Raw genomic sequence first — 53,553 nt, forward strand, 5'->3', positions numbered from 1 at the left:
CTTGGATCGGTACGTGAACGCACCCATTTTTTTCTCTTTTGTCACTTTTTTATGACACCGCACTGACCGACGGATAACTTCTTCTTTCATGCACCGTGTTGCCTTTCTTTTTCTTTTCTTTACCGCCTTTGTTTTGAAAATATGGGCACTCCAACATAAAACACATAAATTCAGTCCTGAAAAACTTTCAAGATATCATTTGGAAGATCGCACAATATGTGTATCATCATTCATCTTCCTTCAGTCCTTCCTTCAAATGCAGATAGAATCATTTACAATTAAATTGTGAAATCAAGAGAAAAAGCAAATAGTAGAGAAATAAAATTATGACTGAATTAAAAAAAAAAAAAAAACAATCTAATAGACTGAAAGAAAACAGTAAAAAAAAAAACAATCTAATAGACTGAAAGAAAACAGTAACTGAATATGAAAAAATTCAAATGAAAAAGCTATCGTTTGAAAAAACTATTCAAATGAAAAAACTATCGTTTGAAAAAACTATTCGAATGAAAAAACTATCGAATAAAAAAAACTATTCAAATGAAAAAACTATCGTTTGAAAAAACTATTCGAATGAAAAAACTATCGAATAAAAAACTATCGAACGAAAAAACTATTCGAATGAAAAAACTATCGAATGAAAAAACTATTCGAACGAAAAAACTATCGAATAAAAAACTATCGAACGAAAAAACTATTCGAATGAATGATTTTAAACTATCGAATGAATGAATATTTTACAACTATCGATAGTTTGATAGTTTTTATTCGATAGTTCCCATCGCTATTTCCTATATACGTGGAACACCTCAAAAGCCGATCATCAAGCCAACCATTCGTGATCGACATCAAATCCCTGATAGAACTCTTCATATTGCCGGTATAAAGTATTCGTTTACCTCCTTCCTTAGAGGAGTTTAAAGTTTTTAATATATTTAATTTAATTTTTGTATTCAATGTTTTTAATTTAGGATGATTAAAAATTCAAATTCAAAATTAAAATTTTCTTTTTGTATGGTAAAAAATTTTCGCTCTGCTCCACTTCTTTTGAATTTCAGGTTTTTTATTCCAAAATTTAGGGAAGAAAAATGGACGAAAAAATTCTAGATTAATGAAAATAAAGTAAGTATAATCTTCTAAAAGAATAATTAATACGACGAAAAGTTTCGTAAGCTGACGAAAAAATTACGTTGATTTATGAAAATATTCATAAATTCAATGAAAAGTTTCGTTAGCTAACGAATATTTTTTCGTAATTTTATTAAAATATTCATAAAATTTACGAAAAAATTCGTTAGCTTACGAAAGTTCTTTGCATAAATTAATCAAAAAATATATTGACTGACGAAAAATATCACCGTGTTTAATTAAATTTTACGTTAATTGATGAAAACTTTCGTAAATTGATGTAAAAATTCATTAATTCGCGATAAAAAATTTTTATGAAAAATTTCATTAAAATACGACAGTTTTCGTTAGTTGATGAAGTTCTTCATTAACGTATGAAAGCCATTTCGTTGAGCCAATTAAATTTTTCACCGGCTGAAAATTAATTAAATTTTCGTTGGCTCAACGAATTTTTTCGTTGTATTTACGTAAGGATTTGGTTCAGTGTACCTTGAAAATGTACCAAAATTTAACTTAGTTGTATTAAACATTAAAAAAAGAAAAACTATTTAAATGTGAACGTAGAAGAAACAAATAAAACTTTTTCAGGTTCAAATAACGTTTCACAAAACGATTAAAAATGAAAATTTGAGAGTCCATTGTCCAACTGCCATTTTAATTAAAAGAATAATAGGAAGAACGTATCGAAACGTTTTCATTTCAGTTTCGAGGATTCAAACCACGAAGAACTCAACTATCATCGATGTGTAATCAAAGCTTGCTCCTTTATAGATTTTCCTCACAAAAAAACGATATGAATTGGTAGATGGTGCTAAAACGTCAAAAACTTGAAATTTTAATTGAACGTTGCCTCCTTGCCTACGGTTGTCACAGAGAAATGAAATCCAATGAAAATTATTTTCTTTCCTTAAACGGGGTCAGTGCTAAAATGCAGCAAATATTCCAACTGCTTCGATATTTGCCGACAAAGTTCAATTTTCTCACCGCTGTCAAACTCCAATTCAGAGGGTAACGATGAGGAAGAAATTAATATTTTAGTTTTTTTTATCAAAAAAAAAAAAATTAATAGGGGCAGCAAAACTTTGGTCTGCGAGCTATTTGAAAGAACACCATACATTTTACTCACTATTTAAGTTAAATTCTATCAATATTGACACAAGTTCAACGGATGGCCTTCAGATAAAAAAAAATAATGGAATTCTAAAAAAAAGCCATCAAATCTTCCTCTATTTTAATTTCTATAAAATATTCTTGAAATACCCATAAAAAAATGTTTCCGCTTGGTTAATTTTTTTTTTTTTTTTAAACAAAACTTGTATCATTTTGCATAATATCCTTGAATATCTAAGAAATTGTTGCATTTTAAACAAAATTTCCTAGAACGTTCAATATTAATGAAGCAAGATTTTTTTTGAAGTTATACTTCTTATGGGAGGGTGGGTATGAAAATTTACTTTTTGACAAGAATGTCAAAGGGATTATGACGCGATCACCCTGGGTAGCAGGGCTGTCGTTTCACCTTTAGAGTAGGCAGTACTTTAGTATTTAAAAATGCAGTACGCCGCAGTACGGCAAACATAAAACACACAACACGTTGCAAGTTACATGTTTCATGTGGCAAGTTGCATGTGGCAAGTTGTATGTGGCAAGTTGCATGTGGCAAGTTGTATGTGGCAAGTTGCGTGTGGCAAGTTGCATGTGGCAAGCTGCATGTGGCAAGTTGTATGTGGCAAGTTGCATGTGGCAAGTTGCGTGTGGCAAGTTGCATGTGGCAAGTTACATGTGGCAAGTTGCATGTGGCAAGTTGCATGTGGTAATTTCCATGTGGCAAGTTGCCAGGGTTGCAAAAAGCTCACATTTCAGCTCAGCTCAAATTTGAGCTAGGTACCATAGCTTAGCTCATTTGAGCTGAGCTAAAAGTGAGCGCCCCAACTTCCAACGCCTATATCTCGGAATTTTGAAGAAAATGAAAAAAAAATGTTTTGATGCCAAAAGGTAGCGGGGTCTCTAACCTACATTTGGGTACAACTCCCATCCCTGTAGGTCCACGCGTTCTCAAACCAGGAGAACTTAAAAGTAAAAAAAAAATAGGCACGATTCTGAAAAAATAGGCATGATGTGGCGGTTTAAAACGGAAGGCGATTTTTTAAAAAATCTGACAATGCGCAAAGCGTAGGCCCATGACACAAGCTATCATTTGGCATCACTCCCAAAAATTGCTCTCAAGCGGTTTAGCTCCCAGGAGCGTTCAAAGATTCAGGGATTTTTCGAAAAAAAAATTTACCCCAACTTTCAAACGCGATTTTCTCGGAATTTTGAAAAAAATCGAAAAACCGGATTATACCACTATCGGGTAGCTGAGAATATAAGCTTTCATATGGCACCACTCCCCTGTCTCTAGATCAAAGCGTTCCAACGCCTATATCGCGGAATTTTGAAGAAAATGAAAAAAAAATTTTTGATGCCAAAAGGTAGCGGGGACTCTAACCTACATTTGGGTACAACTCCCATCCCTGTAGGTCCACGCGTTCTTAAACCGGGAGAACTTAAAAGTAAAAAAAAAATAGGCACGATTCTGAAAAAATAGGCATGATGTGGCGGTTTAACATGGAAGGCGATTTTTTAAAAATCTGACAATCTGAAAAGCGTAGGCCCATGACACAAGCTATCATTTGGCATCACTCCCAAAAATTGCTCTCAAGCGGTTTAGCTTCCAGGAGCGTTCAAAGATTCGGGGATTTTTCGAAAAAAAATTTTACCCCAACTTTCAAACGCGATTTTCACGGAATTTTGAAAAAAATCGAAAAACCGGATTGTATCGAAATTTTTTTTATGATAAAAAAAGAAATATTTTACTAAAAAAAAAAAGAAATATATTTACTATTAAAAAAACCAAGAGAAAAGATCACGAAAAATTATCTGTTTAATTATAAAAATATCCATGTGTTAAAATAATTCCATTAATAACTAGAACCAAACATCTTAAGCTATGGTGTTTTATAAAAGTTTAAAATATCTTCATATTTCATTATACTTTCCAAATAAAAATCAATGTATCCTCTCACCCATCACAGCTATAAGATCACTTTATCTTAGCTCACCCAACAGCTCAGCTCAACCATCAGCTCAGCTCACTTTCAGCTCAACTCAAATGAGCTGAGCTATGGTACATAGCTCAAAAGTGAGCTAGCTCAAAATTTAAGCTGAGCTGTGAGCTGAGCTCAGCTCACTTTTGAGCTTTGTAGCAACCCTGCAAGTTCCATATTACAACATAAGTAAATTTCACAGAATAAATTGAAAACTACATGGACGCAAGGAGGATGAAAGAATTAATTTATTGTTCACTTGATAAAAATGTAAAAAAACCAAGTGTGGATTAATTAATTTAATAATAGAAATTAAAAATATCAAATGAAATTCATTTACATATACTGAATGAGAAGTATAACTTCAGTCGCGTGTACATTGTGTACAAGTTATCACAGTATAAGTTGTCGTCGCTAACAACACGCGCGACACAACTTAGCTGACACAACATGTTGTCGACCCCAGTCAACACGAGCCAGTGACCAGACTGCAGCGAGGGTTCCCACAGGTGGGAATTCCAGGAATATGTAGTCAGCAACACTAACAACATAACAATAAAATTAGGTTTCTTTCGGGCCAACAAAATATGTATAATTGAGTTTACTTCTATCAATAAAAGAGCTCACTTCATTGAGCAAAAAGTACAAAAACTGTTTTTTTTAGTTCATATAATAAACAAATCCATAACTGGCGCCCGAGCAGATTATCGCGGAATAAATAACCGTTTACTGAAAACCCGTGCAAACTTAAATAAAATAAGTGAAACCCGGTTAAAGTTAAAAAAAATAAAAGTGAATTAAAACACTAAATGCAAAAAGTGAACTAAGACACTAAAAGCAAATAAAAAAAAAAAAAAAGTGGATAAAAAGTGGATTAAAACACACAAAAAGTGAACTAAGACAGTGCGTAACTCCCCTGAGGAAAAGAGGCCCCCCAGTAGCAACCAGCAAAAAGGAGGTGAAATTATTTACCAGCCGCCCAGGACATAAGGAAGATGATAATTACAATCATAATAGCGTAAGGAAGTTTATTATTTTTTTAAAAAAATTTTTTTTTCTCAAAAGAAAATTATTTTTAATTTAATTAATTCAAAATATATTAAAATAATACGACAAAATATATAAATAAATTTATATAAGAATTTACAAAAAAAAGTTACAAAAATTAAATAAGAAATAATTACGCAGTAATTCAAAATATATTAAAATAATACGACAAAATATATAAATAAATTTATATAAGAATTTATTACAAAAAAAAAAAAGTGACACAAATTAAATAAGAAATAATTACGCAACAAGCGAAAAAAGAAACAAATTTTTATATTACAAAAAATCCAAGAATAAATATTTTTTATATTTCAAAAATATTATCTTCACAAAAGTGTAGAAAATTTTAAATCAAGAATAAATAGTTTTTAAGAAAAATATATAAACATAAAAAGTGCAACATGGCAAACCAAAACAATAATTTAGTTCCCCCACCTATTAACCCCCCTAATTTGAATATACCCCCTCCAAATCCACAACCACAAGGGAATCGACCACCACCACCTATTCAACCTGCCTTTATCGCTTCTCCGGAATTAATAAATATTATCGCTGAAGTAGTTAATTCAATAGTTAGGCCAGACTTTGATGCTGTCCCTACACGGGACCAAGCCATTCGCCCCGAATTATTGAACAATTTGGAAGAACTTGATAAGATACCCGATGTCGTAAGATCCTTGCGGGATTTTTCGGGTAAGTCAGGAGAATTCAGCTCCTGGCGTAAAAGTGTAGAACGTATCTTAAAAATTTATGAACCTCTCCAAGGTACACCAAAGTTCTACGGTATCTTGAGTATAATTCGTAATAAAATTATTGGTGATGCAGACGCCGTATTGGAGTCGTATAATACTCCACTAGACTGGAGAGCAATTTCCAAATGTCTAACCTTACACTATGCGGATAAAAGAGATTTGGGTACTTTAGAGTACCAAATGACATCTCTTGTTCAAGGATATTCTTCAGTGCAAGAGTTCTACCAATCGGTATATAAACACTTGTCACTCCTCCTAAATAAGATTTCCTGCATGGACGTTGGTCAAGAGGCCATCTCTCTGTTGACTAGCAACTACAGGGACAAGGCATTGGATACTTTCATTAGAGGCCTAAACGGAGATCTTCCAAGACTCCTAGGCATGAAAGAGCCGTCGGACCTCCCAGAAGCCTTAAACTTATGCCAAAAACTGGAAAATCAAAAATTTCGCTCCCAATATGCGAGCAACCATCAAAATCAGCAACATTTAGGAAACTATCAAAAATTCCAAAATAGACGACAACAACCAACATTGTCCACCGGATATGCACAGAATAGGAGAACACCACAACAAAATGCTTTCTATCCAGAAATTGCCTACTTGCCACAACCTAACAACAGTATCCCTAATCTTGCTTACCAAAATAAGCAAAGAAATTATCCCAACTACCCCAACTACACGCACCCTAATTATAACTACCCCAATCCTAATTACCCTAACTATACACAAACACAACCTAACTATAATTTTCCCAATTTTGCTCCTCCACGCCCACCCAAACCCCAACCCAAACCGGAACCAATGGAGACATCAACTATCCACTCTGGTGCCGTAAACTACCAGAACCGTCCCCAACCGTTTAAATACGCTGGTAAAAGGACACAAGGGTTCAACCCTTCAGTTCAAAATATGGTACCTCAGAAAATCCAAAGGAATTTTCATATAAATTCTGAAAATCCAGTTCCATCATCTTCAAATATACCTCCAGATTTCACCCTGCAGCCAACTGGATATATCTCTCCTAACGATGCTTATGCCTTCTACCAACAACCAAACGTACAAGAAGCAGAAAACGATCCCGATCTTTATAATTATATGCAAGAACAGATTGAAGATCAGGAACCCGAAGCCGATGAATGTGACATTCATTTTTTAGGTTAAATGACTCTTCGCTGCCATACTTTCAATGCAGAACGAAGAGTGGACAACTACTAAATTTTCTAATTGATACAGGCTCGAGTAAAAATTACATCCAACCATGTTTGGTAGAGAAACCTCTTCCAAACGAACAAACATTTTTGGCAAAATCAATTGCAGGTAACATTGAAATAACGAAACACACGTTCGTTAACCTATTTAATTTAAATGACGTCAAACTGAAATTCTACCTTCTCCCAACCCTTAAATCTTTTCATGGGATCTTGGGAAATGATAGTCTTAAAAATTTACATGCAGTTATTCATACAAAAGATAATTTTATGTCAATTTTAGGCAAAACTAAAATTCGAATTAAACAACTTAAGTCACAATACGTAAACCCCATAGGTATAAAAATTGACCATATGTCAGAATCGCAGAAAAAAACTATAGCCACTATCTCTCAAAAATTCAAACCTCTATTCGCTAATCCAAATGAAAAACTTACATACACAACAAGAGTCATAGGAGAAATACGCACCAACACAGATTCCCCAGTATACTCGAAATATTACCCTTACCCCGCCTCATTAAAAGATGAAGTGGAAAAACAGATAAATGAGCTTTTGGAAAACAATATAATTAAACCTTCTCGATCCCCATACAATTCACCTGTGTGGATTGTACCAAAAAAACCCGACTCATCAGGAAAAAAGAACTTCAGACTTGTAATTGATTACAGAAAATTAAACGAGGTCACTATCTCTGATCGTTACCCCATCCCAGAAATTAACGAAATATTATCCCATTTAGGTCAAAGTAAATTTTTTTCAGTTCTCGATTTAAAAAGTGGTTTCCACCAAATTCCCCTAAAACGTTCCGATACGGAGAAAACAGCTTTTTCCATTAACGGAGGCAAATACGAATTCACCCGACTTCCCTTCGGACTTAAGAATGCGCCATCCATTTTCCAACGTGCAGTTGACGACATTCTGCGCGCTTACATCGGTAAAATATGTTATGTCTACATCGATGACATAATTATATTTAGTCAAAACGAAAAAGACCATGCAAGTCACATAGACTACACACACTATGCGAGGCAAACATGAAGGTACAACTAGACAAATGCCACTTCTTCAAAGAAGAAGTAGAATTTTTGGGCTTCATTGTATCGTCAAAAGGTCTAACGACAAACCCTTCCAAAGTTCAAGCAATAGCAAATTTCCCAATTCCAAAAAACCTAAAAGAATTACGATCATTCTTAGGATTGGCCGGATATTACAGACGGTTCATTCACGATTATGCTAAATTAGCAAAACCATTAACGAGGATGTTACGCGGCAAAGAGGGCCACATTTCAAAATTTAAATCGAGCAAAGTTTTAATTTCACTATCCACCGAAGCAATAGAAGCTTTTAACAAACTTAGAAAATCCCTTACTTCTAAAGATGTAATCCTCGCCTACCCTGACTTTAAAAAAGTTTCGAACTCACAACCGATGCATCAGAGTACGCAATCGGTGCAGTTCTCTCGCAAGATGACAGACCAATAATGTTCATTTCAAGGTCATTAGACAAGACAGAAGAACATTATGCTGTCAACGAAAAAGAAATGCTTGCCATCATTTGGGCATTGGACAGCTTCAGAAATTATTTATACGGAACAGCTCATGTTAAAATTTATACAGACCACCAGCCGCTTACATACGCTATGAGTAACAAGAATAACAATTCGAAAATGAAACGCTGGAAAGAAATCCTTGAAGAATACGACCACAAAATTATATACAAACCAGGGAAAAGCAACGTAGTCGCAGATGCACTATCGCGTGCTCCACAAAACTCCGAAGTATTCTCACTTACCGCATCTCAACATAGTGACCAAAGCTCGTCGCATAATTTAATCCCTAGTGTTGAAAGCCCAGTTAACGTTTTTAAAAATCAAATCTTTCTTCTCATTGGCAAAGAAACAAAATACGAATTTAAAATCCCTTTCCCAACCTACCATAGACATATATTCACACAACCAGATTATACCATAGACCAGTTAATTTCAATATTTAAAAGAGTCTTAAACCCAAGTGTTATCAATGGTCTTTATACCAACGAATCAATTATGGGAAGAGTTCAAGAAATGTATCCGCTTCACTACCAAACTTTTAGAATTCGTTTCACTCAAACACAGGTTACCGACCTCACATATGTAATTGATCAGAATGAAGAAATCTTAAAAGAACACAATAGAGCCCATAGGAACGCTAAAGAAAACAAAATTCAACTCCTTTTCAAATATTATTTCCCAAAGATGAACGCTCGAATTTCCGAAATTATTAAACAGTGTAGAATATGCAAAGAACAAAAATATGAACGACATCCTAATAAACCAAAAATTCAAGAAACCCCAATTCCACAATTTCCAGGCGATATAGTTCATATTGACATTTACTCAACAGATTCAAAACAGATACTCACTGCAATAGACAAATTTTCAAAATATGCGCAAGTAAAAATTATTAAATCAAAAGCTATATTCGATATAATTGAACCTTTAAGGCAGCTCATATTTTCCTTCGGCGTACCGAAAAAAATAATTTTCGACAACGAAAAATCATTCAATTCAGCAACAATATCCTTCATGCTTCAAGATCAGTTAGGAATCCAAATTTATACCACCCCTCCTTACAGCAGTTCGGTAAACGGTCAAATAGAAAGATTCCATTCGACACTCTCTGAGATAATGCGTTGTTTAAAAGCTGAACGACCTCGAATGCCATTTGATCAACTTCTTGATTGCTCTGTATACGAATATAATTACTCTATTCATTCTGTTACAAATAAAAGACCAATCGAAGTATTCTTCGGTAGGACTGTTACAACAGATCCGAAGCAATTCGAATCAGCAAGACAGGAAAATATTGAAAACCTCCGATTGAAGCAGAGTAAAGATTTGCAAACCCATAATAAATCAAGACAAGAATTAAAAACATATTCACCTGGTGAAACCATTTATATCAAAATTAATAAAAGGCTAGGAACAAAATTAACCCCCAGATTTAGAAAAGAGATTGTTAAAGAAGACAAATCAACCACAGTTCTAACAAATTCAGGCAAAATAGTCCACAAAAATAACATTAGGAATTAACTTTTTCAGATTTTTCCTTTGCGGTGTGCTAAGCGAAATACAAATTTTGGATTATTCCAATTCAAAAATTGTAGCCACGAACATGGGCCCAGCAAAATTACAAATCGGCGCGTTAAGAATTATCCACGTCATCGACCTAGGCCAATACGAGGAGATCTTAACGAATATCCAAGCCGACATAGACCATCAAATCAATAAATCCGATCCCAGTCTTCCCTACCTGTCCCACCAAATATCCGAAGTCCTCAAATCCCTAAATAATTTAAAACCCAATAGAAATCCGAGATCAATGAACTTCTTAGGAAGTGCATGGAAATGGTTGGCCGGTACTCCGGACCACGAGGATTTCCGAATTATAAAAGCACACACACAAAAATTATTACAAAATAATGAGAAACAAATCATTATTAATAATGTATTAACAAAAAAAATAAATAAAATAAGCAATATAACAAACAATTTAGTAGAAATTACTAAACTTAATGCAATCCAAAAAAACGAATTTCTGTTAGACATTAAGTTCAAAGTACAAATCATAAAAGAAGAAATAATCAATATAGAATACGCTCTACTTTGGGCAAAAAATAACATAATAAATTCATTTATTTTATCTAATTCCGAAATCGAAATTGTCAAAGAAAAATTTAATAAGCAAAATGTACCATTCATTAACTTAGAAGAGGCACTAGAATTTTCGAATGTAAAAATAGCCTCCAATAATACAAATTTACTTTATATAATAACTATTCCCACAACGGGAACAGAGATTTGTACAAAAATTCTAATCAAACCTATTAAACAAAATAAAAATGTAATTAAAATAAATTATGAGAACATATTAAATTGTAACAATAAAATATATGGTGTAAAAAGTAAATGCAATACTTGCAACAATCTAACTATCTGTAAAAGAAACGAAATTATAAATTTAGAAAACGACAATTGTACAAGAAACCTAATCCAAAGTAAACAACTAAACTGCGACGAAATCAACAACCAGCATATCCCGACTGTAGAGGAAATACACCCAGGAACAATACTACTCAACCAATTCAACGGCTCTATTCTGGTGGAAAATAAGAAAGTAAATCTAACTGGCTCCTTCATTGTGCAATACAGCAACATATCAATAGTTATAGATGGGCAGGAATACCTATCAAAGGAGACTCCAGCAGGAAAGCCATTACCTGCAATCTTGCATGAGAACTTTTCAACAAAAACCTACAAGGAGATTCTCACAATGGAAATGCTCAAAGAACTGCACATCAACAACACGGTGCATCTAAAGAAAATCCAAAGCGATGCAAACATCCATAAAATCGCCAACTATAGCCTTTCGACCATCCTAATACTTTCCATACTAGCAATAATCGTCAAAATAATCTTTCCAACCAAGAAAGTCATACAAATCAAAGAAGAACCAAAGAAAGATCATATGGACCAAAACAAAATACCAGTGCTCTATTTGTCGACTGAGGACAGTCGAATTTAAGAAGGGAGGAGTTATCACAGTATAAGTTGTCGTCGCTAACAACACGCGCGACACAACTTAGCTGACACAACATGTTGTCGACCCCAGTCAACACGAGCCAGTGACCAGACTGCAGCGAGGGTTCCCACAGGTGGGAATTCCAGGAATATGAAGTCAGCAGTACTACAGTCAGCAACACTAACAACATAACAATAAAATTAGGTTTCTTTCGGGCCAACAAAATATGTATAATTGAGTTTACTTCTATCAATAAAAGAGCTCACTTCATTGAGCAAAAAGTACAAAAACTGTTTTTTTTAGTTCATATAATAAACAAATCCATAACTTACACACACTCTTTTTTTTGTTTTAATTAATAGAAAATTTTTCCAATACCATCCATCCTTTGGTATAAAATTTTAAACTTTCAATCTAAGTTTCCGGTGTGAAAAAAAGAAAGTTTTATAATTAGATAACAAGAGTTAGGTGAACTGATGCATATAATAGCTACTCTTTTCTATATACCTACCAAAGATATCAATAAGGATATCGATTTTCTTATAACATCAAATCCTTGTGTCAAAAGGATGAATGTTATTTTGTTACATGATTCCATCATTGTTGTTATTTGCTTTGAATTATAATTATAAACAAGAAAGTCGGTGGAAATAGAATATATCATTCCAAAAAGGTTGTAATAGGATATTTTTGTTCTATTTATATAATTTATTGTCAACTTGCATTGTCCGATACAATTAATACTGCAGTTTAGTCAAATTATAGAGTCTTTCACATAACAGATTTAAATTGGCGAATTATCTTAGCATGTTTATGGCGTTTTGACGCATATTGATAAAGCTACGACCATTTAAAATTAAACATGGTGATCTTCTTTTATAACTGCGCTGTCTGAATATATCCTAGCTCAGAAATCCAAATACTTCTTCAGTTGATTGAAATGAAAAAGAATAAAAAATAACATAAATGAGGTTTCATTTAAATGTTTAAGAACCATGAAAATAAAAAAAAAATATCTTCGCAACATATTTTCAAAATATTAAAAACGATATTATTGTCAATTTCGACCGTTTTTGGGGTCGCAGTTAAAATACATTTCATTACAATTTAACCAAGTTATGAGCAGTAATCACACACTTCATTTCGTAACTGAAGCACATAATGGATATAAGAAGAAAGGGATTTATTTATTCCCTTGTTTAATGATCACTTATGTACATAATATCTTCTGTTTATGCATAAATTTGTTTTTTTTTTTTAAGGTTTATCCATAAAGGAAAATATACTTACTTTCATAACCGGATGATTAATTAAAATTGTGATAGGATGAGTGATGGTGTTGAGTGTTTTCTTTTTTTTGCATTTTATGTAAACTTACAGTTGTTTATTTAATTAATTTGTGTGAAATTTAAACTCAATCTTAAATTTAAGGTTTATTTACTTTGTAATGCTCAAGGTTGATCCTTATTTGAAACCTTATAGTAATAATATGCTATAAAAAAAATAGTATGCCTTTTTGCAGTAGGTAAATATTTATCAACATCTAAAACGAAAAATTCAAAAAAATAAAATACACGAGTGTGTCGCACGTACTTGCTGTTATGGTAAAATTAGCTTTAAACCATTCTTTGAGAAAAATAAGGAAAATTATAATTTAATAAAGGAATTTCACCAGTACCTAATGTAAAAAAAATTATAAAATCTGTTTTTAAATTTATGAAAGACCGTTTTAAATGATATTGATCCCAAAAAAAAGTATGACATGTGATAAAGAAGAAAGGGCATTTTTAGGAAAAAATATTTGACAATACTTACATATATGTAGGTATGTAAAAATTTTCAAACATTTTTCAAAAAAAAAAATTAGTATGCCATTTTGGAGAAATATTTAATCAACTTTAAAAAAGAAATTTCGAAACATTTCACTAACCTTTTTTGAAAAAAATTGATTTTCAAAAAAAAAATTAAAATCCTTTATACAATTTTTATATTACGGGCTACTTTTGTATAAAAATTTTGGTTGAAATCGGGTAAATCGTAGCGTTCTATGGCAGGTATATTCAATAACGGTTCAAAAATATTTTTTTTTACTTAGAAGTTGGGTCTCATTTGTAACATAACACAAAAAATTGTAATCAAAATCGTTAGGACCGTTTTTGAAAGAAAAATTTAATTTTCTATTTTCTATTACATGACAGGTACCATTAGTTTCGGTTGTAAAAAAAAAATTCAATTTCCCCTCTAGGCATCTAGGGAATAACCTAAAACTGTTAACTATACCAATTTTGCAAAAAATCGCTTTACTAGTTTAGGCTCGAGGTATACATATACAGACAGAAAGTCAGAATTGCCGGACCCACTTTTTTGGCATTCTCCATAATCGTAATGTCATGTCTGATTGTTATGTCGAGTTTTCGTGCATGCAGCTGATGATTTTTTTTTTTGACGTGATAACGTCTTATAAATCGATGAACCATGGCAGCCACCACAAAAAAGTGACGCCATTTTCTAGCGTTCCACTCTCGCGCTTTCGCAGTGCGGCAAAAATTTCAATTAAAAATTAAAAATAAACTCTTAGAGATACAAAAATCTTCTATAGCTTATTTGAAAGATAAAAACCTATAGTTAAATACAATTGAAGGATTTTAAAAAATTAGGGTAAATAGGGGTAAAACAAAATTTCAAAAAATTGGCTATTTTCTAAACGCGACAATGTAAAGAGTTGAATTTTTTTTTTTCATCAATAGATAAATTTATTCCAAAACTGACAATGGTATTGAAAACATTCTAAAAAATTTCAAAACCAATCTATAAATGATTTTCTAAAACTAAAACACGAGGTAGACCTTTGACAAAGTAGTGATTATAGGTAAGGGAATTTTTTTTGACAATTTGAAAAACCTCATTTGAAAGATAATAAAAAAAAGAGTTAGGGGTCTGATACGAATTTTTTCGAAATATGAATTTTTGAAAAACACCTACTTATTTTGAGGTATTTTTGGGTAAGTTTTTCTCAAGCTTATAGATCATGTAGTCTATGACTTTGGGCATACATGTGTCAAAATTGGTATTTAAAAATGGTTTTTGACCGAATAATGGGAAAAACAAGTTTTTTGACCTTTTTTAACCGTTTTTTATTTTTATATTTTTTTCTTCAAAAGATAAATAAATGAAATTTATATAGATAATAGATAATAAACAGGACTATATCTGTATCTATATCAAAATTTCAATCAATTTTGTAGTCACAATTTTGAGATAACGGTAAACATTTTTTATTATTCAACAGGTTCTATCTTTTGATCTAAGCATACACATAACTGTACATTCATTACAAGCTACTCCAGTGTTATTTCAATAACATTGTTAAATTAAAAAACTTGCGAAATACCTCAAAACACCTGTGGAGATCTGTTGATCATGAACAGCCACCAGTGTGGGAAGTACTGTAAATCTCAGTTTGAAATTTCGACACGGTTGGCTTTAAAAAATTCTAACTTTTTTTCTACGTATCGCAGAAACAAGATTGAAACGTCATATGAAAGGTAAAATTATAAGCTTTTACATGATATAAAATTTTGTATAGGTTGTCAAAAAAAAATTTATTCAATAGCGTGAGAACATAAAATTATATGTTTTTTTTTTTGCTTTTTTTGATGAAAATTGATCGAATTCAAAAAATTCTAGCTCTTTTTGGAGATGCCTAATAGACATGATCGATATATATATATTGAGCTGAAGCAATAAGCTTTCAGGTGGTATAAAATTTATTATAGGTTGTTATATCAAAAAAACGAATTTTTGGGTAATGGAAATGATTTTTTCACTTTTTTCATAAGAAATGATTGTTTTTAATAAATTATTTTAATACTTTTTGCGCATTGTAAAAATTTAAAAATGGTTTTATTATTTAGAAGAAATATTTGGCTTTTTAATGGTATAATTTTTTTTGTAAGCTTGTAAAATAAAAAAATTAATATAATGAGAAAAGAAAAAAAGTAATTTTTTTTTTGGCTTTTTCTTGCAAATTATAATTGTTTGAATTAAATAAACGCTTCAATTGACTCATTTTAAGAGCATACAACCTGTTTTCTTACGACGTTATCACGTAAAATCAAAGCCCGTAAACCGGCTTTACAGACAACCTCTTTTTTTTTGTGATTTTTATTGCATTTTTTTTTTGAATACCTACTTTTTTTTTCGGGTTAGTTAAAAATCTTCAAGCGAGAAATGCTTATAGACCAACTTAAGGGCTCTCAGAATTTAGTTATTGGCCTATCCCAAGTCCTTACGGTTTTTAGATTAAATGCAGTTTTGGTGAAATTTCGAAAATTCCCTACTTTGCAACAGTATTTTGCTTCCTCCACCCACGATTTGATTTTTGCTTTTTACAATTCATTCACTAAAACATTGCCTTAATTATCAACAATTCATACTCCATTTCGCTACAATCAAATTAACAGCTCCAAGTTACTTTTATTTGAGAGCAACATCCCAACAGCAATTTCATCTATGTATGTACATTTTTGTGTGATAATTTCTTTCTTGAGGGAACAAAATTATTTCAGTTCCATATAAGAGGAATAAATTCCCACTCCATTCTATTTGATAAAGGGTACCCACTCAAAGAGACTGATACCCCATTGATGGTATCCATCTTTATTTGAAGATATGAAAACAAAGACACAAGAGTAAATAAATTGTTGAAAAGATTGTCTCAAGAAAATAAGTAAATAAGGGGACTTGCTACTGAAGTGTATAACAGAGCCATTTTTAGCCTTTTTTTTATGAAGTAAAAATATTAAAGGATAACTTTGATGTATGTACAAAAAGTATAACAGAAATTCCATCAACTTATTCTCATAGGAAATATCTTACCAACAAGCAAAGATATCAACATACACATCTATTTATTTGTATATACAACCATTAAGGATAAGTGTGAAGTATAATTTTATTGAAATAACACTCAAGAGAAATGCTCGAGGCTAATTTGGCTTGAGAATGCTATTAGGTTTGTTTGAAGTTTTTTTTTTTTTTTTTGAAATTTTGTTATGCTTTTAAATGTTACTAGGTTTTGTTTGTTAATTTTTCTGTCGCAACAAAAAAGTATGAAATTGGGATGTAAATTGTCTATCCTTGGTACTAAGATCTTTAAAATCTGGTATCATTCCCATAAAGGGGTTGGAGTGAACAAAATCTTTCACAGACATTTACAACCTTTTCTTTGTCGGCAAAATAGAGAAGATGAATATTTTTCATTCGAGTCCAAACGAATACACTTTTATCCAACTAATTGAAGATAGGAACCCTCTAACTATTCGGCCAGCTAGTTTTTCACTGACAAAAATATACTTTGGCACAAAGTTTGGAAGCCCTTATATTTCATATAAAAACATAAAATACTTTTTTATCTGGAAATTGGAATGAGAGTAAATTAACAGTACTAAAAAAAGTGTTGCCATTTTACATCCACTCTCACAAAAGAACTGCGCAAAATCTATATAAATTGTATCACAAGTCAACAGGTTGTTTTTATTTAATTCATCTGTGAGAGATATGTATATCTTCTACATGACAGTTCAAGGTGTTGAAGGAAATCTCAGTTAAAAAACAGTTATGATTCAATGACATGCCAATATTATTTTTATGCATTCTATCAAACTAAAAGTAAAATTTTTAGTTACCATTTAAATTAGTTTTCTTTGTGCTGGGAAAAAGTTTTACCTTCTTCTTTAGCTTATCATTCAAATAGGTTATTTTTCTGTCCAAGGACTTTTTTTATACCTATCTGACGTTCTCAAAAAAGACTCAAACGAATAACCCTTTCAATTAAAAGAATTTTTAGATATCTCATTTAGCTAAAAGATGATATCTATTTGATGTCAAATTAAAGGTGATAAAAACTTTACTTTCTTAATTCAGAGGTCTTCCATGTCAAACCTTGGTTGTTTTATCTAGCAGCTTGTTTTAAGGTTAGAAAAGCAATAAATGAGAGGGTTTTGTTAAAGTTTTGCCATTTTGTGTGTTGTAACAGTCAATAGATAAAATGAGAAGTCAGTAAATATCGTTTATAGTTTTTCGTTCTTCTCAAGTTTTCAGATTAAAATTAAGATTTGGCTTTGTGAATTATGTCGTCAATATGCATTTGAAAATTATGAGTTTTCGATTACATAAGAGACCATAAGGTCTTGAATCGAATTAAAGATAGGAATGCGTTAATTGTAGAGTAGATAGTTCATAACTTTTAATTTTAGACAATTTTAAGACAGAAAATTCAAAAGCTGTCGAGGTTTGATTGAATAAGTTTTGAATCATTTGTCGATGATACTATTTAAAATGAGATAAGTATAACTACTTTATGACCAGGGACCTCGAAAGTTGAAAGTGTCTCAGAAGAGTATTTTTCACCAAGTCTACTAAAATTATTTTTGATAAGATTTTTATGTCGATGGTATCAGGGAGAAAAGTTCCAAATGAAAAAATCGGCTTTAAATTAAAATATGCTTTTTTTGGGTTAAAAGAAAAATAGGTGCAAGACTGTTTGAAGAATCTAGCAAACAAAAAAAATCACCCATTCAGATTCATTTGAACTTGTATAAAATTGAAACTATTTGTCGCATTGAGCTCAACTTTGAAGGACTTATTCTTCATAATATGACCCATCGATTGACACCAAATATGTCCTTTTACATTAATGTTTACTCATTTTTTAAAATACTGATTGACAAAAAAAAAACAGACATTTCGAAATCCTTTACTTTTTAGTAAATCCTACATGAACAAAAGCACCCTAATTAAGGAAAATGTAAAATATCAATGCCCATTACATTTAAGAAGTCAAATATGTAAAGAAAACCATAATAAAATACATTATAAACAAAATTTTTACGTGTTTTCTAATTTGTAATAAACCATTCCATAAACTGCCTTGTAAAGCTTCAGATTTGTTTCTGATAGAAACAAAAGTATACTTTTCTTATAGTTTTTGATGTGCTGAGTTAGAATCCGAAGTCAAAAAAAAAATTCTATCACGTCCGGATTTTAAGACATTCGCATTAAAGTATCACAAAACCAATTTTTTTCTTAGAAAATCTAAAAAAAAAACTACTATATCTCAAAAACCAGAGCTGACCGAAATTTTTTTGAGGTCGGATTCAAAATCAGCACACTTAAGTCCATTAGAAAAGTATACTTTTGTTCTAGGGAGAAAGATATATTAATTTTTAGAGATCAGTTTCTTTATGGTAAGATATGCCAAACCTACTAAACTTACTTAAATTAAGATATCTCGGAAAAGAAAAGAGAGAGATATTGAGAAGATTGAAACTGAATTTGAAAGAAAAAAATAAGCTCTTTCATAAACCATAACAATTTTAATTGAAAAAGATTACATTATGCCAAAATATTTCTTCGAAAACAGCAAAAAAATGGGTTTTTGAGATTTTCTAACGGGAATATCTAAAAAAACGTGACGTGCTAGGTCAATTCTGACTTCGGAATTCGGATTCACAATCAGCATACAAAAATCCTTTGTAAAAATATAGTTTTATTCAAAGGAGGATTTCCTTGCAGACCAGTGTTATTTAAGATACGTTAAGAATTGCTTAAAGTTTCGTTTTTGAGGGGAATAGCTATATGTTGGATATCCATCAGACTTTTTCTCATAGTTAATCTGTTAAAAAAAAGTCTTACGATCGCAAGATGCATGAGGCATGACGAAAGTAGATACCAAGTTATGACCTTCTGAATTTAGCTGTTTTAACTTTGCCCACAAAAGTTGACCATTTAACTTACCACCTTTTAACTTTTTTTACCAAAACTTTAGAGATGGAATTTTATTTTTAAATTGTTTTTATTAACAGTTTTCAAATAAAAATACGTTGAAACTCGATTATCCGGGATTCGATTAACCGGGACGCTCTATTATCCGTGATGAAAATATTTGAAATTTGTTCTTGAAAATAAAGACAACGTATTAATTTAAACTCTGTTATCCGTAATAAACTCTACTATCCGTAATATATGTACAGCACCCAACAAATTCCTTCACTTCAAATCAGTCCAACGCAAAAAGAAGTTACTGGATACCTATGTGTATTATTTTAGTATCTTATTTTTGTTTTCGTTTTTTTTTTTTAATAAGTTTTTTATAAATACTTAAAAATATATAATTTTTTGTTTGAGAAAAGAAAGTTCTATTATTCGGGATTTTCGATTATCCGTAATGGACTCGGTCCCGACCATCCCAGTTAATCGAGTTTCAACTGTATATAAAAAGTTTGTAACTTTACAGAAACTCCAGCTCCAAAAGAATGATTTTGCCACCCATGAATTTTATTTTATTTTGAATAAGTTACTTTTTAAAAGCCTTATTCTATCTTAATCATTATTTTTCAAAGAACTGTCAAAAATTACCTCCTTCGAAAAAGATATCCCAGTTAAAGGGAATTTAAGTTGGGGTTCATGGATACAAGACCGTGTTTTGTTTGATGTTTTTAAAAAAAGTATTATCTTTTGTTCAGTATTTTTTTTTTTTTAATGAGAGTTCTTACAAAAAAAAACAATAAACTTAATGAATCAAATTTTTATATTAATTTAAAAACAATATGTTTTTTGTTTAATGATTATTTCAGTGCATTAGTTCACGTAGATAATTAAATTTTGCGTCTTTTATGTTAAGAACATTTTTTCGATATTCTGAATATTAAAAAAGTTACAAGCCAAAAAAAGTAAAAAAACGAAAAAAAGACAAATTTTAAGTTTGGAGCCCTTTTTATAATAAATTATGAAAAAACCTTACGAGGTAAGATTGTTAACCTTAAAACTCTCTAAAACTCTGCTTTTTTTTGTATCCTTATAATTAAAAAAGTTATTAATACTTTCTTGTTTAAAAATACCCCTTTTTTACGATATGATGAGACTTAAAAATAAAAAAATTGCAGGTCCTGAATTTTCTTTTGTTACACTAAGCTATAAAATACTCACTTATCATTTAAAAATCAAGATATTAAAAATCGAAGATGGTGGCCGAAAGGTGAATTTCACCTGTGCAAAAAATCAGGGTAATAATATTCAGCCAATGCTCTATCGAATGAGCAAAAAAAAAAAATTTGGGGGTGGTACAAACTGCTGGGTCGCCAATATATGAACACCATAAATGCACTGGACTAGATAACAATAATTTGTTTGTCTATAAATACTCCCAAGTGCATTTAATGAAAGAAACAAAACATTGATTTTTCCCATTATGCTCTATACAAAAATAAAATAAACAAACAAAAAAGATGTTTCTCATGACAACTGTTGTTATCAAAATAAAACTGAAAAATAAACAACTCACCTAGGGTTCTATCAAATTAAATTTAAAAAAAAAGAACAATTTCATATTGAACAATCGAAAAATATGTCTCGAAATAATCCCCAATTAAATAAAACCCAAGTTATGGAAAATTTCAATTTAATTAAACCACAAAGTGAAATGCATCATCAATTTCAAAATCCTATTATTAAAAAACCACCAGGTATGTTCATATTAGTACATTCATATGTTTGTTTATATATTTATACAAAACATTTAATAATTGCAAGTTATTTCGGTAAAAGTAGGAGATATTAATAAAATGTTTGTTTTATCGTTCTAAATATAGGTAAATGTATACAAATGAGTAATTTCTCAAGTTGTTGGTTAATTGCATTTTTGTATTGTGAATTCTTTAATCATCTAAAATGTGGTTTAATTTTAGTAAATAAAATGTTATTTTTAAAAATAAACGAACGCTGAAAAAGTAAAGTAATAAATCAATCTCAATTCAATAAATTTATTAAGTTTTCTAAAAATAAAATATGTGTGTATATTTTGACTTAAATTGAATGCACACATTTAGATTGGCATTTTGTATGAGTTAGAAGTATTATTAAAACTTTTAATGTAAAAAAATCATAACAGAATTATTTCAAATTCATTAAATTACTAGAAATTTAATTAAAATATAAAATTTGATTTTAAAATAATCAAAATAATTTTTCATGTGGCCTGGACTCCATATAAAGTACAAGGTACATCATTGAATTTCTTGGATAGAATTAAAAAAGTATAATTTAAATTTAAAAAAAATAATAATTTTTGTTCAAATTTTAATACAATCTTTTTTAACATTTTTCAAATAATATTGAATTCCATGCTTATAAAATTATTAATTGACACATAGAAACACATTTTTTTTTAAATTATCAACGACCCGTTTTCAAAAAAAAAAAAAAGAGGTTGTCTGTAAAGCCGGTTTACGGACGATGATTTTACGTGATAACTCCGTCAGAAAATAGGTTGTGTGCTTTTGTTAAAAATGGGTCAATTGAAGCGTTTACTTTTTCCAAACAATTATAATTTACAAGAAAAAGCTAAACAGAAATACCTTTTTTAATTTCTCATTATATTAATTTTTTTATTTTAAAAGCTTACAAAAAAAATTATGCATTTTAAAAGCCAAGTATTTCTTCTTAAGAATAAAACCATTTTTAAATTTTTACAATGCGCAAAAAGTATACAAATAATTTATTGAAAACAATCATTTTCATCAAAAAAAGCAAAGAAAACATGAATTTTTATCTTCTCACGTCATTAATTCCATTTTTTTCCCTAACAACCTATTAAAAATTTTATACCATCTAAAAGCTTATTGTCTTAGCTCATATAAATATATATATCGATCAGGTCTATGAGACATCTACAAAAAGAGCTAGAATTTTTTTAACTCGATCAAATTTCATAAAAAAAGCAAAAAAAAAACATTTATTTTTATGTTCTCAGGCTATGTAATCAATTTTTTTATTTGACAACCTATAAAAAATATATACCATGTGAAAGCTTATTATTTCACCTTTCATATGACGTATCAAAGATGCCTACAATAGATGCCTACAAGAGAAGTTAGAATTTTTTAAAGTCAACCATGTCGAATTTCCAGACTGAGATTACGGTACTTTCCACACTGATGGCTGTTCGGCGGGCAACAGATCTCCACTGGTGTTTTGAGGTTTTCCGCAAGTTTCTTGATTTTACATTGTGTAGCTTGTAGTTAGTCTACCGTTATGTGTGATATACTTAATGAAAGGTAATTGTATCAGGATGCTCACAAAAGTTTTATAAAATTTCTATCAGCTCTTGGTCAAAAGTTATAACCTGTTGAATTCTAAAATTTTGTTTTACCTTTATCTCAAAATTTTGTTTACGAAAATGATTGAAACTTCGCACACATATAGTCGTAGTTATGGTCTATCATTACTCCATATACTTTATTCCTGTATCTATTAAAGAAAAAAAGATAAAAATAAAAAACGATGAAAATCGGTTAGAAACGGTCAAAAACCATGTTTTTTTATAACTTGTTTCTTCCGTTATTCAGTCAAAACTCACTAAACGATTTCAAGTTTTTGTATGCATAAGGCCAAGAAACCTACATGTTCTATAAGTTTGAGATTTTTTGAACGCTCAAAAAAAAAGCTAAAAATCATAAATTACCCAAAAATACCCCTAAAAGACAAGGTGTTTTTCAAAAATTCATATTTCGAAAGGCAGAGTGTTGGAAAAAAATCCGTATCAGACGCCTAATTTTTTTTCCCTCATCTTTCAACTGGCATCTTTAGAATTGTCAAAAAAAATTTCCTTTACCCAAAATCATCATTTTGTCATAGCCCCAACACGTGTACAACGTTCAAACAAAACGTTATAGCTTAGTTTCAAAATTTTTTTTAGAATTTTTCCTTAAATGCAGTTATTCTTAAATTAATCTCATCTATCTATAGCCCCCTTCGGGTAGGGGAAAAGAAAGAATATACCCGAGGTAGGCATGCCTGTCGTAAGAGGCGACTAAAATCCACCCTCCGTATACTGAGAATGACGTATACAAAATATGGAATGAATAAAACAGAAAGATATAATACCCCAGGTGGCAATTCAGATTTTCTGGAAAATCCACCCTCTTCGGAGGTCGGCTCTAAGGATTCTGGGGAGAGCCAATTATTCCAATTCGAACACTTGATAAATCCGTTTTCAAGAAAACCCATGATAACTCGATCACCACCACCAACATCGAGTGTATCCGGGCAAAAGAGTCCGCCCAAAACGACAGAGCGTGCAAAAGAAGACTCAGAGAAAGTAGAAAGTCTTGTAAAAGACAATAAAGATCTTCGTCAAAGGCTCGACGAAACATTGCAACTCTATCAAGAGTTGAAAGAAGAAATAAAATTTCTAAGAAATGAAAATGAGGCCTTAAAGAAAGCACAGCAAGAAATCGATATTCTTCGCAAAGAAAATGTTATGTTGAAAAAAACTAAAACAGAAATAGAATCAAAAGAAACTCCACAGCAAGTGGATATTGTTGAATATAAAACAGACGAAGAAGAACTAGAACGTGAAACGAAAAGATCCTCAAAAAGACGTACCAAAAAACGTAAAGCTTCGTCCCCACCAGAGGGGGCATCCTCTTCTGAAACGGAAGAAGCGAATGTAGAAGTAAATAAAGAAAACGATAAAAATAACAAAGAAAAACCTGTTAAAATAAGGCCACCGCCACCGATTAATGTTGTCGGGGTTGCGGAGTTCAATAAATTACAAACTATTTTAAAGGCGTTACCGCCGCCGAATTTTAAAGTTATCTCGCTTAATAACAACAAGTGGAAAGTTTGTGTAAAAGACTCCGATAACTATCGTCTCCTTTCGCGAAGACTAAACGAAGAACAAGTAGAGTGGTACACATACGAAAACAAATCGGAAAGACCTCTACGCGTCGTGGCGAGGGGCTTACACTCCTCATGCCAAAAAAATGATGTCATCAGTGATCTTAAAGAACAAAATTACAAGATTTTAAATGCTGAAAACATCGTCAAGAAGGAAAAACAACAAAAAGATAAAGAAACAGTCGTGGTACAACGTGGCCTCCCACTATTCATACTCACGTTTGATAAAACAGAAAAACTAGAGGAAATCTACAAAATTAAAACAATACTTAACCTCGTTGTAAAGATCGAACCTCTAAGAAACCGTACAAAGCAAGTACCTCAGTGTAAACGCTGTCAAGGCTTCAACCACACGCAAACCTATTGCAAAAAAGAACCTAGGTGTGTGAAATGCGCGGGAAAGCATTTAACTGCAGACTGTACCGGAAATAGCAAAACTCCAGCGAAGTGCATTAATTGCAATGGAAGTCACCCGGCAAGCTATAGAGGCTGTGAAGTAGCCAAAGAGCTACAAAAACGCCGAGAAAAAACTCACACACAAAGAAAACCATTGAAGCAAACAGAAAACCCAATTTCTAAGACACCTAAAAGGGCAAATACAGTAAGACCCAATACCGGCAAAGAAAATCAAACGCCATCAACATCAAAGACGTCTCCAGAAAAAAGTAGTGCAAACTCATACGCCAAAGCGGCAGCTACACCCGTAATAAATCATCCTGAACCTGACGCATTTTCTCAATGTTTGGCTTTAATCTTGTCAAAATTTGAGGATCAGGTCAAACTTAATAATAAAATATGTGATAGGCTAGCTAAAATTGAAGAATTTATTCGACCCCAACGGTATACAAGAAAACATGATGGAAAACCTTAAAATTATTACGTGGAATGCCAATGGATTATGGCAGAGACTTGGAGAACTAGAAATGGTTATACGGGAACAAGATATTGACATTTGTTTGATATCAGAAACCCATGTTAAAAGAGAATCAAATTTCAATATAAACGGTTTTTTAGATTACCACGCAATTCATCCGTCGAACAAAGCAAGGGGCGGAGCATCATTATATATAAAAGAATGTTTCAAACACTCGATTGGCTTAAAGCTTGAACTTGAATCGATGCAGCTTATAAGTGTGCAGGTTAAAACTAAACATGATGCATTGAATATATCATCAATATACTGCCCTCCGCGGTACAAAATCGATAGAAATGAATTTTCAAACTTACTAAAATCACTTAGACCAACGTTAATCATTGGTGGCGATTTTAACGCTAAACACACGTTTTGGGGCTCTAGATGCATATCTCAAAAGGGCCGAGCATTATACGAAGCCGGTATGGAGAATAATTGTGACTTTCATTCTACTGGAAAATCAACTTATTGGCCGGCAGATTCCTCCAAAATACCTGACCTGATTGATTTCTTTATAGTCAGGGGAATACCGTCAAATCGAATTAAAGTAACGGAATGCTTTGATCTTTTCTCTGACCACTCTCCCGTTATTCTCACAATGAGCGAAAGTCTTGTTAAAATTGAAATACCACCTAGGCTAACAAACGGTAAAACTAACTGGGAAGGCTTTAAGAAAGATATTGAGGATAATGTTGAATTAAGGGTATCACTACAAACACCTCTTGAGCTTGAAGCAGCGGTAGATAATTTTGTGAATATTATCCAAAAAGCCGCATGGAACAATACCCCTTGCCAAAGAGAAATTGCAGGGTACAAAGATTCTAAATATCCCCAAGAGATAAAAGACGTTCTTAAAGAAAAGCGAAAAGCGCGCAAAAAATGGCAACAAACTCGTGCTCCTCAACACAAATCTAATTTAAATCACTTAAGTAATTTACTTAAAAAGATGATATCAGATTTCAAGAACCGCGAAGCTAAAAATTACCTTGAAAATTTGACGGCAGGTAAAGAATCTAACTACTCTCTATGGAAAGCTATAAAAGCCACGAAAAAACCTAAGATTCCAGCACCTCCGATTATGAAAGACCAAAATGAATGGGCAAGAAGCGACAAAGAGAAAGCAAACGTTTTCGCTGATTACCTAGAGGAAACATTCAAACCATTCATTGGGCAAGCATTGAATGATAGTATAAATATGAATATAACGTCAAGTGAAAGCTTCATCACAAGAAATGTTACGCTTGCCGAATTAAACAAAGAAATTAAGAAGCTAAAGTCAAAAAAAGCTCCAGGATACGACTTAATTACTGCGGAAATTCTTAAAATGCTCCCACGGAAAGGTTTAATAAACCTCCTATACATAATGAATGCCACTCTTAGGTTAGAATATATTCCAAACCAATGGAAAGTCGCAGAAGTAATAATGGTCTTGAAACCTGGCAAACCATCACATGAAAAGAAATCATACAGACCCATTTCACTGCTTCCAGTAGTATCAAAGGTTTTTGAGAGAATATTTTTACAGCGCCTCCAGCCAATAATAGAAGAAAAAGGTCTTATACCTGAACACCAGTTCGGTTTTAGAAGCAAGCACTCGACGATTGATCAAGTACATAGAATCACCGATGTCATTGAGAAAGCTCTTGAAGAAAAGAAAATTTGTTCAGCGGTCTTTTTAGATGTGTCTCAAGCTTTTGATAAAGTATGGCACGAGGGTCTCAAATTCAAGTTAAGACAAGTCCTACCTGAAGGACTCTTTATCATTCTTAGAGAATATCTAGAGAACAGAATTTTTCGCGTTAGGCACGGAAATGATTACTCAGACTTTAGGGAAATAGTGGCTGGGGTACCACAAGGTAGTGTTTTAGGTCCCATTCTGTACCTTCTATTCACACGCGATATACCTCAAACAGAAAACACAATTGTAGCTACTTTTGCTGACGACACCGCAATACTTGCAGTAGGCAAAACAATTAACGAATCGACAAGTAAATTGCAAAATGCTCTTAACAATGTCAATGAATGGACACAAACATGGCGAATAGCGCTTAACGAATTTAAGTCAGTCCACGTGGACTTTACATATAAGAAAATAAATAGACTACCTGTTTTTATTAATACTACTCAAGTTCCATTTGCAAATGAGGCAAAATATCTCGGGATGACTCTCGACGCGAAATTAAAATGGAAACCGCATGTTAAAAATAAATGTGATCAATTAAATATTAAGTTAAGAGAAATGTACTGGTTACTCGGACAACATTCTAGACTTAGTATTGAAAACAAATTATTAGTTTACAAGCAAGTACTTAAGCCTGTCTGGACATATGGTATTCAACTCTGGGGTTGTACCCGCGATACAAATTTAAATAGATTACAAACCTTTGAAAATAAATTATTAAGATCAATTGTAAATGCGCCGTGGTATATAAGAAACGAAGATCTTCACAGGGATCTTGGAATCCCCACGGTTCGCGAAGAAATAAAAACGTTTGCCCAAAAACATCGAAAACGGTTAGTCGAACATACTAATAGAACAATACTAGAAATACTCGACGAGACAAACTTAGTACGACGTTTGCAAAGGACTAAACCTTCCGATTTGGTACAGTGAAATTTTTCAATTTAATTCCTTTATTTCAAAATATCGGCATTGATTAATATAAATTTAAATGTTTTAGAGATTTTATTTGTTTAACTTCCTTTAAAGTATTTTTTTGATAACAAAATTTAAACCATTACTTAAATGATTTAATTTAAAACGAATGTTATTTATTTATTTTTAAATATCATCAGTAGGAACTTTCATCGGAAAGTTACCTACAACACGTTACTTAACTTCGAGAAAGATAAATTGCTAGATAAGTTCCATCTGAACTTAGTTGCAATCTGGAGGAGGAGGTTGTTTTAGTGGTTAAGAGTCCCACATATCTATGAGCACGCGTTTTCCGGGCCTCATAGAATCTTTTGAAGATTTCAACACCTACCCACGGACAAAAAAAAAAAAAAAAAAAAAAAAAAAATCTATCTATAGCAAAAAAATCAATTCTCTACAACTTCGCGTTTAGATTTTAGCTCAAATTTCATCTTTCCGTTTTACCCCTGTTTACCCTATTAAATGACGGAATTTTTAAAAATCCTTCATTTGGATTAAGCTTTAGGTTATTATCTTTCAAATAAGCTATAGAAGATTTTTGTATCTCTAATAGTTTATTTTTAATTTTGAATTGAAATTTTTTGCCGCACTGCGAAAGTGCGAGAGTGTAACGTTAGAAAATGGCGTCACTTTTTTGTGGTGGCTGCCATGGTTCATCGATTTATAAACGTTATCACGTCAAAAAAAAAATTGTTTTTTCCAAATAAAAAAAATGAAATTTTTGTTTTCAAAACAAACCAACTTTTAGAGAGCAAGGAAGTGCAACTAAGACGTGTATATTATTTAACTTGCAAATTGTTACAATCAAAATCGTGACCTATAGCCCACGAAGAAAGTATAATTTTTTGTAATCAAAAAGGTCACGAAAGGAGGAACTAATGATTTAATTTATTTGTTATTAGTAAATTTTATTTTTGGTTTTGATGACCATTTAAACGTTTATACATAAGTTCTTACACGTTTTACACGAATCATTGGCTTTTTTTGTGAAATTACAGATTTTATTGTATCTTCGAAATAAACACGTTTTCTCCTATTCTACCTATTTTTTTTATGAAAACTCTTTATTCTTGCTTTCTATCCCAAAATCAATGTTTTTACCAAATTTTATTAGGGTGGCCCATCATTTTTGTTTCCATTAAAAAAAAACACCCTTTTAACCATGATATTTTTAAAGACACTTTAGACTCTTGTTTCTTATCTCAAAAGTAGTATTATTGCTGAATTTCAATAGGGTACCACTAATACTACTTTTATATTACTCATTTTTTTTTTCAAATATACCCATATTTTCTCTACACCTAAAAAAAAAAACACCCTTTCAGATGAAAAAAATGTATACACTCTTGTTTTATTCGTAATTCCTATGGGAAAGACAACATTTTTAATAAATTTCGTAAGGGTACCATTTATACCACTGATTTTATCGGACTTATCACGGATTTTCCCTATTTCCCAACAAAAAAAAACAGTCTTTAACCTAGATTCTTGGTTTTTGTTATAAATGAAACATTTTTACCAATTTTCATTGGTGTAAAAATTTTGTCCCAGTTTTTGTGGTCTTATTACCGAATTTTATCATTTCTTAAAAAAAAACCTCTTTCACTCAAAATAATTTTGTTAACTTTGTAGATTCTTTATTCTTATTCTAAACAAAACTTTTTCACCAAGTTTTAAAAATTAATAAAATTTAAGTCAGTTGTTATGATACCTTTCTCACACATAACTCAACCCATCAAAAAAAAAACACCCTTTCACCATAAATATTTTTAAGAACTTTATGAATCCTTTGTCCCTGCTTTATATTAAACCTTCATCCCGAATTTCATCAGTGTATCATGTTTTTCACATGGGTTTCGGTTATATTTTACCTATTGAAGTCGAAAAACAAGCAACCTTGTTTTGAATTGGCTATAACTTTTCTTAGAGCAATCGCATTGTCTTTATTTTTATGTTATTAGATTCAGCATCAAAAAATACCTTGAAAACATGTGTCATATGATGATGTTCGACAAACAATTTTGTTCACTATATTTTTGACCTTCACCCCCTCTCTCTTGTCCGCGAAAAAACACCCTACCGCCCAACTTTTTCTTATATACTTTTTTATCCTTGGTTCTTATCACAAAATGAGTGTAACAATTATTTTTTTTATTTGTTGATTTAATGTACTATTTTACCTGTAATATGTATGTTATTTTTCACATTTTTTTATATTTTATTAAAAAACTAACTCTTACAAGGTTTTATTAGCAATTATGGTTGGTAACCAGTTGGCACCAAATCTCAAATTCAAATTAAGACTTAGTCCTGTCTGAATGATTTTTCACCTTTCTAAGATAATATCTAAAGAACAAAATGTTCCGTATCAGAAAAAAAAAAAGAAGATTATTCAGATATTAGAGAAATATTGGCTGGGTTACCACAAGGTAGTTTTTTAGGTCCCATTTTGTATCTTTTTTTTACAAACGATACTTACAGTAAGCAAATGGGTTAACGAATCGAACAGTTTTAAGCTAAATGTTGTAAATAATGTCAATGAATGGACAAAAATATGACTTTGCTTCAAAAATTTGTATCAGTAGTTGTCCTCTAAGAAATTTTAAAAGATTTTAGTACCTATTCACGGAAGGTTTATTTTTAAATCAATATTAATCCAGTCTTAGGACATACTACAAAGGCAGTGATATCTATTGAGAGACTTAAACAACTTAATTGATTTTCTTCAAACAAATTTTAAGATGCATAAAAGTTGGAACTTGAGAAAAGAATTTGGAAATGAAGGCTCCACAATTGAAAGATAATAATGCCTTGTTATTGGATTAGTACAAAAAGTTAGTCAAATATCATGATTTTAATTTTTTTTTATCGAAAAAGGGACTGAAATTCACATTTTTTTTTTTTTTCTTTTTTTGCAAGGCAGTGAATGTTACTAACATGTAACATGAGAGTAACACACTAGTTTTGCTATTTATTATTTCGGAAAATAATTTTTTGCTATTCAGATTTCTTAGTTGTGATGTTTTTTCACAGGATAATACTGAAATATGCTTTTCAATATAAAATCAAGCACGTGCAATCTATCTATGCATTTATATAATTTCGGGGAAGAAAAACTCTTTAACAGAGAAATATGTATTTTCCATATGATGCACTATTCTCGGATCTTAAACAATACATAAAATGCAAAAAGGGCTTATGGATTAATAATATTTTTTTGAAAAAAAAAAAACATCAAACATTTTTCTTATAATCCGAATGCACTTGCTTCTCTGTTTTATATAAGAGAGAAGAGATCCGAAATAATTTTTGCTTTTAATGTAGTTGAATTTTCCATAAAATTTCTTTCTTTGTTATATTTTTTCCAGTAACTCGTTCGAAACGAATGGAACAATTTCTTTGGCATGAATTCTACGAAGAGTACATTCTATCGAAAGAAAATTCAAATTCACTTCAATCTGATGGAAAACCAATTACTACTGAATACATTGACGAATATGGAAAGTTAGTAGATACTAACTTGCTTGTCAAAAAGAACAACGATATGGAAATAATGGAAGAATTGTTGAAAAATAGATTTCCACTTTACTCGGATGCAGCTATAACATTTTGGAATCCTAAAGGAAATGTTTCGAGGAATTTTGGAAAAACTCTGTCGATAACATTGCCAATATCAGAACAGCATGGACAATTTGGATAAATAATGGACTTGAAATACCATTGTCAAGAAATATTTCCGAAAATAACAAAATTGATTTGAAATGAAGAGTTTTGTTTTATATGTGATCAAAATTGATGGCCATTTAGAATGCCTAAATAAATTTTGAAATGTTGAAGAGAGAAACAGAAATGGTTTTCTTTGGAATGGAATTATTATAAGCTTGTGAGGAAAAATTTTCTTTTAAGAGAAAATGATATGGAACAAAGAGTATGTTTCTCTGTAAAGGTTGAATTGACGACTTGCATGGAAATGCAATCAAGTTGGAAATGCATTTGAAGACTACTATAATTATCAAGAAGCTATTTGTTCTGCTTCAAAGTCCTTAAAGTGCATTAAAAAATTGTTTTTATTTTAGTTTTTTAGTTCGAAAAAATGATTTTCGTCAAAAATACTTTGAATGTTTCTTTTTGGCTGCTCGAAATATTATTTATTTATTTTTCGTTCAAAATACGAAACTTTTTAAAATAAATCAATTTGTATGGTTTTTAAGCAAACAGCAATATATCGATTAATGCATTTCAGGCGTAAAAATGAAAATGAATTAAAAAAAAAAGTATCGATTTATGATTTTTGTATGTACCGTGAACATTTTGTGAGGACACTATTTTTTGAAACCAATTATGATGTATTTACAAAAAATATTGAGTTCCGTTATGGATCTCTTAGAGTTTCGGGCCAAAATTCTGTATGTGCCAAAATTCGGATTCCAAAATTCTGGGTTCCAAAATTCTGTATTCTAAAATTCTGTAAATTATAAAAGAAAATTGTTTTGATAATGAAATAAATTGCACGACTGGGGTCGCACGTACTTGCTCTTATGCTTAAAGTAACTATATTGTTAAAGCTATTTATTCAAGAAATTTAAAATTTGATATTTTGAAGAAATTTCATAAGTAGTATAAAAAATTAAATCTGTTTTTATAATTAATTAAACTCCGTTTTAAATTATCTTAAAAAAAAAACACAAATATGCCATTTTATTTCTTGTATAAAAAGGTATTTTTAGAAAAAAATTTTCGAAAATTGTAGGAGCCGTTTTTTAAAAAAATAAATTTTTATATATAAAATTTTTTTAACATTTTTCAAAAAAAAAAGTTGGTATGCCATTTTGAAGAAATAATTAATTTACACATAAAAACTAAATTTCAAAATTTTTCATTGATACGTTTTCAAAAAATTGATTTTTCAAAAAAAAATTTTGAAATATTTTTTAAAAATCCAAAAATGCGTTTTTTGAAAATTTTCTAAAATTTAAATATTATCTTTACTTACACACTTTTGTATACAAATTTTCATTTAAATCGGGTTAATGTTGTACGAGATATTCAGAAACGAAAAAAAAAAACCGTTCTATGACAGGTACCGTTAATAACGGTACAAAAAATATTTTTTTATTTAAAAAGTTTGCTCTTATGTGTAGTACTAAACACAAAAATTTTAATCAAAATCGTTAGAGCCGTTTTTGAAAAAAAATTAACTTTTCTATTTCCGTTATATGGCAGGTACCGTTAGTTTTGGTCATAAAAAAAAATTTCAATTTCTCCTCTAGGGAATCACCAAAAACTGCTAACTACCAAGTTTGAAGAAAATCACTTCACTCGTTTAGGGTGCAGCTCCAGATAGAGACAGACACACAGACAGACAGAATTTCCGGACCCACTTTTTTGACATTCTCCATCATCGTATTGTCATGTAAAATTGTTATCTCAAGTTCCATTTTTTTTACGAATCCTAAACTTGCCCTATAGTACCTATATCGCAAGTAAATAAAAAGGAGGCACCTACAAACCTTTTTTTATTATCACACAAATTTTGCTTTTATAATTTACAGAATTTTGGAGTCAGATTTCATATTGCATTAAATTTGAATGAAATCTCTGGGACATCAAAATACGAGTATGTAATATTTAGCCAACAATCTTTAGGTATATATTTCATCATTTTGTTTTCTATTATGTTTTTTTTTTTTTTCTTTTTTGTAAGGTCTTTTAAACACTGTGATGCCTACTTAATTTGTTAATTGAATAAAAATGTTCAACAGAAAAGATTTAAAAATGTAAATAAAGATTTGGAATTACAGAATTCTAAAAAGCACAATAATGGATTTTGAAAAACAGAATTTTGTATTTACAGAATTTTGAAATACAGAATATGGAAAAAGCTGAATATTTGAATACGGAATTATGCTCCTACAGAATTTTGGAATACAGAATAATAACCCGTTCCCTTTCCTAGAGGGCCTCCAGAAAAAGGTGAAAAGATATCTCTGATCCAAATTATCGAAGATCAAAAAAACCAAATGACTAATTTTAAGATTTGATGAATTTATCGAAGTAATATTCAAAATTTTGATTTTTTACAAAATAAGAAGAAAAAATCGTTTTATTTTCAAGAAAATTAACACTTCAAAGTGATTTAAAAATTGTTAAATTTTTGCTCTTGATTAGCCTTCACCAAAGATTTTCAAAAATTCAAACTTTTCAAGTTTTTAGGTTAAGATGTACGGTAACTAAAATCTAAAAAAAATGGCACATTTCTTTTTTTTCTATAAATATTTCTTATAACCACATTGCACTTAGTATTACTCTAAAAAACAAATGTTTTACTATACTAATGTTTTCTGTATAAAAAAATATAAAAAAAAATATACAGGGTGTCCCACAGTCACCGCCCCAAACGAAAACCATGGATTCCTGAGGTCATTTTAAGTCGAAAAACTTTAGAGGTAATTTTCTCGTTTTCGTCCCGTTTTAGAGTTATGACGGTTTTTATAATTTTTGCTCACTTTTCCTTTAACTGGCTTTATCTTTCCCAAAATACGTCTGATTTGAAAGATTTTTTTTACAACCAATCAAGAATTTATTACAGTTTAATTTTGTTCACTTATTATTAAAACCCAGTTTATTTTCTTAAAAAAATTACTTTTTTTTCATAAAAAAGCCCACTTTTTTTTAAATAAACTGGGATTTATTAATAAGTGAACAAAATTAATACTTATTTACGTGTTTTTTTTTTTTTTTTTAATAAAATAACATGAAAGTGAAAAAAAAAACAACGGAAAAAACAAAGAAAATTGGGTTTGATGCAAAATTGCGGAGAAACCGTTGTTGGCAGAAAAAAAGTTTTGGAACAAACATAGACTGCAATGAATTCTTAATTGGTTGGAAAAGAAAACTTTCAAATCAGACGTAGTTTGCGAAAAATAAAGCCAGTTAAAGGAAAAGGGAGCAAAAATTATAAAAACCGTAATAACTCGAAAACAGGACGAAAACGATAAAATTACCTCTTAAGTTTTTCGACTTAAAATGACCTCAGGAATCCATGGTTTTCGCTTGGGGCGGTGACTGTGGGACACCCTGTATTATTGTAGATATTTAAGAAATCTAAATACTCATCTTTAATTTTTCCAAAAAAAAGTCATTTAGATTCCTAAAATTTGCACACAAAGGTATAGTCGAAATATTTTTTTTTTTTTTAAATAGCACATTTTTAGAATCACAAGATGAACATTTACACATTTTTGAAAATGAATTTTATTATTGTATTTTTCTGAGATATTAACGGCCAAAATTGTGTTTTGTCGGCTATGGGCTAATTTTAGGGTCATGGTAATTTCATATATTTTCTACCCAACATTTTGAAAGTGGAGGTTGACCGTTAGGTGCATGTTAAAACAACGAATGTTATGGATCTTTATAATATATTTCTTAAATTTTTAATTAAACAGTAAACTATCTTTTTAAATTTGTCACTAATATTATGAATTAGTAGAGTTTTTCTTGAACCCCAATAAAAAATATTGAAATTTTTTAAAATCTCCTTCTTAGTCTTCTGACCTCCGAGACTGATTGAAATACCTTCAAATCATTTTCACATAAATCAATAATCTGTGAAAAGGATTTACTTCAATTTTTGTTCCTATATGAAATGGTGAAATATTCTCGAATTAACTATAATTTAAATGTGTACAAAAAAAAAATGTTTACAAGCCTTTTATCGGCATTTAAAGTTCAAACAGTAACTATAAAAATATGTATGCTCTTTTGACTTCTACGATCTATTCAAAACTTCTCTTTCTTTTGTTATCAAATCCCCAAGTTTATTCAAGAGAATGTCATTCATTCACGTTAAATGGAAAACAGCCCAGCCCTTATCTTATCAAGTCAAATGAACAGATACTAGACCTCATATTGTTTTTAGTCATCAGCAGGTGAGTTACATTTTTTAGTATGGTTTTTACCTTCAAATCAACTCTATCTAACATTTTTCCAAAAATCTAATTAAAGTTCATTCCAAACTAAAAACAAACAAATTTAAGAATTTGTTGTGCGGTTAACTAAAAAAAAAGCATGGATGCCCGTGATGGCACTCCACAACATATCCTCGGGTTACCCATCCGAAGTCATACACGTATTTATGTTTCCTATCTAATACCATCGTGCTTGGAACTTTTTGTTTACATTGTGCAATTCTTTGCCGACTGTGCTGTTTCGTATCAACATTTTCGTTTTGGCCAAATATTCTTTGGATGGATAACTCTGACATTAGTTTTAGCGCCACCTGTGTTGTGTTTTATATTTGTTATGACATCAGCTGAGCAATGGTCTAATCCCAGACATGCTAATAAAACAAAATTTATCACATTCCAAGTTGGGAGTTTGTTGTTATTTCCAATATTTGCTGCTTACAGGTAAAATATATGAAAATGACTCAATATAAATTGGTTGCAATGAGTGTGTTTTATGATAAGAGAGAAAGGGGCAAGTCAGTATGGGTTGTGTTTTGCTTTTGATTAGGGAGCTAGTGGCAGTGATTAAGTTGAACTCGAATTTTTAAGTAAAATATGTACATATATGAAAAATTACAAATATATTATTTTTTTTTTTATTTTCGAAAAAAAAAACATTCAAGGTTAACCCCTTGTGTATTTTATTAAAATCAGCGAAGAGTTATGAAAACTCTTTTGCTACACCGAAAAAAAAACCAATATCAATTTAACATTTTTTAAATATCAAATTAACATTTTTTAAATATCAGCCAAAAATGCTCTATAAAATGTGTTTTATGATATTTAAAATGCTAAAACAACATTTTTATTATCAGGATGATATTTAAATGTCACATTTTGGAAATTTTTTTTTGATATTTTATTATCATTTTTTCATATCAATTTCTCATTCCAAATTATTGAAAAATATTAAATAAAAAATTCTTAATGTGTACTAATTTAAAGGCGCTTTGTGTTTTTTCGAAGTAAAATGTATGATTTACTGAGAAAATTTGATCGGCACTAAGATTTTACTTCACATAGTTTGGGAGAAAATAGCAAAACAATTATATAACCTATAATAGAAAAAAAAAATATCACCATTATTTTGTAAAGAATATTCCCTTTCAGTAATGTTTTGAAAAAAGAAAGAAAATTCTTAAAATAATAAAAATAATAAAAATGAAAAGGAAAGAAATAGGTTTCATTTTAATAAACTAAAACGTAAAATCTAGTCAACATTGATATTTTAATTGTCAAAGTGAAATTTTCACTATCCACTTAAACTTAAAAAAAATGTCAAAATGATATTTTAATTGTCAAAGTGAAATTTTCACTATCCCACCTGAAATTAAAAAATGTCAAAATGATATGATAAAATATCAAAATTGATATTTTAATTGTTGGACGACTTTTGTCACTGAAAAATGTTAATTTGATAGCTGTTATTATCAAATTTTTTTTTCGGTGTACACGAAAAAAAAGACCACCTAAAAACAAGCGGACTTCGTATTAAATTAAGCGGATTTTTGCATGGTTTCTTGCCAACATGACTTCCGTCTTAAATTAAGCAAACAAATCTTCTTAATTTCTTCAATGCGTAAATTTAAAAGAAATCCACTTAATTTAAGCGGAAAATCATCTAATTTTTAAGTGGAAACATTTTAATACAAAAAAAAACTGGCAGCCACTGAGGATCGAACCTATTAATATTCATATATTAAAAATGAAGTTCAGCTTAATTTTAACAGAATTTAAGCGGAAATCGTATTTTTTTAAGCGGATGAGATTTAAGGTGGGCATCTTCTTATTTTAAGGTGTCCTTTTTTCTCCGTTTACGTCCTCATCTGTTGTTGTTTTTGACCAAAAACAAAATTTTTGGCCGCCGCATCGAAACCGCATCCCCGCCGTTTAGCGGAAAATTTCGCCGCACAACCGCATGCTTTGATTTTAAATTTTTAATCATCGTGAGGATGTGGTGTGGCAGAGGTGGTTCGACTCTGTTTTATCGTTTTGTTTTGAAGAGATAAATAGAAAAGGAAAAGGTTTGTTAACTGTCAGGCGCATATGCCAGTTTTTTATAGTGTTCAGGGTCAACTGTTGAATGTTGGAGTCAAAAGGACTTAATGCATGGGAATTTGTTGTATTCGACCTTCTCTTTTCAAATAAACAATTTAAATTTAAGATACTTTACGCTCTAAACTAATTCTTCTAATGCGAGATTTTGATATAGCAAGAATTTAATGAACTTGCGAGATTTTTTTCTAAAATGCGAGATTTTAATATGCAGGATTTTAAAAGTGCGAGATTTTGTTATTTGAGATGTTAAAAATGCGAAATTTAGCTTTGCGTGATTTTTGCAAAAATGCGAGATTTTCTTATAAGAGATTTTAGTTTGCGATCAATCGTACCGCTCCTTAATATTTTAAAATACAATTTTTGAAATGCAATTTCACTGGACTGTTGATTTCAAGCCAAGAAATATAAGTAAATAAATTATAAAATATTTTTCGTCTCTGGAAAATACCAAACAGTAGGACATTTTTTTTTCAAAAACATTTTTTAATATTATTTTTTATTTTAAAAACTTCCAACTGATGTGGTTTTGTAAGATATAAACTTCGCCCAATAATGTAACGTAACACGAACGCGATAAATATGTTCAAATTAATGTACAATAAGGTTTTTTGTTATTATTGCTTTTGGTTTGTTTTTTTTTTTGCAGATTTTCCCGACGTATATTTTGGTCAATCGAAGCACTCTTCCATGACAATGACGACAATGAACGCATGTATTGCCTGACCAAGGCTGGTGAATGTTCAACATGTGAGTTGTATCATCTGATACAGGCTTACGCCCAATCAGCTCCACAAATCATCCTCCAACTATACCACATGTTATCGCAGGATCTCTTTCGAAACTATAATACAAGTAAGTTAAAAACATAAAAATCGATATTTTTAATAAAACAAAAAAAAAAAAACAGGAAAACAAAAATTCTGAAAAACATGGTTGAATTTCGTACGAAGCGAAAGTTTATATTTATCTTGATGGTTACAAAACACAACATATCTTATTTATTAATGCACATACATAGGTATTTGTACAGAGATATAGTAAAACCTGTACATATAAATCATGGTTAAAGAATAATATTTCTCATAATTAAGAGATTGCAACTGTGAAACCAAGTCGGTCAAAAAGGTAATATTGAAAATCATGTTGTTAAATAAGGAAGCCTTTGTGGAAGATATCGAAAGTAAACCTTAGCCTATTCGCAAGTCTTTTAAATAACACACTCTTGTTGAGAATTATTTTTATTATATCCCCTAATTAACAGGATTGCTCAAAAAGTTTTCTGTTTCCTTTTATTTTTGGTTTTGGTTAACAGTCCGGTTAAAAAAGGAATTCCGAGGAACTACTGCACGGATTTAATACAACACATCGCATGCATTTTGCAGGGTAGGAATACGAAATTTTTCAATTGTACTAAAAACTTTTTTAATTTTGTACAGAAATTGTGTTTAAATAATTTGTTCACTTAAAACATTTAGGTATACTAGATGCTGCTACTTGCTAATCCCTTTGACATTTTTTTTTTTCATAAAGTAAATTTTTATACCTCAACGCCAAGAAGTATAACTTCGAAAAATATGGTTGTAGATATTTTCAAGATCTACAACTCTTCTTTCGATCACTTTTTTACATAATCCTTAAACATACTGAGAAAAATGTAAAACACTTTATTTTTTTATTTTAATATTTATTTTTAACAAAAACAGTTGGATTTTGATAAAATTTTTGTAAAAATGTATGTTTCTATGTTTCAAGGAAGCTTGAATTTTTTTTAAGTATCGTATCGAAAAAGCGACAGGAAAAATCAATTGATTATAACTTTTTAATTTTAATAGATAGATCAATGAAATTTATACTGTGGATAGGTAATAGAACAAACTATAACTGCACAAAATTTCAATCAATTTCAATTTCATAATCCTGAGATAACGGTGAAAAAATGTTCTTTTTCTAAACACGTTATATCTTTTGATACAAGACAAATACAAATTTGATTTAACTTTAATACGCATGCTGATGATATTACCTTTTATTTGATATATCACACATAACAGTACGTGCCCTACAAGTAACACAATCGTTAATTGAAAAACTTGAAAAATACCTCAAAACACATGTGGAGAAATATTGCCGATGACCAGCCACCAGTGTAGAAAGTACCGTAATCTCAGTTTGAAATTTCGACATGTACCTAAGTAAAAAAGTAAAAAAGTAAATTCTTACTTTTTTTTTGGCATCGTAGAAATATGATTGAAGCGTCATATCAAAGGTAAAATAATAAGCTTTCAGATGGTATAAAATTTATTGTACATTTCATAAAAAAAATGGATTTAATGGTGTTAGAAGAAAAAAAAGATTTTGTTTTTGCTTTTTTCATAAAAATGATTGTGTTGAATAAATTATTCTTATAATTTTTGGGCATTGTAAAATTTAAGTATGGCTTTATTCTTTAGGAAAATTTGTTCGCTTTTTAATGGCGTAATTTTTTTTTCAAGAAAAATGATTTTTTAAGGTTTCACTTCTACCGCGTGTGAATTGCCCGCATGATTTTTTTTTTTTAATTAACAGATTTTCATTAAAAAATGTTAATGAAACAAATTTTGAGATTTTAAGATTGAGATTGTGTCAAACTCTTACTTTAAGATGGTGTAAAAAAAATTAGCTACTATTCTATAAAAATACTGTCAAAAACGGAAAGAACAAAAAAACGCATTTTTGGGATCGATTTTAAGTAAATTCCTAAGATTAAGAAAATTGATAGTGATACTGATAGTCTATTAATGGAAATCCATATTCTGCCTTCGAATCTTTCGACGCACAGAGAAAAATAGACCACATAAAATAGAACAAAAACAATAAGATTTCTCTATGGTTTTCATCCAAGAAGGAAACCTTATTAAAACAATCGGGTTTTCCTTATTGTTTTAAAATCTGCAAAAAAATAAAAAAAAACGATGACCAGGCTGGGAATCGAACTGGAGACTTCAAATCATTAGTCGCCCACCTTTTTGTTCTAGTGCTAAGTTGCAAAAAAAATCAACTTTTCAGTCAAATTTTAATAAGATTTTCTCTTTAAAAATAATAAGAAATCTCCTTAAAAAAACCTTATTAATCGTTGATTTTAATAAGATTTCCTTATGAAATGTATGGACGGTAAAACAATATGGCAATCTGTTAGTTTTTAGCGGGTCATATTTTTCTCTGTGCGTTTAGTCATGGCAAAAAGTTTTTTCTCAGTCAACCTAACTGTTATCTCTATCAAGTTGAACTTTGCGTTTATTACTTGTGATCAGGGTTGTAAAAATGATTTTTATTAAAATGCATTTTCTTTCCATTACTTTAAAAAAAATTATTTAGGTATTGAAATAATATAAAAATGTATTTTTTTTTTTTTTTTTTTTGACAGGAGGAAATCTTCAAAAGACACTTGGCAGTATTCGACACCAAGTAGTCTTAACCACTAAAACCACCTCTTTATCAGGACCAATCTTGAGAGATCGACATCAGATTTTTCTTTCTTAACTTTGTAAAATCACTTTGGGGGAAGTTTAAACTTTTAATACTTTCCAATGTTTTTTTAGACCATAAGCTCATCAGGCTTGGTTCTTCTTAATCTCCGAACATGGTTTCTTGTATTCAAGACGGACACCATTTCAGAATTGGTATGACTTTGCAGTCTCTGATTATGCGATACAGCGTATTTTTTAACAACTTCTCTAACCGTTTCTATTTGTAGGTCACGATGTAGATCGCTATTTCTTATGTACGAAGGTGCATTAACTATTCCACGAAGGACTTTGTTTTGGAATTTTTGGATGATTTCGGTATTTGTTTTCTTTGTACAGCCCCATAATTGGATACCATAGGTCCAAACAGGCTTTAGTACTTGATTATACAGCATTATTTTGTTTTGGGTTGATAAATCAGAGTTGTTACCAAGTAACCAGTACATTTTTCTATATTTCAAGTTTAGTTCTTCTCTTCTCTTTTTGATGTGCTCTTTCCACTTTAGCTTTGCATCCAAAGTCATTCCCAGGTATTTGGCAGTATTGGCGTAAGGTACAGCTTGATTATTAATGAATATTGGAATATTGTTTATCTTTTTATTTGTAAAGTTTATATGTGAAGATTTTGTTTCATTGAGTTTGATACGCCATTTTCCGGTCCAATCTCTGACTGTGTCGACGGCATTTTGCAGCTTTACTGCTGCCTTAGAGACACATTTGTCGGGTACCGAAATTGCGGTATCATCTGCAAAAGTAGCCATTATGGTGTGATTCCCAACTGGGATATCCCTTGTGTATAGTAAATACAGAGTAGGACCTAGGACACTTCCTTGTGGTACACCGGCTTCTATTTTCTTCAATTCCGAATATTCTTGATCGTACCTTACTCTAAACAATCGGTCTGAGATGTACGATTTTAATATTTCATAGAACTGTCTGGGAAGATCCCTTTGCAGTTTGTACTCAAGTCCCTCATGCCAAACCTTGTCAAAGACTTGAGCAACATCTAAGAAAATAGCTGAACAGACTTGTTTTTCTTCTAATGCTTTTTCTATTACATCCGTTATTCTATGAACTTGGTCTATCGTGGAATGTTTATTTCTAAAGCCAAACTGATGATTTGGGATTAACCTTCTTTCTTCTATAATTTTGCTAAGTCTCTTCAGAAGCAGTTTTTCAAAAACTTTTGCCATAATTGGTATAAGCGATATTGGTCTGTAAGACGTCACTTCTGTAGGTGGCTTACCTTGCTTGGGTATGACAATAACTTCAGCAATTTTCCAATGGTGTGGGACATACCGTTGCTTAAGGCATGCATTTATTATATATTGGAGTTTTATGAAGGCTTTCAAAGGCATTTCTTTCATAACCTGAGCAGTAATAAGATCGTAACCTGGTGATTTTTTATTTGATAGTTGATGTAAACACATACTTTTTATTTCTTTTAATCTTACAATTGGTATTTCACTTTCATCTATCTTATTAACAAGCTGTAAGCTATTTTCAGCCGCGTTTGTTGGGTATGGCTTAAAAACATTCGCAAGATGCTCCGCGAAAAGGTTAGCTTTTTCTTTTGGGTTACCGATCCATTTCCCATCTTGAGATTTCAAGGGAGAGTTTAGTAACTGCGGTCTTTTCAGGCGCTTGGCTGCTTTCCATAGCGAAAAATCGGTTGAAGCATCAGTCGTTAAATTCTTTAGGAATGTACTGAGTGAATCATTTTTGAATTTATAAATTTGTTTTTTAAGATTGTTTCTTATACGGTTAAACGTTGTTTTATCATCTGGAAATCTAGTATTTTGCCATTTTCTTCGAGCTCTTCTTTTCTCTATTATCAACTCTCTTATCTCTAAAGGATATTTTATTTCATTTTGTCTTCTATTAGAAAATGTTGGAGTACTTTCTTCAGCGGCCTGTTGCACATCAGCAATAAATTGTTCCACTTCATGGTCAATTTGCTCGATTGTATCCATGGGAGATCTTAAATTTATAAAACTTAAAAGCCTTTCTCTAAAATCACTCCAGTTTGTTTTCTTATTTACAAGCTTTGGATTACTTTTTTCTATTACTTCCGATTCACTTAGTGTTAGAATCACTGGAGTATGATCTGATGACAAGTCATAATTACCTTCGACACAAATGTGATTTCGTTTGATTCCTTTAGCTACGAAAAAGTCAATAAGGTCTGGTATTTTGTTAGTATCGGAAGGCCAGTAAGTAGGCGACCTGGAGGAATAGAATTCGCAATTGTATTTACGGCCTGCTTGGAAAAGTCTTTTGCCTTTTGTTGATATAAGTCTTGAACCCCAATGGGTGTGTTTCGCATTGAAGTCTCCACCAACAAGAAAGTTATGCCCAAGAAGATTTAATAGATCTGTATAGTCATCTTCTGTCGGGGAGCGCCTTGGTGGGCAGTATATAAAAATGTATTAAAAAAATTATTGCAAATACAAACATTTTGCATTAAAAAAAAATTATTTAGTAAAAAAAATTTTTACACTGAAAAAATTTAATGGAATTTTGTATTTATATGTATTATCTTACATTTTATTTTTTTGTACAAGATGTACAAAATTTTTTGTTGTACAAGATGGCATACGTCATGAGAGGTAAAAAAGCAAAATTTATATTTTTTTGTACCTTTCTTAAATTATAGTAAAAAATATTTTTTTTATGATTTTTTACATACAAAGCTAGATCTAATTCGTGCGACCCACACGTGCATTTTGTTTAAATTTGTCCATTAAATTACTTATCTTTAAAACATGACTTTTCAATATATTTTTACCTGCAACACCCAAAAATATCTTAATAATGTCTTTGAACTTTACTTTACTTTTATACAAAATGACCTTAAATAACCCTTTTTATTTAAAATTGAAATTTTCAAAATTAAGAAGAAGTGTTAAGTAATGACTTAATGGAGTAATAAAATCAACATTTTAATTAATAAAATGTCTTATACTTAAACTTACAACGTTTAACTTTGTTTATCTCTTAAAGACCTATATTAAATTATTTATGTTAAAATATTTTATCCTTTTAGAAACATTATCGAAAATTTATCCAAAATACTCATTGCCTTATGTAGTTACTCATTACTATCTTTCATTCTATCAAGATTAAAACTAATTTCCTTTAATCCAATTAACTTTTCTATATAGAAGAAAACATAATTATCTCCTAAATTTAACAACAAAAATTAGATCAAGGCCAATAGACTATGTATAGCAACAATATTATATAGAAATCTAATTTTCAAGTTTTGAGTTAAGATATTTTCCAACGTTCGTCGTTCATAATAATTTTCATCAGATCAAAAGTTAAGATAGAAAATAATTTAAATGTCATTCATAAAGTGTTTCACAAAAGGAAAGAGATATAGAAAGCTTTAGGATATTCATATAAAACAGACGATGCGGTAACTATCGCTTATCTAAAGAACATTGGAAATAATTGGAAGTTGTGCAAAGCAAAAGGTGGATTTGATATAATGTTGTGGTAGCAGAAGAACGTCCATGAAGTTTGAGGATTAACGTAATAATTAAATGTATTCTGTCCTTCAAAGGACATTTTTAATGGTAGATTGTTGATATTCATCTACGGGTGACTCACAAGGTCTAAATTTTGTTTTTTTTTTGAAAATAAGAAATGTAAAAAGTTCATGACGCCTCCAGAGGGCGCCACAGTCAACTTCATGCAAATTCACACAGCTTTTAACCAGATGGCAAGCAATACGCTTCTATAAATACCTCATTTATCAAATTATGATGAGTAGTTTAGAAGCTATGATGTCACAGATGAACATAAGCCTTCTATAATTTGTACTTTAATTTAATTATTTTTTTTTTTATTCCAGCTACTGTCCAAGCCATTAGTTTGGTATTCGCTGCCATCGATTTGGCAGCCATCACCGTCACCTATCAACGTTTCGAGAGTCAAAAACTAGCCGGCCGTCCATATCCATGGGCAGTTCCAAGCCAAATTCAAAACCAAAAACAACGTCTCTTGGCTGCTGAAAGATTAAAAAAAGAAAACGAATGTAAAAACCGTGAATCGGAACGTAAAATATCCGTTTTTCCAGAAAGTACAAAAATAATGGAAAATTTCAAACTGCGTCACAGTGGTGAAGCTGACGGTGACTCAAAAGCTCACCCTTCAAGTAGGGTTGGTAATTTTGACAAAAAAATAAAAGATGTTGCACCCGACATCGAAGCCATTGGCCACGACGAGGTCGACAATGAACGGAATTCAGACATTTCATCTCGTTCACTTGGCACACCAACGAATTCCACAGACGACGAGAAAATCCAAACGAATAGTCGTCCCAAGCTCTTTAAGTATTTCCCCAGCGGGACATCCTTGAATGCGATTGAAGCTATTGATATGGTTCCAGAGAGTCCACCACCTCCATTACCATCATCATCATCATCATTTCCTCCACTACCACCTCAACTCCGTACACAGATATCAACGACAGAGTCCACAGGAAGAAATCGATTATCTGCTATGGCGAATAGGATGTCTACACTCAAGGACATGCTGTGGCTTAATGCTCAGCTATATATAACAGAAAACGTGCCACGACCTCCAAAAATGCTCACCGCACGATTACTGGAATCAAATCCATCCGAAGATGGAAGAGATGTCCCACCTAGCTTTAAACCACCATCACCTCCATCTCAATCCCCACAACCAAACGATGAAACTGACTTTTTCATCCCTCGCTCATATAAAATCATCAACGGCATCGAACAGGATGACTTTGCTGCCAAAACTGTCGCCTTTTTGGGTTGGCTAGCCTTCATCTGCATGCGAATGTTGGCCTTATCAACCTTCTGTGTCTTTTATACCCGTGCCTTCCTCATACTTATTGGAGCCCATTACGTGATGATGCTCTTTTGGCTATCACTCGAATCAAAATTCCAGGACAAACTCAACAGGATTGTGTTTTACCTTTTGCTAGCGTATGTTTATATATTTGTGATTCTTGAGTTTCGCATTAAATTTAGAAACATTCGGGTGTGGTATGTTTGTTTCTTTACATTGACAATGGGGGAGAATTTACTAATGACATTTAGTTGGTGGTTGTTTGGGGAATTTGAATCGTGGTGGTTTGGATTTATGTACGATGCGATTATTTATAGTGGAGGTATTTTTTCAGCTACGTTAATTGTTTATTATTGTATTTTGAGACCTAGAGATGTTATTTATGTTTTACCGGAAGAAGATATAAATAGAAAATAAATTTAACTTAAATTTGAAGTTTGTTTTATTTTTGATACATTGTCGGTCCAATTTAAAATTGTAGCAAATTTTATAATGGGATTTGCAAAGACTTCTCTAACAGAAATTCTCCCCAAGACGCAAAAGGAAAAAAAATCTGAGACACTCATGTTGTTAAGTTATTTTTTTGTATATTTCCAAAAAAAATCAAAATCTTTTGTTTTTTTTTCCCAGGAAATAGTGGGACAATACCGGTATTTCAGATTTATTTGATTCCTTAAAATGGTTTTAACTTTTAATGTATTATGTATACTATTTAGTTTTTTGCTTAAAAATACTAAGCTCACTTACCTAAGTAAAAGAAACATAATGATTGCGTGTTGTATTCCATTTGCAGAGAAATAAAAATGAGTCTAAATTCCAACGTCAGGAACGGGTTAGAATTGTCCTGAAACATCTCCCCGTTTGTCTTTAAGAGTCACAAAAGAAAAATTAACATAGAAACGTAGAAAAAATAAGATGATGCCCAACTTAAATCCTACCCTCTTAAAACAATACGGTTTTCGCTTGAAATAATAACACGGTGCGACACTGAAAATACACCCGACGAATTTCATAGTGTAGGCTGTTCGTATGGTCGAATAATGCATAAAAATATTTTTGTTATATTTTTGGAACCCTCCATTTTTTTTTTATTTACAAAAAACCATTTTTACAGACTTTACGATGTAATCTATCAATATCTCAGTCATTTTTTAACAATTCTGAATATGTTACATGTTTTTGGAAAGAGGATTTCCAGACCTTTTGAATGATATATATATGTCTATTGGTTAAACAAATTAAGTGTAGATTTTTATCCCATAAATCTTGAAAAAGTGATTTTTTTCTCAATTTTTTCAACTTTACCCAATTTTGTATTGTTATATTTTTAGAGATTCTGCTTGGTAAAGACAATCATTTTTTTCAGACTTTTTAAAAAATCGCTTTTTACACATTTGATGCCAAAAAATTAAAAAACATATATTTTATTCACAAACAAGCGTAGCATATATATTAAAAATTTATATTTTATTCAAAGTTATTTAATTAACTAGTTTTTTATTTGTTTACAACAGTACTTTTTCTTAAATCGGGAACACGTTTTTTGAATATCAATATAAGTTGAAGAATGAACACACAACTAGTTTATTATATAACTATGAATTGAATACACATTTTAAATATACATACTATGCTGATGTGTGAATAAAATGTATGTTTTTTAATTTTTTGGCATTAAACGTGCTAAAAGAGATTTTGGAAAAAGTCTGAAAAAAAATGGTTTTCTTTACTAAACTAAATCTCTAAAAATATAACAATTTAAAATCTGAAAAATGTTCACATGATAGCTACACTTATAAAGTTTAAGTCTTTAAAGTTTTAAATTTTTTGAACAAATCGTTTAGCTGGAATATAAAATTGATCGAACTAGGTCCAAGAAACCCCATGTTATTCCCATAAAAAACTTCAACCTCTTCGCGGCACTGGTTAGAATGAAGTTAGAGACTTGAAACTTGGGGAATATTTTTTTTAGTTTATTTCCAACCATATAAGATCTTAGGAGCAAACAAATTAAAATTATTTTAAAATATCGAGCAGCCTATTGTGCACCTTTCAATTCACATCATGATTTGTTATATTTTCTAGTTACGAAAAAGTAGCCTATATTCCGCAGTTTTGGTCAAATTCAATAAAACAATACACCAATTTGTGCCTAAATAAATATTCTTTCAGAATATAACCTTACTTTATTTTTTTGTTTGTTTTATTGTGCAAAAAAAATTGGGTAAAGTTGATAAAATTGAGAAAAAAATCACTTTTTCAAGATTTATGGGATAAAAACCTACACTTAATTTGTTTAACCAATAAACTTATATACATCATTCAAAAGGTCTGGAAATCCTCTTTTCAAAAACATATAACATATTGAGAATTGTTAAAAAAATGACTGAGATATTGATAGATTACATCGTAAAGTCTGTAAAAATGGTTTTTTGTAAATAAAAAAAAAATGGAGGGTTCCAAAAATATAACAAAAATATTTTTTTGCATTATTCGACCATACGAACAGCCTACACTATGTTATTTCTCGGGTGTATTTTTTTTTTTTTTATTTTGTAGCACAGTGTAATTGGAATCCGCCTAAATTCTATTAATATTAAGGTGAACTTAATTTAAATGTAGGTAAATGTCAATTTATAATTTTATTAATTTTTTAATGTAAATTTATATCTTAAAAAAACCGACAAAAAATAAATTTTTTTAAAAAATAGTCAGAATTCCGCCTGAGTTGCAGTTTATCATACTTTTTTTTTCTAACAGTCAGATAGGCTAACGGTAAAGCACGCGCCTAGTTTTTATCAAAATAATTCCACATAAAAATAAGGCGATTTTCTTCTTAAATTAAGCGGATTTCTTTTAAATTAGCGCATTTATGAAATTAAGACCATTTTCCAGTTTAATTTTTAAGGCAGAAGTCACCTAAAAAAAAAACATGCAGAATCCGCTTGATATGAATCCGCTTGTTTTTTATGTGGTCTTTTTTCTCCGTGTAGTTCGTAAACACCTTAATTTGTACAAATACTATAAAACAAGAGTTGCAACGTATGACTACAATTATAAAAAGAAAAGGTAAGTGCAGATTTGTTTCTCAAGAAACGAATTGGAGAAACAAGGAAGTGTACAAAATGCTGCAGAACGAAAAAGGCTAAAAAATTAGTTGGTATCACCATTTCGGAAGCTTTTTAACAGCTTGTTGGCAATTTTGAAATCCAGTTACAGTTCGATGGACTTTAAATTGGTGATAAAAAGAAAGTTTGGCGTAGTTAATGAAATTGCTTAGGACTTTCCTTAGCAGATAATCCAAAAGCTAGTAGATTGTGATATGGCTTTACGGAGGTTTTTCTGTAAAGACTTCGCTAAGGAGACAATCACTTGTGCTTACTTTGTATGCAATGTTTTAAAGAGGCCTTATTTTTTTACAAACTAATGTTATACAAACCTATGCAAGCTTTGATTTAGACTTTACCCAACTAACAATTTGGTTTTCATAAGGACCATTTTTTCGATTCGGCAAGCTATAGTTTGTAAAAGTTTAGTTTAAGTCTTGATTACGCAAGTCAAACATTTTGGAAAGAAAGGCGGTCTCCTTAAGACTTCCTAAAAGTGTTTAGAAAAAGCCTTGTAAATTTTAGTTAAAGAAGGCTTTTTTAAGACTTGTTTGTGAACAGTTCTAAGAAACTCCTGTATGTTCAAGGGACAGAAAGCCTTTATATAAGAGCTGTTCCAAGAGGTTCTCTTAAGTCGTTTTTATTTTGCAATGCTTCTTATGCCTGCGGTTCTTTCGCATTTATTTCTTCAGCTCTAGTAGGTAGCTAGTTGCGAGGATATAAAAATTATCGGCTAACAGGAAGTTCGGGTTCTCAGGGCAGGGTTGGTTCGAAGTAAAAATGTTTAAGAGGAATGGTCCTAGTTTAGATCCATAAGCAACTCCTTCTCTTTGAGTCCTTGTTGATGATTGACAAGTTCTAATTTAGACGTAAAAATATAATAAAATTCACTAACTATTAGGGTGTCAAAACTTTCCGCCAGAATGTCATAGATGGCCCTGACAAAATTCATTATAATTTAGTGTAACAACAACAATATTATACTAATTAAATATGTAACTAATGAAACCAAATCATTTTTACTCTTAAGCAAATAATTTCTATGAAATTCCTTGCCAATTTCAGTGATACAATCCTATAAATATTATTTCCCAGAAATATTAATTAATTTATCATATTTGTTCAATATTAAAATGTGAAAACTCCCACAGCGTATATATCCTTTAATTTATTTACTAACAGTGACATCTAAAGCTTTAATCACTACATAAACATTACATAATCCTCGAAAAATGTGTTATTCTAATTGAAATCTTGGTAATGAATTCACTTTGAGTAGGTATTTCTAGATAAAAAATATCCTCATTAATACGTTATTTTTGCACATGTATCTCATTTGATGGTCAAAAAGTTGCACGTTTGATTTTATACTGTGCAACCAAGTAGATACTTAGAAGCGTGTTACTTAAAAACTACTTCACTATCTCTATATTAATTATGAAATGAACATGCGGTGTGTGGTGTTTAAAATAAACATCATAATTCCTGAAATTTTAGTGATAATGAGAATAAATTATGCAGCTATGCTTCATAAGCAGAAACAAAATAAATATATTATTCTATCGAGTGCAAGAGTGTGAAATTTATCTGCCAGAATAAACATTATGTAATGGAAACTTATAAAAGTAAATATTTTTCGTTATTATTAAAGGGTAAAACTATTTAAAGCATTAAATCCTTACATTTTCTTCATTATAATTCCTAATTTCTTTGCTAACTTCGAATGCCTATAGCATCATTTTGTACTGTATCTTTCACTATGTTGACAAAACATGATTGATTTTTCTGTTTGCAGATGGTTAATTAGAATTTTTCATCTTCTTATTAACAAAGTCACAAAAAAAAAGGACGAATTAATTAGCTAGATAGAAGTATCTCAATTTGTTTCATTGATCCCAAACATTGGCTGGGATTTTGCAAAAAGATAAGAAATAATTCTTTCACTTTCTTGTGAAAGTCTTGTAATGAAAGTAAGAAAAAATACAATCTTATTTGTTTTATCTTCTCATCTTATAGAATAATTACAAGCTCGACTTACATTGTTGTACCTACCTTTATAGAACTATTTAATTCTCTAATCTAGTAACACAGTTGATTCCGATTAGGTTCAATTTTTAAACGGGAAATTGTACAAAGATATTTGAAAATCTTAAACAAAATGAAATAATATTTAAATTGCAGAAAAAAATGCTTGAAAAGTTCAAAATGGAAAAATAATATGATTTTTGATACGCCCTTTTGAAATTCATTTACAATATATTGAAAAAAAAAATCAAATCCAATGTTTCAAGGCTTTATTCAATTTCAAATGAATTTTAATATAATCAGCCCTATTCTAAATTAAAGCTACCCGCAAATTGTGTTGGAGAAAAGGTCTCCCAATCGAAAAATTCCAAGATTCCATCTCGTTAATAATGATGAAAAATCGAAAATATGGAATTCGCTTTATTTATTAATCTAAAAACACAAAAAATAAAATGCACGACTGGGGTCGCACGAACTTGCTCTTATGCTTTAAGTTACTCTAATGTTAAAGCTTTTTATTCAAGAAAATTAAGAAAATTTAAAATTTGATATTATCAAGAAATTAAAAAACAATAAAATCTGTTTTTTATAATTAATTGAATATAGCTTTAAATAATCTTTCACAAAAAAACAAGTATGCCAGTTTACTTCTTGTATAAAAGGAAATTTTTAGAAAAAAATTTTCGAAAATCGTTAGAGCCGTTTTTTAAAAAAATAATTTTTTTTATATAAAAATTTTCTGACATTTTTCAAAAAAAAAGTTGGTATGCCATTTTTAAGTAATAATTTATTTACGCATAAAAACGAAATTTCAAAATTTTTCATAAACACGTTTTCAAAAAATTGATTTTTCAAAAAAAAAATTTTGAAATATTGAGTTTTTTGAAAATTTTCTAAATTTTTAACATTACCTTTGCCTAAAAGATTTTGTATACAAATTTTCGTTGAAATCGGGGTATTCTTGAACGATATATTCATATATAAAAAAAACCGTTATATGACAGGTACCGTTAATAACGGTAAAAAAAATATTTTCTTTACTTAGAAAGTTGGCTCTTATGTGCACTGCTACACTCAAAATGAAAATCGTTAGAGCCGTTTTTGAAAAAAATTAACTTTTCTATTTCCGTTATATGACAGGTACCGTTAGTTTTGGTCCTAAAAAAAAATTCAATTTGTCCTCTAGGGAATCACCCAAAACTCTTAACTACCAAGTTTGAACAAAATCACTTTAATAGTTTAGGCTGTAGCTCGAGGTACATACAGACAGACAGACAGACAGACTGACAGACAGACGGACAGACAGACAGAATTGCCGGACCCACTTTTTTGGCATTCTCCATCATCGTAATGTCATGTAAAATTGTTATCTCGAACTCGATTTTTTTGAATTTTAACTCTTAGAGCTTAAAATCTTCTCGATAAACCTAATGATTTTTAAAAAGCAAAGTCTTACAACTTTTGAAGTTACAAATCACAGCAAAATTTTAAATTGACTTATAAATTTGAATTGCAAGCAAAAACCAGTCTAAGAAGACTTTGTGGCGTGAAATCAAACTAATCATTTTGTTTTAATCATTTAAAATTTAATGATTTTGTTATAACTACGTTTAATTTGCTAAAAAATAAGGTCAGTAAAACCCAAAAGAAAACAATCTCCTTCTCGTGCATTTTTCTTTGCTTTATTTTTACAGTACACTTTTAAATTTTTAATAATTTTTAATCAAACCAAAATCCCCAAAAGCCTTATTTTGAATAAGCGGATTGTACTGTATTTATTTATTTATAACACAAAATTAGCCAAAAATCCTAACCACAAGGAATTTTCTCCCCAATTGCACAAAAAATTCCTTCACAAGGTCAAGGCCACTAAAATGTTCTCGTTATTTTTCGTTTATATATATTTTTTTTTTCTTATAACATCATCA

The 53,553-nt window shown here is 30.6% G+C and overlaps 2 protein-coding genes across 2 annotated transcripts; both read left to right on the plus strand.

Annotated features, from left to right (window-relative positions):
• Positions 1 to 21,137: 21,137 nt before the first annotated feature.
• Positions 21,138 to 31,940, plus strand: LOC129921444 (uncharacterized). The gene is made up of 2 exons (XM_056003273.1): positions 21,138 to 21,310; positions 31,462 to 31,940. Exons 1-2 carry the CDS (start codon positions 21,193 to 21,195, stop codon positions 31,791 to 31,793), a joined length of 450 nt encoding a protein of 149 aa, XP_055859248.1. The 5' UTR covers positions 21,138 to 21,192; the 3' UTR covers positions 31,794 to 31,940.
• A 4,120-nt stretch (positions 31,941 to 36,060) lies between these two features.
• LOC129921443 (uncharacterized) lies at positions 36,061 to 46,916 on the plus strand. Its single transcript, XM_056003272.1, has 3 exons — positions 36,061 to 36,504; positions 38,807 to 39,012; positions 45,523 to 46,916. Exons 1-3 carry the CDS (start codon positions 36,164 to 36,166, stop codon positions 46,908 to 46,910), a joined length of 1,935 nt encoding a protein of 644 aa, XP_055859247.1. The 5' UTR covers positions 36,061 to 36,163; the 3' UTR covers positions 46,911 to 46,916.
• The last annotated feature ends 6,637 nt before the right edge of the window (positions 46,917 to 53,553 follow it).

The sequence above is a fragment of the Episyrphus balteatus genome, chromosome 1 (genome assembly GCF_945859705.1).
Source record: "Episyrphus balteatus chromosome 1, idEpiBalt1.1, whole genome shotgun sequence".
Classification (NCBI taxonomy): domain Eukaryota; kingdom Metazoa; phylum Arthropoda; class Insecta; order Diptera; family Syrphidae; genus Episyrphus; species Episyrphus balteatus.

What these genes read in the sequence shown, in the direction of transcription:
- LOC129921443 (XM_056003272.1), top strand. Translation starts at nt 36,164, where the DNA reads ATGGATGCCCGTGATGGCACTCCACAACATATCCTCGGGTTACCCATC. An exon ending in CCAATATTTGCTGCTTACAG is followed by an intron (nt 36,505 to 38,806) that starts GTAAAATATATG and finishes TTTTTTTTGCAG; the next exon opens with ATTTTCCCGACGTATATTTT. An exon ending in CTTTCGAAACTATAATACAA is followed by an intron (nt 39,013 to 45,522) that starts GTAAGTTAAAAA and finishes TTTTTATTCCAG; the next exon opens with CTACTGTCCAAGCCATTAGT.
- LOC129921444 (XM_056003273.1), top strand. Translation starts at nt 21,193, where the DNA reads ATGTCTCGAAATAATCCCCAATTAAATAAAACCCAAGTTATGGAAAAT. An exon ending in TATTATTAAAAAACCACCAG is followed by an intron (nt 21,311 to 31,461) that starts GTATGTTCATAT and finishes TATTTTTTCCAG; the next exon opens with TAACTCGTTCGAAACGAATG.